The sequence below is a fragment of the Dendropsophus ebraccatus genome, chromosome 5, assembly GCF_027789765.1.
Source record: "Dendropsophus ebraccatus isolate aDenEbr1 chromosome 5, aDenEbr1.pat, whole genome shotgun sequence".
NCBI lineage: Eukaryota > Metazoa > Chordata > Amphibia > Anura > Hylidae > Dendropsophus > Dendropsophus ebraccatus.
The window spans coordinates 145,002,417-145,074,505 of record NC_091458.1 but is presented as its reverse complement, the minus strand read 5'-3'; the positions used below and the strand labels follow the sequence as shown (position 1 = coordinate 145,074,505).

Genomic DNA, 72,089 nt, shown 5'->3' with positions numbered 1-72,089 from the left:
AAGCAGACTGGACCAGTTGTCCTGGTGAGCGGAGACGAAGTGTCGAAGATAATTGCCAAGGACCTGATTGACCCTTTCCACTTGCCCATTGGTCTGGGGATGATAGGCCGATGAGAAGTCCAGCCTCACTTGGAGTTGAGAGCAGAGAGCACGCCAGAATCTGGAGACGAATTGTGAGCCTCTGTCAGACACTATATGAAGAGGACGACCATGTAGGCGGAAGATATGCTGAAAGAACAGCTGGGCCAGGCGAGGAGCTGATGGTAGTCCAGGAAGAGCCACGAAGTGGGACATCTTGGAGAAGCGGTCAGTAACAACCCAAATGACAGTGTTACCCGAAGATGGAGGCAGGTCTGTGACAAAGTCCATGCCTATATGGCACCAGGGGCGGTCTGGAACTGGCAAGGGCTGAAGAAGGCCGGCAGGTTTTTGACGGGAGGACTTTTTTTTGGCACAGATGGTACAGGAAGCCACAAAGTCCTTGACATCTTGGAGTAGGCTAGGCCACCAGTAGTGGCAGGAGATCAGTTGCCCGGTCTTTAGAACTCCCGGATGCTCGGCCACCATAGAGGAATGACCCCATTTCAAGATCCGTCTTTGAAGAGCAGGGCGCACATAGGTCTTACCGGGAGGCAATCTTTGAAGAGTGGATGTGGCGACTGGCACTAGGCGATCGGGAGGTATAATGTGACGAGGAGAGTCCTCTTGTCCCATAACGTCAGATGCTCGGGAGAGAGCATCGGCTTTCACGTTCTTCTCAGCCGGACGGAAATGGATAACGAAGTTGAAACGTGAAAAGAAAAGCGACCACCTGGCCTGCCAGGGATTGAGACGTTGGGCCGATTGGAGGTAGAGAAGATTCTTGTGGTCCATGTAGATATTTACCGGATGCCTAGCCCCCTCTAGGAGATGACGCCACTCCTCCAGTGCCAACTTAATTGCCAAGAGTTCTCGGTCGCCAATGGTACAGTTCCTCTCGGCAGGGGAGAAAGTCTTTGAGAAGAACCCACAGGTTCGGGTTTTGCCTGATGCGTCCCTTTGCGAGAGGACGGCTCCAGCGCCTATTGAAGATGCGTCGACCTCAAGTGAAAACGGCTTGGTGGCATCCGGGCGAACTAGCGCAGGAGCAGAAGCAAAGGCTGACTTTAGGCTAGTGAAGGCTTGCTCGGCCTCAGGTGGCCAATGCCTGGGATCCGCCTTCTTCTTAGTGAGAGCCACAATGGGTGTGACGAGGGTAGAGAAGTGTGGAATGAACTGCCGATAGTAGTTGGCAAATCCTAGGAGGCGTTGGATAGCTCTGAGTCCCACAGGACGTGGCCACTGGAGAACAGCTGAGAGCTTGGCCGGATCCATTTGTAGACCCTGGTCGGAGACGATATACCCAAGAAACGGAAGACTGCGCTGATGGAAAACGCACTTCTCTAGCTTGGCGTACAAATGATTGGCCCGTAGTCTTCGTAGGACCTGACGTACTTGTGTCACGTGAGTCTGCTGGTCAGGGGAGAAGACCAAAATGTCGTCAAGATAGACAATGACGCAGACATAGTGGAGGTCACGGAAGATGTCATTAACAAATTCCTGGAAAACCGCTGGGGCATTGCATAGGCCGAATGGCATGACCAGGTATTCATAGTGCCCATCTCTGGTGTTAAAAGCGGTCTTCCATTCGTCTCCTTCACGAATACGGATTAAATTGTACGCTCCTCTGAGGTCCAGCTTAGAGAAGATCTTGGCTCCACAGAGACGGTCGAATAGTTCAGGGATAAGTGGAAGAGGATAACGGTTCTTGACTGTCACCTTATTTAGGCCCCTGTAGTCTATGCATGGGAGAAGAGAACCGTCCTTCTTCTGCACAAAGAAGAATCCTGCGCCAGCAGGGGACGTGTATTTGCGAATGAAACCCTTCTGTAGGTTCTCCCGGATGTAGCAAGACATTGGCTCAGTCTCGGGCACGGAAAGAGGGTACACCCGACCTCATGGAGGAGAAGTTCCAGGAAGGAGGTCTATGGGACATTCATATGTCCGGTGAGGGGGTAGAGAGTCCGCCTCTTTGGCAGAAAAGACGTCAGCCAAGTCTTGGTATTCTGCCGGTAGGCCGGGTAGAGGCTTGACGGAGTCAGGTGACGTCATAGAGCACTTTGGCTGAGGAAGCTTCAGACACCGATTAGGACAGTCCAGACCCCAACTGAGAATCTCCCCGGTTCTCCAGTCTAGCTTAGGGGTATGTAATTGCAGCCAAGGTAGAGCCAGCAGGATGTCGGAAGAGGAATGGCACAAGACGTAGAAGGAGATCTTCTCCTGATGTAAAGCGCTCACCTGGAGGACTAGAGGTGCAGTTCGGTAGTGCACAGCTTCAGCAAGAGTCTCGCCCGTGACCGAGGAGATAGGGATCGGGCTAGCTGGACCACGGGTAGCCGCCATCTTTGGACCAAGGTAGCTGCAATGAAACTGCCCGCAGACCCGGAGTCGATGAAGGCAGTAGTCTGGTGAATTTGTCCTGAGGGTGTCTGGATGGAAACTGGCATAGACAATCTTGGAGAGGTGGCATTCACACCTAGGGAGGCCTCTCCTACCGGACCTAGGTGCGAGCGTTTCCCGGACACTGAGGACGTTGGGGACGTCTTTGCCAGAAGTGATCAGAGCCACCGCAATAGAGACAGAGATTCAGCTCTAGTCGGCGAGCCCTCTCATGAGGAGTCAGGCGAACTCGTTCTACTTGCATGGGAACCTCAGGAGTCGACTGGGGTACAGGAGCAACAGGATTCTTAAAAACTGGTGCCAGGCGGTGATGGCGACGGGGCAGGCTTAGTCGCCGTTCTTGCCGGACCTCCTCCTCTCTCTCGGAAAATCGGTTGTCGACTCTGGTAGCCAGTAGGATTAGATCGTTCAGAGATGTAGGGAGGTCGCGGGCGGAGAGCACGTCTTTCACCCGACTGGATAGGCCCTTCTTGAAGGTGGCTATTAGAGCGGCCTCATTCCAGTCTAATTCAGCTGCCAGGGTGCGGAACTGGATGGCGTAGTCACCAACAGAGGAGCTCCCTTGAGAGAGGTTGAGGAGAGCAGTCTCAGCTGAAAAAGCACGGGCAGGTTCCTCAAAGACGGAGCGAAACTCGGCCAGGAAGGTTCGGAGATTGGCCCCACAGTGGCGTGGCCCAGGCCAGAGCTCTACCCTCCAATAGGCTGATGATGAAAGCCACTTTAGAGCGCTCGGTGGGAAACTGACCACTTAAGAGTTCAATATGCATGGTGCATTGAGTCAGGAATCCCCATGCACAACTTGGGATCGCCTCCATATTTACTCGGGAGAGCCAGTCGAAGTCTCGAAGAGGCTGCAGGAGGTGGTGAGCGCTGAGCTGTAGTATGCTGCTGTAAGGTGGCAGTCAGTTGCTGGATCTGCTGCGACTGTTGCTGGATTTGTTGAGCCTGTTGAGCGACCACTCTGGCTACGTCACGGAGATCAGGCACCTCGCCGGGATCCATGGTTGGAGCCTACTGTAACGCCTGGAGTCGTGGATCCACTGAACCGTCACTAGCGATGGCACTAACCTCACCAGGGAGAGGAGTCTAAGGGGCTGCTGGTTTTCGCCAGAGCCCGCCGCAAGGCGGGATGGACTTGCTGCGGCAGGCGAACCCCAGGTCGCTACCCCTGGCTTGGTTGCTAGTGACGGCAGGCGAGGCGTGGCAGGAGGCGTGGCAGTAGGCAGGAGATAGTGCAGGCAGAGGTCTGTAGGCGTAATCGCAGCTGGCGGACAGGACTCAGGAACAATGGGAAGGCAGCGGGCAGGGACTAGGGTTAAGGACTGCGGACAGGAACAAGGAACAAGGAATAAGGTCAGGAACAACAGGGAGCTGGGCCAAACGCTATGGGAAGCATGCAGAGGCTCCAACACCTGTAGTGGGGCAGGGCTGGAATTTATAGGGAGTGATTAGTGCAACTTCCAATTAGGGGCGGACTGGCCCTTTAAACCCGAGACAGCCGGAGGACGCGCGCGCCGGCCGGCACAGACGGATACAGGAGCGGGGCGAGGTAAGGCGCCCCCCGGGGCCGAACAGGTAGCAGCGCCGGGTCCCTGCACAAGGACCCCAGCGGCTGCATGGGGCAGAGAGAGGTCACGGCGGCGGCCCGGAGCACGGCACGCCGCCGCGGCCGTGACACTGAGTTCAGCGTTTGCTGTGTTTTGTCAGGGTGGGAATGTGCATCTATTTTGGCCCTTCCCACCCTAATAGCACCAGCCTGCCACCATCTAGTCCAGGAGCACCTTTTCTTATTCTGTGGGACTGCTGGCACCCGGTTCTTCACAGAGCCAGGTACTGGCGGTGGCTTCCACTACTAAGCCTGTAAAGTAGGACAAAAAAAAATAAAATCTCGAGTTTTTAAATTTTTGGGGGGGAAGATTCTCGCTTTCTCTTCTTGCAGCGTCAGATACTATTTTAATGACGTGAGAACTGTATTGCTTCTCAGTGTAACAGTGCTCCCCCCTGTGCCCCTATGTAGTAGACAAGCCTCCTCTGTGCCCCATATAGTATAGATCTTCTTTGTGCCTCCATCTAGGTAGGGTGTAGTAGTGGAGGTATAGTGGATAAGGGGTGTAGTAGTAGTAGAGGTATAGTGGATAAGGGGTGTAGAAGTACAGGAACAGATGAGGGGTACAGTAGTAGTAATAATACAGGAACAGATGAGGGGTACAGTAGTAGTATAGGTATAGATGAGGGGCAGGGGCGTAACTTGGAGTCATGGGGTCCCATAGCAAACAACTTCATGGGGCCCCATGAAACCTTGAAAAGGGGCAGACTGGGGGAGGAGAGCACACACCTGGTTTACTCCTCCTCTCACTCCGGGCACACACGTTCCCCTCCCAGGCAAATATGGAGGGCCCCAGGCTCTGGAGAAGGCCGCAGGATAGGGTCACTGTGGTTACTGGAAGTGTACAGCAGGAGTGGGGGCGCAGTGCAGACCCCCGATCATGCTGTACAGCTCCAGTAATCACAGCGATGCTACTATCTCTGCCCCAGTCACCCTATGCTGCAGTCCGAGGCCAGGGGCGTGTGCAGCTGGGAATGCGTATACTCATCCCGCTATGGGGGCAGGACAGCGGCAGGGACAGAGGACACTGCTGGATGCTCTCCCTCCCCAGGCTCTGCTTCAGCAGCTGAGACTGCCAACAACGCCCTTTTGTCCAATGATTTAATTTTTTTTTTAAATGAGTTTATCAAATTTTGGGTGAATTAATTTGATTTATCGCCCAGCCCTACTGTAAAGTAAACACAAAAAAACAAGACACAAGTGAAAAATATGTTTTATTCAAATAAAAACACGTTGACCATTTTATTAAACCAAAAGATCGATTTAGTCCACGGAATACGGAATGCTCTGGATAAAGAGATCTGAAAAAACTAAAAGGAGAGAAAGACAAAGAGAAAAAAAGCAAAAGCAGAACACCCATCATTTTGACAGGTGTTTTGCTCCTTACAATATGTAGCATCTGTGTTAAGTGAGGATGCGTTACATCCCAACTGAAGTCATGTACCCCCATTTCATGAGATGCTCCCACCGAGTACCCACAAGGATGCAATTGATAAAAAAAGTTGCCTTAATGAGCCATAGTCTCTCTCAGCTATGGATTCCCAGATCAGATACCCCCCCCCCATAACAATCTGACTGACCTGTAATAATGCCAGTAGTAATGTCTAATAATTTGACCCCCCCCCCCCCCCCCGCAGTAATTATGTTGCCTTCCTAGGGCTGGACGATTAATCAAATTACTCAATTAATTACTACTCCCCCCAATACTGCTCTACTACTTGCACTGCCGTTGCTGCTGCTATTCCCCCCAATACTGCTCCACTACTCCCCCCCAATACTGCTCCACTACTCCCCCCAATGCTGCTCTACTACTCCCTATACTTCTCTACTACAATCTCAATACTGCTTTACTACTACTGTCCATACTGCTCTACTACCCCCAATACTAGTCTACTGCTCCCCCCAATACTAGTCTACTGCTCCCCCCAATACTAGTCTACTACTCCCCCCAATACTAGTCTACTACTCCCCCCCAATACTAGTCTACTACTCCCCCCAATACTAGGCTACCACTCCCCCCAATACTAGGCTACCACTCCCCCCAATACTAGGCTACCACTCCCCCCAATACTAGGCTACTACTCCCCTCAATATTAGACTACTACTCCCCCCAATACTAGTGTACTACTCCCCCCAATACTAGTCTACTACTCCCCCCAATACTGCTCTACTACTCCCCCCAATACTGCTCGACTGCTTGCACTGCCATTGCTGCTACTACTACCCCCCCCCCACTCCTGATATCACAACTACTACACCCCTTATTTTCTAGACTAGTTATCTACAAGCCCCCTTGGAGCCATATACCCCCCCCCCCCCCCTTGGAGCCATGTAGCCGCGCCATATTGTTTATTTGCCCTCTCTGTATCCCCAGTTTTACTTCCCCCCCTTCGTGCCCCCAATCATTTTTAGTCCCCCCCCCCATGCCCCCAATAAGTTTAAGGCCCTCCTCTGTGCCCCCAATCAGATTTATGCCCTCCTCTGAGCCCAATATATTTTATTGGCCCCTCTGTGCCCCCAATTAGTTTTTTTAGGCCCTCCCCCTCTGTGCGCCCAATTAGTTGTTTTAGGCCCTCCCCCTCTGTGCCCCCAGTTTTAGGCCCTCCCCCTCTGTGCCCCCAGTTTTAGGCCCTCCCCCTCTGTCCCCCATTTTAGGCCCTCCCCCTCTGTGCCCCCAATCAGTTTTAGGCCCTCCTTTATGCCAGATATAATTTATTGCCCCCCTCTGTACCCCCAATTAATTGTTTTAGGGCCCCCCTTTGTGCACCCAGTTTTAGGGCCCCCCATGCCCCCAGTTTTGGCCCCAATCCCCTCTGTGCCCCCAATCAGTTTTAGCCCCCCCATGCCCTCAATCAGTTTTAGCCCCCACCCCCGTGCCCCCAATCAGTTTTAGCCCCCCCATGCCCCCAATCAGTTTTAGCCCCCCCATGCCCTCAATCAGTTTTAGCCCCCCTGTGCCCCAATCATTTTTAGCCCCCCCAATTTTAGGGCCCCCCTTTGTACATACAGTTTTAGGGCCCTCCTTTGTGCACACAGTTTTAGGGTCACCCCCTCTGTGCCCCCAATCAGTTTTAGCCCCCACCCCCTCTGTGCCCTCAATCAGTTTTAGCCCCCACCCCCTCTGTGACCTCAATCCGTTTTATCCCCCCATGCCCCCAATCAGTTTTATCCCCCCCATGCCCCCAATGAGTTTTAGCCCCCCCCCCACTTTGTGCCCCTAATTAGTTTTAGCCCCCCCCCCCACTTTGTGCCCCTAATTAGTTTTAGCCCCCTCCATGCCCCCAATGAGTTTTAGCCCCCCCCCCCTTGAGCCCCCAATTAGTTTTAGGCCCCCCCATGCCCCCAATTAGTTTTAGCCCCCCTGCCCTCTGTTTTAGCCCCCTTTGTGCCCCCAATAAGTTTAAGCCCCCCTGCCCTCTGTTTTAGCCCCCTCTGTGCCCCCAACCAGATATGCCAGATATATTTTATTGGCCCCTCTGTGTCCCCAATTAGTTGTTCCAGAAAAAAACTTCAACTCACCTATCACCTGCTCCCTGGCAGCGTTCTGGTGGCAGCGCGCTCTCCTCTCCCGGCACCTCCTTCATCCTCTGCGCGTCTCCTCTACCGTCACCTCCTTCATCCTCTGCACACTCTCCTCATTCTCCTTTCGGTGCGGGCAGCGTTGGACAAGGACACGGCCTGCGCCGAAAGATGACAGGAGAATGAGGAGAACACATCAGCAGATTCAGGAGAACTGGAGAGTAATAGGAGGTGGTGAGGGGGCATCCGGGCTTAGGCGACCGCTGTGGCCCCTATAGCTACGCCACTGGCTCTCACAGATGGTGACTGCGGCACATCCCAGAATGCTCCCACAGACCCCTGCAGATCATTGCATAACATCACTACTACAGAGCCCTGACCCCGCAGACCATCGCATATGACTCCTACAGAGCCCTGACCCCCACCTGCCCTGTAGACCATGACTCCTACAGAGCCCTGACCCCCACCTGCCCTGCAGACCATCACTCCTACAGGCCCCCACCTGCCCTGCAGACCATCACTCCTACAGGCCCCCACCTTCCCTGCAGACCATCACTCCTACAGGCCCCCACCTGCCCTGCAGACCATCACTTCTACAGGCCCCCACCTGCCCTGCAGACCATCACTCCTACAAGCCCCTGACCCCCATCTGCCCTGCAGACCATCACTCCTACAGGCCCCTGACCCCCATCTGCCCTGCAGACCATCACTCCTACAGGCCCCTGACCCCCATCTGCCCTGCAGACCATCACTCCTACAGGCCCCTGACCCCCATCTGCCCTGCAGACCATCACTCCTACAGGCCCCTGACCCCCATCTGCCCTGCAGACCATCACTTCTACAGAGTCCTGACCCCCATCTGCCCTGCAGACCATCACTCCTACAGGCCCCTGCTGCAGACCATCGCATTACACGTTACTACAGAGCCCCTGACCCTGCAAAACTTCATAAAAAATGTCCCCCAGAGAGTAGCTTACCATTTCCAATGTCAGCTTGTTCCCGCTCTGCACAGCTTGCATATTCACTGTGAGTCCCCGCCCCTTCCTCCAAGAGGCTCCGCCCCCAATGTGACATCATACCTCACAGGAGCAACTCCATTCTAGACACAACCGTCTGTTCTGGTTGTACATTATTATATACTTAACCCCTTAATAACTGCCCTATCCAAATATCACATTTATATAAACCTTACCTACTATCCATACCTCCCAACTTTTGCAAAGAGGGACATGTGCGCCGCAGTCCCCATAGCCACGCCCCCATAGCGACCCTCCATAGCCACGCACCCATAGCAACTCCCCTACAGTCACTACATGCTGCTGACTGAATAGTGCCCGATATAGTATCCAATCCCCCAAAAAATGCCAAATCCAATCCCCCATATAGTGCCCCATATAGTATTCAATGCCCCCATATAGTGCCCCACATAGTATCCAATGCCTCATATAGTTGCCCCACATAGTAGGCAATGCCCCCATATAGTGCCCCACATAGTATCTAATGCCTCATATAGTTGCCCCACATAGTAGCCAATCCCCATATAGTGCCCCACATAGTAGCCAATCCCCCCATATAGTGCCCCACATAGTAGACAATCCCCCCATATAGTGCCCCACATAGTAGCCAATCCCCCCATATAGTGCCCCACATAGTAGCCAATCCCCATATAGTGCCTCACATAGTAGCCAATCCCCATATAGTGCCCCAAATATTATCCAATCCCCCATATAGTGCCCACATAGTAGCCAATCCCCCATATAGCGCCCCACATGGTAGCCAATCCCCCATATAGCGCCCCACATAGTAGCCAATGCCCCATATAGTGCCCCACATATTATCCAATCCCCCATATAGCGCCCCACATAGTAGCCAATCCCCCCATTTGTGTGGCCCGACCAGAAAAACAATAAACCAGTAACTCACCTGTCTGCCGGCCCCAGCAGCTCCTCTCCCTGCAGAGCACGCACTCCCGTCATCCTCCGGGGCGGGCAGCGGGGTACAGAGCCACTGACTGTGCCGGAAGTAATTCATGACAGAGGCTGCAGGTCACTTCCCGCACAGTCAGTGTCTGTATACCCCACTGCCCGCCCCGGAGGATGACGGGAGTACGCATTATGGCGGGAGAGTTGCTGCTGGGACTGGCGGACAGGTGAGTTACTGGTTTATTGTTTTTTTAGTGGGGCCACGTATAATGCGGGACACTGGGTGCGGTTCCGGGACCGCGGGACAGCACCCCGAATACGGGACTTTCTCGCGGAATCTGGGACGGTTGGGAGGTATGACTATCTGCAGGGGTAGGGAACCTTGGCTCTCCAGCTGTTGCAGACAACTCCCATCATGTCTGGACAGCCAAAGTTTTAGCTTTGACTGTCCATGTTTGATGGGAGTTGTAGTTTTGCAGCAGCTGGAGAGCCAAAGTTCCCTACGCCGATCTATAAAGCACCTATATTTGTCATTTTTCTAAATTATTTCTATTTTGAATTTGGTGATGGCATACCTTACTGGAGGTGTTACTGCTGTTGTCTCCACTGCTGAGTGGAGTTGATAGAACCTCGGGAAATCCTAGGTTCTATAGAACTCGAACATTCACAAACCTGCCGCATTAGATTGCTGATGCCTTCCTGGTCTGTGGGGAAGGAGGAGACAGCCCAGGTGCCGACTGGAATTCCTATTATCTAGGCTGAATCCCGGAATTCCAGTCGGTACCCGGGCACTCTCCTCCTTCCCCATGGACCGGGAAGGCATCAGCAATCTAATGCAACAGGTTTGTGAATGTTCGAGCACAATTGAACCTAGGATTTCCCGAAGTACGATCAACTGTATTGCTGAGTGTACCTGTGCATTAGGAGACAGCACCATAGAATCACATTACACTGGGTGTCAAACTGGAGATAGATCAGGAAGCTTTGCCTCTTAATTCACAGGTACAGACAGCAGGGAGCAGAAACAACGGCGCCTCCTCAGGTACAGACAGCAGGGAGCAGAGACAACGGCACCTCCTCAGGTACAGACAGCAGGCCGGCGGGTTAACGGGGCGGGCTGCGAGTTTGTCTGCCATTGAGTAAACAGGGAAGGGATCCGCAGCGAGTTTCGGGGGGGGGGGGGGGGAGCCAGATTGAATCTTTGCCCCGGGTGCAGGAGGGCCTAGCTACACCTCTGATCGCTCTTAGGATAGAATAGGATAGAATCACTAAAGTCTTCCAGAATTGGGCTGCCTCAAGATTGATGGATCCGTTGCAGCCTACTACGGCACAGATTCTGGACTTCTTGCAGGATGGCTTTGATAAAGGGCTTAAACCAAGTTCATTCGGAGTCCAGATTGCCGCATTATCCTTTTTTCTGAACAGAAGGCTACTGCAAGAAAAAGAGGTGAAGGATTTCACCAGGGCTATTGCACGTCTAAGGCCTACAGTTACCAAACCTGTGGCCCCCTGGGACTTGACTCTGGTTCTAAAGCAACTGTGTAAGCAGCCCTTTGAACCCCTAGAGTCTGTAGACATCAAGTTCCTTACGTTCAAGACAGTGTTCCTTCTGGCCGTAACTACAGCCAAAAGAGTAGGAGAGCTGCAGGCTCTGGCAGCTAGTGAACCATATACCACCTTCCTGGAAGATAAGGTCATCCTGCGGTACTTACCTACTTTCCGTCCGAAAGTCTCTTCTTTTATGAATGTAAATCATTCAATCTTACTACCAGTTTTTGCTCCAGAGGCATCAGTAGGAGTAGAAGATTTTTCCACTTTGGACGTGGTAAGAGCCTTAAGGATTTATCTACAGAGAACATCCTCCTTTAGGAAGGAAGAGAATATGCTAATACTCTTTCATGGAAAGAATAGGGGCAAAAAAGCCTCAAAACCATCCATCTCACGCTGGATATGTGACTGTATCAACCTATCCTATGTGGAGGCTGGCAAACAAGCCCCAGACTTTACCAAGGCGCATTCGACCAGGGCTGTTTCCACATCCTAGGCGGAAAGAGCTCTGTTCCATTGGACCAGATTTGTAATTCGGCTACATGGTCCTCTCCACTCAACTTCATCAAACATTACAGGATTGAATCCTTAATCTCTAAGCAAACCATGTTTGCCAGAGCTGTCCTAAACTCTGTTACAGCATAGAGCCCTCCCTATAGGAGGTTATCCTTGCTAGATCCCCATCTGTTGTGCTGCCAATATGGAGGATAGGGAAAGCACATTAACATTCTAAATGTTAACTTTTGTAGTGCTGGATAACCCCTTTAACCACTATCCAAGAGCAAATTCACTTCCAAAACAACGCCATTAAAACAGTCCAAGACAAATTAGACCATCTTCAGCAGGGATGTCAAACTCAAATACACAGTGGTCCAAAATTAAAAAATTGGACAAAGTCATGTGCAAAACTTGATAATTATTGAAGCGCGAATGCGGCGGTCCTGGCATTGTCAGAGCAGCGTGCTGTGTTCCTGGCACTGTCAGTGGTGTGCGTCTCCCAGCGCTGTGCACTATGATAAATGACATGATAAATTGCTATGTTCTGCAGCGCTTTTTTATATTATTTTTTCCCACATTAAAAAGGTTACATTTATATTAAATTATACAATAAATTCATGAAAATAAATAAATATACAAAGGGATTTAGAGACCTGCTCTATGATTAAACCCCAAGCCATGTAATAGTCAAACACCCCCAATATTGACAAGACTGCAGATGCAGCTTAAGCTGACAAGTTTCCTCACTACTACTACTACTACCCCAACCAAGATGCAGTATTAGACCCTACAAGGAGGACAAGTCAGGGATCATCCCAGCCCACACCGAGAACCTCTCAACACAGTGCAGGGCAGTCTCCTAGGACAGAGGAACTGACCCGGATAGACTGTAACGAAAGTCTACATACTACAATCTCGAGGTGTACCATCTAACCTGTGTGCTGAACTAGCACTGGCGTCATGACATTTCCATCACTGGAGGAGCAGTACAGCTACACCGACCAACCACCACAGAATTGGCGTCACTGGTCGAGTAGTAGAGCACCACACTCCCCCATAGTCTCTTATATAGTAGCCAGCCCTCCCCCATAGTCTCTTATATAGTAGCCAGCCCTCCCCATAGTCTTTTATATAGTAGCCAGCTCTCCCATAGTCTCATATAGTAGCCAGCCCTCCTCATAGTCTCTTATATAGAAGCCAGCCTTCCCACATACTCTCTTATATAGTAGCCAACCCCCCTTAATAGTCTCATATAGAAGCCAACCCCCCTTAATAGTCTCATATAGAAGCCAGCCCTCCCCAATAGTCTCATATAGTAGCCCGCCCTTCCCAATAGTCTTATATAGAAGCCAGCCCTCCCCAATAGTCTCTTATATAGTAGCCAGTCCTCCCCAATAGACTCCCCAATAGTAGCCAACCCCTGGAACAATTGTTAAAGGGAATCTGTCACCCATGGACAGCCCCCCCCAAACCCACCCTACCCCTGGATACAGCCCCCCATACTTACCCTATTACTGATCTGGAGAAACTACACAGACCAACCACCACAGAATTGGCATCATTGGTCGAGTAGTAGAGCACCACACTACCCATAGTCCTTTATATAGTAGCCAGCCCTCCCCCATAGTCTCTTATATAGTAGCCAGTCCTCCCCATAGTCTCATATAGTAGCCAGCCCTCCTCATAGTCTCTTATATAGAAGCCAGCCCTCCCCAATAGTCTCATATAGTAGCCAGCCCTCCCCAATAGTCTCTTATATAGTAGCCAGCCCTCCCCAATAGACTCCCCAATAGTAGCCAACCCCTAGAACAGCTGTTAAAGGGAACATGTCACCCATGGACAGCCCCCCCCCAAACCCACCCTACCCCTGGATATAGCCCCCCTATCTCAGATTCCTGGGCATTCCCAAGACAATCAAGGGACATGGCCTCACCCACTTCATCTGTTCGGCCATACCAGAAGCACTTGCCCTCTCCCTTAAATTTTATCATTACCCTGCAACATATATATGATGTATATTTATGGTGGTGTCCATGTTGCTGTGATATGCTATGATTGGTGTGGCCTGTCACTTGAAAAAAATCTTTTAACAAACCCTGCAGATGTAGGTATAAACCTTGCGATGTATGTTTTTTCTTCAAGATTTGAGTGTCCCTTTAATCCAGGGATATGCACATACACGCAGGAGTTCTACTAGCCACTGCTTCATGCTACCTGCACTCTTTGTGCAGGTGATGTAACTGTGTAGCAGACAGATCTCCAGCTTTATGACTCTGTAATATGTGATGGATCCCCAACTCCCAAGCATAATAAGTTAAACCAAAGAACGCAAAAAAAACACACAACACATTGTAATCAGGTGTCACAGGGTCCCAATTTTATTTACAATTACATGACACTGAAAATGGCAGACCCCCGACTCACGAAGAGTCACCTTCCTGCACTTAGGCGAAGAAAAACCCCCTGTGGGGGAAACCTTGAGGGAGCCATGGTTGGAGAGTTGCCCCTCCCCGGGCTTAGAGGGTAATATCATACTATAAATATAATAATCTGGATGTGAGAGAAATTTGGCTGCATTCTTTGTCATCTCATTGGTGGCTAAGCAGATGTATCTCTTCTCCCTCACAGATCCAGGTCCACTCCTCAAGAAGGTGGAGACTTGATGAAGGGGTAGTCTAAAGCAGACCACCCCTTTTCCCCTGCTAGAACCTCCAAATTACATCAAGGGTAGGGGGCAGTAAAGTAGTCAAGCTCAAGGTCCTCTGGCGCATCCAAGATGGCACTGATCAGGGCACGGTGCATTGCTTTATGGAACCTTCTTTTTGACATAAGGGCTTGTCATCACAGTGCATGGTTGCCATGGTTACTGCAAGTAAACACATCTGAAACATTAACCCATTAATGACTGGCGATGCGCTTTACTGCAGAGGTCCCTAAACACACCTGTGACTTAGCAAACCGCTTATGGTTAGGCCACACTAAGAACACTAAATATTATGGTTTGATGTGGCCCATAGCAACCAATCACATCCCAGCTTTTGGTAAAATAAAAGCTGAACTGTAATTGGTTGCCATGCTCAATGTAGACAGCCTAACTTGCCCATAGCAACCAATCAAAGCTCAGCTTTAGATTCCATTTACACAGAAAGATTATCTGAAAGATTATCTGAAAGATTTGAAGCCAAAGCCAGGAATGGATTTAAAAAGGGGAGAAATCTCAGTCTTTCCTTTATGACCTGATCTCTGTTTATAGTCTGTTTCTGGCTTTGGCTTCAAACCTGGCAGATAATCTGTCAAATAATCTTTCTGTGTAAATGGACCCTTATTTTTATAAGAGCTTGATAAGATATGACAGGTGAGCTGTGATTTGTTGCTATAGGCGAATCAGACTGTGTTTTCTCTCTGGCAGGTTGATAAAGCTGCTCCATTGCTGTAAAGTTTATGATGATGATGACTGAAAACACGTGACATCAAGCTTCCCCATAATGCTTTGCAGTCAGCCCTTCCTCCATACCTCCCAACTTTTTGGAGGGTCACTTGTGGTTCACAGACATTTCTATACACTACAATTCCCAGCATTTCCGGTCACTCAGTTTGGAACCCACTGGTATACAGTTATGTACGGCGGATTTGTTACCATGAAGGAGACGTCTGTCAATCTGATTTAATTGTATGTTGAAAGGGCTGCCAAAGAGTATTAGACAAGGAGGGGATCCCTACTTGGATATTTATGATGCGATTTGGTTGGTGAACTCCCAAGTCTCTCAATAATTTTACCAATCAAAATGCATGTTAAAAACGTAACAGATACACTCATTGTGTGAACATAGCCTTCTCCCAGAAACAGCTCCACTCCTTTTTATAGGGTAGCTCTTCCTTAATTATATCCAATAGTCACCGACCTCCTGCAGCTCCTCCAGCTGCAACGTCACGTACTCGGCTGAGCCAATAACTGACTGGGGTCGGACACCGCTGTAGTCATTGACTGGCTGAGCAGGCAATCCTTTAACCGAGTATGTGACATTGCAGATAAAGGTGCTGGGGCCATGGCATACACGGAACTTGGTCGAAAATGACTGAAAATTACTTCCAGTGGCTACGGGAGAAAGAGCGGCACAGGGGCACGGGGACAGATGAGTATAGTTTCTTTATTATTTTCCCGCATCCCCCTGCCTGCCTGCCTGTCTGTCATTTCTTATGTTGGGTTTACACGGAACGATAATTCGTCTGATCGTACGATTAACGATGTCGGAGTAACTTTTTTTTCATGACGATCAGCGTTTAGACGGTACGATATATCATACGGAAAATTCGTTTTGCGATCGCTTAAGCCTATCTCACACATTGGTTAAATCGGTGAACGACTGTTTACACTGAAAGATTTGCGAATTTTTGCGAACGATCAACGACGATTTGAGAACTTGTTCAAAGATCAAAATGAATGATTTATCGATCGTTCGCAGCGTCTACTGTCAGGGCTGCGGCGGCGGCCCGCGCTCCGGACCGCCGCCGCACCCCCTCACCCTGTCCTGCAGCCGCCGGTGTCCACGTGCAGGGACCCGGCGCTGCTGCCACTTCGGCCCCTGGGGGCGCCTCACCTCGCCCCGCTCCTGTCCGTCGCTGTGCCGGCCGGCCCCTAATTGGTCACAGTCCACACACTCTCCTATAAATTCCAGCCCTGCCCCACCTCAGGTGTTTGAGCCTCTACATGCTTCCCATAGCGTTTGTCCCAGCATCCTGTTGTTCCTGACCTCAGTCCTTGTTCCCAGTTCCTGTCCACTGTCCTGGTCCCTAGCTCCTGCCCGCTGCTTAACCCATTGTTTTCTGAGTACTGTCTGCCACCTGCAGTTACGCCTACAGACCTCTGCCTGCACTATCTTCTGCCTACTGCTCCTGCCACGCCTCGCCTGCTGTCACTAGCAACTGGGCCATCGCAAGTGACGGTTCAGTGGATCCACGACTCCAGGCGTTACATTTACACGTACGATTATCGTTCGAGTTAGACCGTTATCGCGCAAATTCGCATGATAATCGTTTTGTGTAAACGCAGCTTTGGTTTTACAAGACTTCTTCTTTAAAGGGAATCTCATCAACAAAAAATGGATCCAACAAAAAAAAAATGCAGGACAATACAAAAAATATAAATCAATTATACTTAAAAAATACACATAAAAAATACACATAAATAGAAACAGAAGCTGTACACACAAAATCAGTGTAAACAGTTTAAGTAATTATACATTGCACATGCTAAATGTGTGTATATATGTATATATATATATATATATGTATATATATATATATATATATATATATATATATATATATATATGTATAACAATACATGCAGCCACCACAAGATGGCACCAAATATCCACAAATGAGTAACTAAATATGAAAAATAACGTAAAGAGGCAAAAAGAAAAAATATATATAGTATGATGACCAAAGGTCTAAAGCAATACTAAATGAATGCCCCCAAGTAACAAAAAATGTGAAGAAATTGAATTGAGTAAAATAAAAGTAGCGGTGGATGCATGTATTGAAAGTCCCTCTCACCTACTCACCCTACGCACGTTTCGCATTGCTTTAGTTATTTTGCTCAATTCATTTCTTCAGATTTTTGTTACTTGGGGGCATTCATTTAGTAATGCTTTAGAGCTCAGGTCATCATACCATATACATTTTTTGCGTCCTTACTTTATTTTTCATATTAAAGGAGAAGTCCGGCCAAAATTATTTTTTTATATGTTATTACTGATGGTTATACAATTTTCTAATGTACATTAATTATGGGAAATGCTCATATACTGCTATTTCCCTTAATTTAGTGTATCAGGAAGTGTTAGAATTATCTCTGAAGCAGTGACATCATGACGAATGGTGTAATTCCTATGGAGTGTCCAGCAGGGGGCGCACTATATATAGAAGTCAATGAGTACCATTGACTTCTATATATAGTGCGCCCCTGCTGGACACTCCATTGGAATTACAATGAATGTGTATGTAAATGTAATATACAGTGTTTTTGATTGAATACATTTATGAAATACTTTGTGGAGCAAGTGTCCTTGATCCCCAAAGTATTCCATAAATGTAAGCAATCAGTACATAACAGTAAGCCCGCCGAACCGCCGCCGCCCGCCCGACGCTACCGAATGCCCGCCGCTCTGGACTACACTCAACTACTACTCTCCCCACCTGCTCATAGCATACGCAGGTGATGGGAGAGTAGTAGCCGGGTTATATCGCTGAGATCGCCGCCGCCGCTGATGTTGCCGTGCAGGGGAGCCGCTCATCACTGCAGCCATCATCCCCCTCCGCTCCCCCCTCCTGCTGCTTCCTTACACTATCTGATGGCTAAGTCCCCACCCGGCCGATCACATGTGCCGACGGCCGGGCGGTAGTCAGCCATCAGATAGAGTAAGGAAGCAGCAGGAGGGGGATGATGGCTGCAGTGATGAGCGGCACCCCTGCGCGGCATCAGCGGCGGCGGCGGCGGCAATCTCGGAGATATAACCCGGCTACTACTCTCCCATCACCTGCGCATGCTATGAGAATAGTAGTTGAGTGTAGTCCAGAGCGGCGGGCATTCGGTGGCGTTCGGTATCGGCGGGTGGGCGGCGGCGGTTCGGCGGGCTTACTGTTTGCTTACATTTATGGAATACTTTGGGGAGCAAGGACACTTGCTCCACAAAGTATTTCATAAATGCATTCAATCAAAAACACTGTATATTACATTTACATACACATCCATTGTAATTTCAATGGAGTGTCCAGCAGGGGCGCACTATATATAGAAGTCAATGGTACTTATTGACTTCTATATATAGAGCGCCCCCTGCTGGACACTGCATAGGAATTACACCATTCGTCGTGATGTCACTGCTTCAGAGATAATTCTAACACTTCCTGATACACTAAATTAAGGGAAATAGCAGTATATGAGCATTTCCCATAATTAATGTACATTAGAAAATTGTATAACTTTCCATCAGTAATAACATATAAAAAATAAATTTTGGCCGGACTTCTCCTTTAAGTTACTAATTTGTGGATATTTGGTGCCATCTTGTGGTGGCTGCATGCATTGTTATACATATATATTCATTTAGCATGTGCAATATATAATTACCTAAACTGTTTACATCTGTCCCATCACTGATTTTGTGTGTACAGCTCTGTTTCATGCCTCCTTTCTATTTATGTGTATTTTTTATGAATTTTATTAATACAGTATAATTGATTTATATTTTTTGTATTGTCCTGCATTTTTTTGGTGATCCTTTGTTGGATCCATTTTTTGTTGATGTATATCTTTTGTGCATAGGGACGTTATTTATACATTATTTGGCAATTTTTATAGATTTGCATTTAAAGGGAATCCGTCACATGTAATGCATGTTCCCAGCTGCTGACACTGTTGGATGTGGACACATGGTACCTTAAATATATTTGTCTGTGCTTAGTCATAGAGGCTTCTCAAAACTCCTAAATAGCTACAAGTCTCCTCTCTCCTCCCTCCCTGCTTATGTGACACCTGGAAGTTGAGTCCACAGCAGGTTTAGGTGTGGGAGGGGGGGTTACAAGTGAGTGCACATAACATGTACATACATATTATATACAAATATATATATATATATATATATATATATATATATATATATATATATATAATACATACACAGATATAAAGAAATGCACATTACCTATATCCATACATAGTACACACACCATACACAGATATAAAGAAATTACACACACACACACACACACACACACACAAAGAATACACACATCAATACATCTAAACAAATCCACATTACATATATGAATAGATAATACATACACACAGACTCACACAATATGCATACTTCATGTCCACACACACACATTTACCTCTGGTACAGGAAAGCACCAGGTACAGCTCACATGCTGTCTGATATTCAGCCCCAGGGCCACACTGTGCAGGCTGCAGCCCCTCTCCCTTCTCTTCTCCTGTGTCCCAACTGCCAGTAACAGCACATAGAGAAAATAGAGGCAGCCAGAGAGAAGTTGGCAGAGGGTCCCAGGAGAGAGGAGAGAGGCTGCACTAAATCTGCACACTACATGCTGCTGCTTGTCACTCCAGTCACTCCCTGCCTGTATATAATATGATGAAACCCCAGGTTAATTGATAGAGGCTGTAAGTAATAATAATAATAATAATAATAATATTTATTTGTATTTGTATAGCGCCAATAGGGGAAAGGCATGTGCAGCAGTGTTAGGGGATTATGTCATCCTGGAGCTGGTAGACAGGGGGGCCCACCAAAGGTTAGGGCCCACCGGGGGATTCCCCTGCTCCCCGGTGGGCCAGTCATGCAGAGAGGAACTTCCGGCGTCATTTAATTGATGTTACAACAGTACAGTTAGTTGACAGTGAGTGAGGTCTTAGATCATGTCTTACAGGACAAGTCATCTATTGGAATATCATCTACATTGTTTCTCAACAATCCTCTTCTAGCAACATGTTATTTGACCATAGTGGCCTTTGCAATAACATTTTTGGCTCTATTTATGCCATATCCTGTTACATCAACAAGGCAACAATAAGGTGCAGACAGAGCCTCAGGGCCCTATTCCACGGGACGATTATCATTCGCATAATAATTAACGATAAACAATCCAAACGACCGCTATTGCGAAAGACCTGAAATCGTTCACCCTTTTACATTGAAAGATAATTGTTACTTATGATCGTTCTTGCGGTCTTCTTGTCGTCGCTATTGCATTCGTCACTCCTGTGAAAGACCGAATGGCATCTTATTCAATGCGAACGATTTACGAATGAGCAAGGATAAAAATAGGTCCAGGTCTTATTAAACGATCAACGATTTCTCGTTCGGCCGTTAATCGTTAACTGCTATTCAAACGAACGATTATCGTTTAGATTCGAACGACTAATCTGAACGATACCTGTCCTGTGGAATAGGGCCCTCAGCAAGCCCCTCATCCATCTATTCACAATCACTTGACTGACATATTACTGACTGGAACAAAAACACAGTACTGACTGACACACATTACTAACTGACACATTACTGACAAACATTACTGACTGACACACACATACACACGCACAGTATCTATAGCTCAGTTTTCTCCCTTTTCCTCTCCGTTTTGCCATCTCCACACTGTAGTATGGAGGACCTGCGGGTCATGTGATCAGGTCCTTCATTTCTTTCTCTGTGCAGGATGCTTACAGGTCCTGCTCCTGTGTCTTCTGATGTTCAGCCTGCTCACCCTGCACTACAGTGATCAGGCTGAACATCAGAACACCAAGCGAAATTTATCTGACAGATTTTTTAAGCCAAAGCCAGGAATGGATTTGACAAGGAGAGAAATCAGTCTTTCCTTTATGACCTGTTCACTGTTTATAGTCTGTTCCTAACTTTGGCTTCATAAATCTCTCTGTGTAAAGGCACTCTTAAAGGGGTTATCCAGTGCTATGAAAACATGGCCACTTTTAAACCACTCGTGTCTCCAGTTCAGGTGTACTTTGCAATAAAGCTCCATTTACTTCTATGGAACTGAGTTTCAAAGCCCACCCAATCTGGAGACAAGAGTGGTGCAAAAGTGGGCATGTTTTTGTAGCACTGGATAACCCCTTTTATGCTAGCTATGTTCCCCTGAGTCTATGCAGCTGTAGCTCATAGCCGGCTTCTGCCTTTCTCTGATACCTGATGCCTGCAGAAAGAATGTTCCTGGTGTCCATCGTCTTGGTCTGTCCTGTTTTACGTTTCGTCTGATCTGGTGGCTGTCTCATCATGACTTCTGTCTCCAGCTAGTGGCCATTCTGAGCACTGCAAACCAGGGGTACTCTCTCTTAGGGGCCTACTCCACGGGAGCGATAATCGGCCAAATCGGCCCCATTCGGTCGATTATCGCTCAGTGGAATAGAGAAAACAATCAGCCGATGATCGTGTCATCGGCTGATCATTTATTTAGGGCCAGACCTATATGGTGGAATAGCGGTGCGCGGTGGGCGACCGACGATTTGAGAAGCAGCAGCATACTTTACCTTGCAAGACTTCTCCTCCGCTCCGTCTTCCTCCCCAAGTTCCGCGGCACGGCATCAGCAGCTCCGGAGCGGCCTTACTGAGCAGTCAGACCGCTCAGTCAATCACAGGCCAGAGTGCCCAGTGATTGGCTGAGTGGTTTGACAGCTCAGTCAGGCTGCTCCGGAGCTGCTGATGCTGTGCCGCGAGACCTGGGGAGGAAGACGGAGCGGAGGAGAAGTCCTGTCAGGTAATGTATGGTGCAAGGGCTGCAAGGACATTGGTAACGATGTCCCTGCAGCCCTGGCTCAACGATCATTGGACCGTGGAATAGGCTCAGTAAACGAGCGCCGATCTAGCAGATCGGCGCTTGTTTACATCGTTGATTGGGCCCCCATCGGCCCGTGAAATAGGGCCCTTAGGGTCCCTTTACACAGGCAAGTTATCGTCCAGGAGAGTCGCAAGATAAATGCCTGATTATCGATTGATTACATCTTTTGATCGATCATGCTCATAAATTTATCTTTATTGGTTCGCACATATCCTGTGTAAATAGGGGTTTGTACGGCTGGGAAAGATTAAGAGAAAGTGACAGCACAAATAAGTATATATTGGATTCTGGGTTTTTGTATATATCTGTGCTGTTGTAACGCCTGGAGTAGTGGATCCACTGGCTTGGTTGCTAGTGACGGCAGGCGAGGCGTGGCAGGAGCAGTAGGCAGGAGATAGTGCAGGCTGAGGTCTGTAGGCGTGATCACAGGTGGCGGACAGGACTCAGGAACAATGGGAAGGCAGCGGGCAGGGACTAGGGACAAGGACTGCGGACAGGAACAAGGACTAAGGTCAGGAACAACAGGGAGCTGGGCCAAACGCTATGGGAAGCATGTAGAGGCTCCAACACCTGTAGTGGGGCAGGGCTGGAATATATAGGAGACAGGAGCGGGGCGAGGTAAGGCGCCCCCCGGGGCCGAACAGGCAGCAGCGCCGGGTCCCTGCACAAGGACCCCGGCGGCTGCATGAGGCAGAGGGAAGTCGCGGCGGCAGCCCGGAGCACGGGACGCCGCCGCGGCTGTGACAGCTGTCAGTTTCGAGATCACAAGCAGCAGTCTATACTGGTTCTCTGGTCCTCTAGTCGCTGCTGTAACTTCATGCCACTGCCTCCTCCCAAATAATTGACAGCTGAAGGGGGCGGGGTCTGAAGATACAGCCGGTGCAAGGACCAGAGAGCCAGATTCAAGATTATGCAGAGTTGTATCTCAGAAGAGATCACAGGAACCAAGGAAGAACCCATAGGAGGGTCAGAGCAGGTCGACGTCCAGGAGACCAGCGAAATCACAGTAGGAGCATCACACAGAGATGTGACTCAATTGTTCTGTTTAATAGCGCAACGCGTTTCGGTCTGAGACAGACATATCCCAAACCCCAATATACAGTATACATATATGTGCTGTCAGTTTTCAGTGCTGCGGGAACAATTCAAGGATCACTCATGCAGCCCATCTGCTCAATTTCTTGTGCCGTGTAAAGGCACAGTATACGAGCCACCATTCTCGCTGATCGGCATTTGCATGCAGCCCCCACGGGCAAGAAATCGATTGGTCTGAAAGCACCCTGAAACTCTGTGCCAAACTGTTTAAACAAAGTTGTGGATCCTTTGGGTTGCAAATATAATATATATGTACTATAAACTTTATCAAATTCAACAACGTAAAACAATGCCTGTGTCCATAGCATATCTCTAATTCCTCTGCAGAAAGCTCAGACTATATGCTGTCTAAAAAGACAAAATAACATTACAATCAGAAAAGAGAAACAAACATGTGTGATCTAGGTGATATAAAGCATGTCCTTTTAAAGGATTTTTTAAAATCTGCATGATTTTCATAGATTAAGAGTGGTGACAAGGGGGGACATATAAAGAACAGTGTACACGTACGCTAGTCTTAAATTAGGCCCCGCCCCCAATTAGGCCGCTGGTTTCACTAAGAGGCGCTCCTAAACAGGTGTAGATTTTTGTCATTATTTATGAGCAGGAATAAATCATGGTAATTCACACGGGGGAGGAGGCCACACCTTGTCCAAACCTTGCCGCGCCCCCTTGACCGCCCATTGGGCAAGCAGCGGATACAGAAAAAGGGGCGAATCTGTGCTTGTGATTACTGCTATAATTTTGCCCTCCACGGTGCACAGCTATTTCTCATTCACCGCATTACAGGGGGCAGGACTAGAGCTGGGTTGTTTGCCAGTAGTACACACAGGTACTTTCTCCCTTCACTTTCTGTTTATTCACGGCACAGGATTTACACCTCTCTGCAATGACATTAAATTGTGCTGGCGAATGTGCACTGAATAGGCCGGCACAATGTTTGGCTGATAATTTACACAGTACAGCACTATCAATGGCATGTGGGGTTGAAGGGGTTGCTAATGTGCTGGGTTTGCAAGGTATTATATGACTAGAAATGACAGTAAGGAAGGGGTTACCTTAAACATTGAGCTGCTGATGAAGACAAGACTGCAGATAAAATGGAGGGAGAAAGGGTAGATTGAATACAGGAGGCAGCACTGTGTACATACTGCAGCACCACCACAACAACAACAAAAAAGAGGTTACACTAAGCACTGGTGCGCTGGGTCCTCCCGCTGAGGGTAGTAGTAGGTGGTAGTACTGTGTAGGACCCGGGTAGCCAGTTGCCAGATGTTAGGTCACGGTATTGGCACGAGGGGAGCTGACTAACCCACGGGAACCTGACCATGTGGGGCCCAAGCAATTCTTCATTGTCCCTAGTCAAGGCACCAATAACTAGACCAATGCCAGGGTTCAGAAACAAAGGTAGTTGTGCATTTATTGCAACGGTGGTAACCAATAGCAACAGTCTCTCTGGATGCAACCAGGAATAAGGCAGACTTGGATATAACGGAGTAATGGGTGATGCTGTAATAGGCTGTGATGATAGCGTTACTTGTAGCAGGGAGACTGAATGATGGGAGTAGTAGAGCTGAAGATATGAAACTGGGCGGAATGGAATTGAAATGAATACTTGCTGTTGATGATAATAGATGATGATGAGAATAGTGGCTGAAGAACGACACCCAGATCTTTGTTAGAGATGAGAATCTTGGAGAACTTGAGAATAAGGAACCAGATTCCAACTGGACTACTTCTGGTCAGCACTGGAGACGCAGAGCACACGTCCTTCTCTCCTAACAGTGGAGAGAGAGCACACACCACCTTCCCTCTTGAAGGTAGAGGAAAGGACTACACATCCTCCTCCCTTGAAGGTAGGGAGAAGACTACTGAGGTAGACAGGAAATGACATGGTATCCCCAGCCAAAGCTCGATGGCTATTGGAGTTACCATGGCAGCAGGGGAACAGTCACGTGACTCACCAAGCCTATTGCATTATCACACCATTGGACCATAGGTAGATGAATATACATGAGAAGTACCATACTTGGACACTGGGGGGAGACATAATACAAACAGTTTGCAGTGGGACCACTTTTCCAGAACAGGAATAATTAGGAAACATACAAATAAGAACAAATCCTGACACTAATATACACTTTTGAGAGAAATTAGAGAAAACCTCTGTTCTGGGCCACTGCAATAGAACTTCTGCTGAGGTAAGATGGAAGCTTTGGTGTATGTTTCTGTACACAACCCAGGATCGCTCTATCCCCATCTCCAGCTCAAAGCAGTAACAAAGCCTCTCCCCCTCTTCATGTGTTTTGTCTTGCTGTTTGTGTCAGTAACATTTACTTGCGAAAGTTTACTGGGCATATTTAACGGCCCGACAATCGTTTAGCGAGGGCTGTAGGGACATCGTTACTGATGTCCTTGCAGCCCTTGTTTCATACTGTACATTACCTGTCCAGGCGCAGGTCTTCTCCCAGTCCCGCGGCGCAGCATCAGCTTCGGAGCTGACAGACCGCTCTGGCAACGGCGGTGCCGCTCCGAAGCTGATGCTGCCGTGCGGGACCGGGAGAAGGAGAAGACCTGCTCCTGGACAGGTAATATATGGTGCTTGTGAGATCGTCAGGTTTGAAACTAAATGATCGTTCTCTCTATTCCACGGAGCGATAATCGGCCGAATCGGGGCGATTGTCGCTCCGTGGAATAGGCCCGACTCTCCTGGTTTAACCCCAGCTTGCTGACCACCCGTCATTGTGTATTTTTGTCCTTGACTCATAATTGTCTCATATTTGTCTCATGTCCTGGTATATCGACTTTAGTGCAGGGAACGTCTCCAAACTATCCTGTGTTGCTTAGGATACATTGAGGTAAGTAGGCAGGGGCAGTGGGAGTGGGACAGCGTCAGGGCTGCACTTGTCTCTGTGTCTTCTGTGTGTACTCTGACCAGTCCTGACAGGAATGTATCAGATTAATATTAGCCTTAGTGCCCTGACAAAATAAGTAGTATGAAGTATAAAAAAAAATCTTAAAAAAATAAAAGATCATTTTCTGATGACACATTCCCTTTAAGGGTAGATTTACACATACTTTATCACAGCGGATTTCATGCAGAGAGTTTTGCAGCTAAATCTGCTGCGATACTCGGTACCGTTATGGCCGATGGCAGCGAAAAAGTAGAGTGAGCAGACTTTCCAAGATTTCCCAGAATAGCTATGCGTTGCAGTAGGATACGTAGGCTGAACTGCTGCTTTGTCCTACTGAGGTCAGTACCTAACTCCAAGTGACTGCCCTGTGTGTTGTAGAAGGTATACCTGATGTGGACAAGGTTTTCCTCAGAGGATGTCCTCCCTCCCAAGGGTCTAGCACTGCATTCTAGGGGTAGTTAACAGCATAGAAAGAAACCTCTCTGTCTCTGCATCTGTCTCTCTCCGTTTCTATTGACTAAAGTAGACCAAACACCCTCCCACCAGGAACTAGCTCCTTTTTATAGGGTTACCTTAGCTCAGTGATGGCTAACCTTGACACTCCAGCTGTTGCAAAACTTCAACTCCCATCATGCCTGGGCATCCAAATCCATATATTTGGTTGTTCAGGCATGATGGGAATTGTAGTTTTGCAACAGCTGTAGTGTCAAGGTTAGCCATCACTGCCTTAGCTAGTAAATTATTGGTGGGGCTGTGTGTGTAAAAGAGAGAAGAGAGGTGATAGGCAGAAAGAAGAGGGAAAAAAGACCTGCACCTGTGAAAGGAGAAAACACATGTGACATAAAACTGTTAACCCATTCTTCCCATTGCAGCTGTGCTCAATACAATAAATACAGTAAATACAGCAGTGATACCTAGTGGGGAAAACACCTAATGCACTTTTCCTTCATCCCCTTTGTAAAAACCTGAGTGAATTACTTTGCCCAGGTGCATAGGAAACTTAGTGGCACATCTGTGCTGGGACACTGAATTTAGGGTATACTCACAGAGGAGAGAAGCAAAATCACAACATATTGGCAGAAAAATTTTCTTGCTTTTGCATCTGGTTTTACTACAGTGTGTGGACAGTGCCAATTTCTGCTGCAACAAACTGCCTGCTGTGACTATATATCATTATGTGCTCAAGGGTTGAGCAAATATTTAAATATTACAGTTTTATATGGCGACCATCCACTCAATTTCAACATTGTGTGAACAGATCCTTTCTGTGTTTTTAATCCACTCCTGGTTTTGGTTGCAATACTGACAGAAATATACGTAGTGTGAACGCAGCCTAAACAAACTTTTCAAAGATCAGTAGTACATGTGAATCTAAGAAACTTTGTAATATATCTTATCAGGAAAGAAAATGCATCTCTCTTCATTTATCAGAGTACTCCCATGTGCATATCTAATTGAAGCCTCGTGATTAATTATTTGTTAAATAAAGTTCAAGGGCTGGTGTAAATGGGTGTAGCCTGCCCTCTAGCCAATTGTGTTTGGACATACTGTTCAATTATGTTAAAACTTTGAGGTAATTTATATTAAAGGGGTTCTCCGGCGGGGGGGCTTTTTTCCGATCTGGCCGAGGAGGAGGTGACTGAGGGCAAAGACGTCCACTCACCTCTCCGGTTCCAGCGGCGGGTCCAGTATCGCGGCGCACTGGTGTCCGCTGCCCGGCCGCTTCCTGGCCTCTGACGCGGGCCCGAGACGTGACGTTTCAAGTCCGCTCAGCCGTCTGTGACGGAGGTGGGAAGTCCAACAGCATCCATAGTGAACCAAAGGTGAAGTTTATTTTACATGACCAAGGAACGCCTTCTTGTACCAAATCATGTAAAATAAACGTAACCTTTGATTCACGGCGGATGCTGGTGGACTTCACAATTCTTCATGTCTGATGACATCAAATGCCATTTTTAATCACAGGTATTCTTTAACGATTTTACGACCATGCTTCTACTGCAGTGATATATCAGACACAAAGGTTTTATTTGTAGAAATTTAGACAAATGCAACAGAAGACAAGACAACATTAGACATAGCTTATAAGTCATTCCGATTATAGAATGGTGGGAATAGGGCATAAAATAAACAATAAATGAGAAGCTTAAAGCGTAACTGTCATATTTTTTTTTATTGCAGAAATCAGTAGTTTAAGCGATTTTAAGAAACTCTGTAATAGTTTTTATCAGCCAAAAAAGCCTCCTTCTGTACTCAAGAAGCAATCTCCCAGCCTCCCCCCCCCCCTGACTTCTGCTCTCTCCATTCTATCCTTATGGAGGGAGGAGGGGCCGAGGGAGATAAGGGAGCAGGAAGAGGTGACATGAAGGTCAGCTGTTTGGAGAGTCTCTGGGCACCTAAACCGCAGGATTCTGGGGTCAGAAAGGTCAGTGCTTATCTATGAACTTACTGAGAGAAGATTGCAGGGTGTTGTGCTTTGCAAGACTACTCCGTGCTCAGTCACTCCTAACAGCCCCTCCCCTCTCCATAGCCACATAATGGACACAGAAATCCTGCTTCTTCTGAAGTCAGGGGGGGGAAGCTGGGAGATTGCTTTTTCAGTCCAGAAGGAAACTATTTTGGTTTATAAAACCTATTACAGAGTTTCTTAAAATCGCTTGAACTGTTGATGTCTAATGTTTTAAAAAAATGACCCTGAAATGACAGTTATGCTTTAGGCTACAAACCCACTTGGCGGGTCTGCAGCGAGTCTCCTTGCTGCGTTTTTGCAGCGAGACTCGCTGCAGATCCCAGCCCTATACTTTCATTAGCAGAGAAACTCGCAGCAGGGATGTATATCCCTGCTGCGATTTTGTCTGCAGCCCGCCCCATTAACCCCCTAGCCGCCGGACATTATACATTACCGGGTCCCCGTTCCTGCTTGCTTCGGGGCTCCCGGTGTCTTCACGGCCCGCCCGGCCAATCAGTGCGCTGCGGCAGTGCAGCTCACTGATTGGCCGGGCAGAACGTGCCGGGAGCCGCCGAAGCAAGCAGGAGCGGGGACCTGGTAATGTATATCCTGCCCGCCCCCCCCCCTGCAGCCCCGATCGCCCCCGGCCGCATGATCGCCCCCCACAGCCCCCGGCCGCATGATCGCCCCCCGCACCCCCCGGCCGCATGATCGCCCCCTGCAGCCCCGATTGCCCCGCACCCCCCGGCCGCACGGGCTGCGGCGATCGTGCGGCCGGGGGCTGCGGGGGGCGATCGTGCGGCCGGGGGCTGCGGGGGGCGATCGTGCGGCCGGGGGCTGCGGGGGGCGATGATGCGGGGGGGGGGGGCGATCGTGCGGCCGGGGGCTGCGGGGGGCGATCGTACGGCCGGGGGGTGCGGGGGGCGATCGTGCGGCCGGGGGTGCGGGGGGCGATCATGCGGCCGGGGGTGATATACATTACCAGGTCCCCGCTCCTGCTTGCTTCGGCGGCTCCCGGCACGTTCCGCCCGGCCAATCAGTGCACTACTCCGCCGCAGCGCACTGATTGGCCGGGCGGGCCGTGAAGACACCGGGAGCCCCGAAGCAAGCAGGAACGGGGACCCGGTAATGTATAATGTCCGGCGGCTAGGGGGTTAATGGGGCGGGCTGCAGACAAAATCGCAGCAGGGATATACATCCCTGCTGCGAGTTTCTCTGCTAATGAAAGTATAGGGCTGGGATCTACAGCGAGTCTCGCTGCAAAAACGCAGCGAGGAGACTCGCTGCAGACCCGCCAATTGGGTTTGTAGCCTTAAAGCATAGCTGTCATTTCAAAAGATTTTTAAAAACAGTTTATTACATCAACCCTCTAGATCGGTGACAAATAGCAATGAGCAATCCTCGAACACACTTGGGTAGCATTACAGTGAGAACACCTGACAAGTGATCCCATTTTGTAATCTTCCCCCTTCAAGGAATTAATTTAGTCAGCATTTTGACCCCAAACCCACTGGTGTTTTCAAGAGCTTAAAAGGATTATCCTGTTAGGTAAAATCCATGTTGAAGCATCCGCCCTCCTGGAGACTAACAATTTGTTGCATACTTGTTATCTTTTCAGTCGCTTTCCCCCTGTTCTAAACCTGTTGCTTTCTGCTGAAGACACAGAAAACTGTGTGAGCTGTTCTCTCTATCTCGCCCTCCTCTCCCCCTGTTCCAAGACGACTCATGAAAACAGTGTCCCGGGCTGGCTGTTTTTGCACTCTGAGCCATCTTGGAAGGGAAGGGGCAGGAGGGGGGGGTCGAAGAGAACAGCTCACACAGTTTTGTGTCTGCAGCAGAAAGCAGCAGCTCAGAACCGGGGGAAGGAGACTAAAAAGGATAATAACAAGTATGAGATGAATTGTTAGTCTCCAGGAGGGGGGATGATGCAACATGTATTTTACATAACTGCTTGACCCATTTAATGTAAATCAGATGGTACAAAATGAGAGTTTTCCACAGGTATGCCATTTCAGTGCTTCATATGTTGTCCGCCCTGCCCCCCCCCCCCCCCCCCAAATGTAAGCCTCTTTGTAAAATGTATTAGGGAGCCGTTTATGGAACAGCAGTTCTCTGTAGTTTGTGCTTGGGCAAACTTTGATCAGATCCTGTTGCCTATTTTGGCCTTGTGCATGCAGCAAGGTATTATCCCCAGACTACAACTGATCAGTGGGGTCTGACTGCTGGAACCTCTCCCATCACTTAAAGAGGGGTTCTGAGTGCCCCTCTATTAGTAAACTGGGCAGTGGCACTGACGCTCCATTGAAACTCCATTACTCAGCGATTGGCATCTTAAGCAGTGCCATTGTGTGTGAATAAAGCCACAGTAGAGTAGGTATGTTTCAGCTCTGTTCCCAAAGGGTCACTCAGGACCCCCAATTTTATGATCATTTGGGGACATAGTGGTCGACCCCCATCAATCATCTATCCCCTGTATATGTAATAAATTTGGATAAATTGGAATAATCTATTAAAAAAAAAACAACAGGTTGCTGATGAACTCACTGTGATTAACCCTCCTACCATTACAAAGTTGCTACAATGTTGCAGATGAGAAAAGCTCATACAGTTTTTTGTGTCTTCAGCAGAAAGCAGCAGCTCAGAACTGGGTAAAGGAGACTGAATAAATAATAACAGGTATGAAAGGAAGTGTTAGTCTCACCATGGGCACCAACATGTGAAAAATTAAGTTTCAGTGGAAGACACGATAAATTCCTCCCATGGATCCCCAAGGCAACTTGTTTAATCTAATTGATGCCAGACCGATAATCTATAGACTGATACAGATGCCTAGTAGCATAGTCTAATACGAAAAGATGATTTATCTGTGTGTTCAGCATGTAAATCAGAAGCAAAGAAAACTCTACTGAACAAGAAGAAAACCAGATATTAAGATTAATTAAGATATTTTTAACAAAATTCTTGTAGATTCTAAAACAAAAGCTAAACTGCAGTCACACTGTAATACGAGGTACAGATCAATACAAAACAGCTTCTTCTGTGTCCAACATCAAACCAAAATGCTTCCTCATCCAGGAAAGTAGCAAGTGACCAGATAGGATGACAAGAAAGGAAGTCCTACTGAGGTGTTTCCTCCCTGCCAAAACAAGAGAACATAATGGACATAAGGCAAAAACTCATCACATGATATTATAATAAGACAATTCATTAAACTACTGGTCTGAATAAACTGCCCATTCTAATAGGTTTTGCTCCTGAAATGCTTTTTTTAGGGGGCCCCCAGACACAAGCTTTTTTTAAGCATTTTTCTGGCCTCCTTTAAAAAGACCAAAAAAACTTTTTTGGCTTTTTTTTTCTTTTGGCCTTCTTGAGACAAACAGAAGAAATTCCATTGAACTTTAAGGCTATGTTCACACTACGTATATGTCCGGCCGCATATTTTCGCGGACATATACGTGTTAAACGCTGGCCGGGGATTTACGTAAGTTGCGGCCGGCTACATACGGTCTGCAAACTTACGCCCGTAGTCTACTTACGCTTCCCGAGCACCCTACGTAGCTATCTGACAGCGGTCTTTTATTTGGAAATCTTTGGCTAGCCCCGGACACCCCACAGAACCTTTTGGATCGGCGATTCAAAGTGCAAAAATGAAGTAATCACAACTATGTACGGGACCGCATGTTACGCTACGGGCGTAAGTTACAGCATTTTCGTCCTCAAACAATGGTCTGGTTCACTTTTTACGGCGCCGCGTACTATCCTGGCGTAAGTTCTTACGTAGTGTGAACTGTGCAGCCGTAGATCGTATACTTTCCATTGTACGCAAACTACGTAAATCTCCGGCCGCTTATTCACGGAACGCGCTACGTCCGGAAACTTACGTAGTGTGAACATAGCCTAAGGGAGAGAAACGGGGACTCTATGAGAGTCACACTGTTGCACCGTGACAGGAGCACTGTAGTGAAGGATCGGCAGCATTGGAGGGGTTAAAGGGGTTATCCGGCTAGGTAAAATATATGTTGAATTTCCCCCCCCTCCTGGAGACTAAGAATTCATTGCATAAATGTAATTACCTTTTCTGTCTCCTTCCCTCTGTTTTCAGCTGCTGCTTTCTACTGAAGACACAGAAAACTGTATCTGAGCTGTTCAGTCCTTCTTTTGCTCTCAACCCCTCCTTACCTCTCCTTTCAAAGATGGCTGATGTAAACAAGTCCCTATCCGCAACTTTTTAGTCTCCAGGAAGGGGGGGGGGTCATTCAACATAACTGAATAACCCCTTTAAGGAACATAGATAACATGTCAGTTTTACCACAGGGCGAGTGGCGTAAAGACACTTAGATGCATCCATGCATGCTCCTCCTGCTTTGCCAGTTCCATTTCCGTGGTGTTTCCATCACTTTCTGAGGTTTTCAAATCCCTCATTAATCCCTCTTTAATGGGGTTCAATACTTGAATTTAACTTTTAAATACTTGACTTTCATAAAAAGTATTCAAGCATTTTAGTACTCATTAATCTGTAGATGTGGCCAAAAATCTGCAATTTTGTACTTTGGCAGGTTTTGTGCTGTGTGAGATAAGGAATGTGATAATTAAATAGTTTGGGTGATTTTGCATGCAGTGATAGCAAATATACTTTTTTATCCCCTAAAATAGAAAAAGGGAGGTGATTTAAACTTTTAATATAGGATAAGATTTTTTATTATTAACCCCTTAACGACGCATGACGGGTATACCCATCATGCGGCCATTAGGGGAAGCAGAGAGGGTTCCCGGCGTGAGCCCTCTCTGTAGCCCGCGGTCCCCGGTTGCTATGTGCAGCCAGGGACCGCGGGTAATAGCCGCCGTGGCCGATCGCCATGGCCAGCTAATTAACTATTCAAATGCAGCTGTCAAAGCTGACAGCTGCATTTCAATACTGTATGTGCCCCCTGTCCCTGGTGTCTAGTGCGGGATCTCCCCCCTGCGATGCGATTGCGGAGGGGAGATCCATGCGTCGGAATGACGCTGATCCCAGCTTGTCAATCTATTTAGACGGTCTGCAGCAGACCATTATAATAGAGCAACGATCTGATGGATCATTGCTCTATTATATACACAGCATTGATCTCAATGGGAGATCAGTGCTGTGTATATAGAAGTCCTTCAAGGGGCTTCTAATTACTGTACGTAAAAAAAAATAAAGTATTTGTATTAATAAATAACCCCCTCCCCTAATAAAAGTCCAAATCACCCCCCTTTTCCCATTTTATAAATAAAAATAAATAAATAAACAAACATGTTTGGTATGGCTGCGTGCGTAATCGGCCGAAATATTAATTTATTTAATTCATGATCCCTCACGGTAAAGGGCGTAAGCGAAAAAAAAACTCCAATGTGCAAAATTGCGCATTTTTGGTCGCATCAAATCCAGAAAAATTGTAATAAAAAGCGATCAAAAAGTCGCATATGCGTAATCAAGGTACTGATAGAAAGAACACATCATGGCGCAAATAATGACACCTCACACAGCCCCATAGACCAAAGGATAAAAGCGCTATAAGCATGGGAATAGAGCGATTTTAAGGAACGTTTATTTTCTGTAAAAGGTTTTAATTTTTTATGAGCCATCAATATAAAAGTTATACAAGTTGCATATCGTTTTAATCGTACCAACTTGAGGAACATACATAACATGTCAATTTTTCCATAGGACACACAGCATAAAAACGAAGCCCTCCCAAAGAAAAAGAATTGTGTGTTTTTTTCAATTTCACCGTGCATATAATTTTTTTTTGGTTTCGCAGCATATTTTATGCAAAAATTCAGCCTGTTATTGCAAAGTACAATTAGTGACGCAAAAAATAAGGGCTCATGTGGGTCCGTAGGTGTAAAAATGCAACTGCTATGGCCTTATATACACAAGGAGGAAAAAACGAAAACGCAAAAACGAAAATTAGCCCGGTCCTTAAGGGGTTAAAACTCTTTTTTTTTTACACTAATTTGTAGTCCTCCTACGGGACTCCTCTGAGCAATACCATGATTGCTCATAGGGATCAATGCAGTACAAATGCACTGCATTAATTGATGTTTTCTACACTCAATTGTTTCAAGCTGGTGTAGACAGCCTGAAACAATTGGCGAGCTTGGGACAGCAGCAGAAACCAGAAGACGAGCTGGGCTGTAAGTATAATGGCTCGGCTTGCTGTGATCTCATCGCAGCAAGCTGATCTCACCACCGGACCTCCAGCGATGGCTTGTGCAAGTCAGTTAAATGGTTAATTAGCCAACATGAACGATTAGCCGTCAAAACTCGTTCGTTCTAGCTAATAGCCACGGTTCTCAGCTGCTGATAGCAGCCCGGAGTGGCACAGTACAGAGGGGGGTTGTCGTGAGCCTCTCTGTACCCCTTTAACGGCACTATGACGTACCCTTATGTCATAATGCCTTAAAAGGTTATTTTTTTTATCATGCTTTAAAACAAAGCTACACTTACTTTTATCTAGGCGCAGTCTCCTGAAGGAAGCTTGTTAGTCTTGAGCTGATAAAAAGACTAAACACAGGAAGTCCCGTTCATAAAGGCTCACAGAGAAGGACGTAATTTTATTGATGAACCATGACGCTCTGTACTGGCCAGGACTTCCTGCATTCAGTCTTGTTTTTTCAACCAGCAAAGGACTAAAAAGCTTCAGGAGAATGGACCTGGTATAGCTATAAGTATAGCTTTATTGAAAGCATGGTAAGTAAAAAAAAATATATATATATATATTATTATTCACATCCCCTGTTGATTTAGATTTTAAAAGTTGTAATGACAGGTACACTTTAAGGCCCCGTTCCCACTGAGCAAAGGTAGCGGAATTCCGCGACAAAAATTGTCCGCCGCGGAATGCCGTTAGCCTCCCGCTCATAATGGGAGTCTATGGGAGGCGCGCGCTCCAGCTCTGTACGCGCTGAAGAATGAACATGTTCATTCTTCAGCGCGGAAAGGGCAGGAGCGTGCGCCTCCCATAGACTCCCATTATGAGCGGGAGGCTAACGGCATTCCGCGGCGAACAATTCCGTTGCGGAATTCCGCTACCTTTGCTCAGTGCGAACGGGGCCTAAAGGGAATCTGTATACCTCCAGCCCCTGTGAAGGAGCGTGGGGAGGAAGACTTGAGAGGCAATGCAGACCCTCTAGAGAGGCAAGGCACAGACGCTCTAGGCCCCATCTGCTTAAAGCGACTCTGTACCCACAATCTGACCCCCCCCCAAAACTGATTGTACCTTGGGATAGCTGCTTTTAATCCAAGATTTGTCCTGGGGCCGTTCTGCAGGTGATGCAGTTACAGGTGCAGGTGATGCATTGTCCTAAAAAACTACTTTTAAACTACTAAAAAACTACTTAGATTGTGTATGCATTAGGCTGGCACAACCTCTCTGTCCCTCCTCCTCGCCCTCCTCCTCATTAGGAATGCTCCAGGCAGATTTCCTCCTATTTCCCACCTGTGGCAGCCCGGAACATGGGCTAGATCGTTAATGCACCTGTGCAATGTTCAGACAGGAGAAAATGTTCCAGTGGCATTCCTAATGATGAAGAAGGTGGGGAGGAGGGACGGAGGGGTGGTGCAAAGTTAGGGCACAGATACTCTAAGCCCCAGCCAAGCATGGGGCTGCAAGTTTAAAAGTCGTTTTTTAGGACAATAACTGCATCACCTGCCGAACGGACCCCAGGACAGATCTTGGATTAAAAGCAGCTATCCGAAGGTACAAGTGGTTTTGGGGGGGGGGGGGGGGGGTCAGATTGTGGGTACGTAGTCGCTTTAACACTTCACCAGAATAAAACACGTTTTTTTACGAAAACTTAGACATTAGCAGCCAAACATACCCCGGGGCTTGGATTTTTTGTGGCTATGCAACGCTACCAGCGGCTCGGGGAGTTCAATGGGGGACACCTAGTACAGAGTGGATCTTTGTTAGGATCCTAGGATTTATTTTGCAGATCCTATACCACACATGCACATTTTTTCCCCAGATTACTGTAAACGCCACACATTAGAGAAAATTACAGTAGACATTAAATTTAATCTGGTAATATGTGTATTAATTGTAGGTATGTTAGGATGTCCTGACTGCCTGGGGGGTTATTCTTGAGCAAAAAATATAATTATATGTGCCAAGTGAATGTCACCTATAAAAATAAATAATCTATAATTACCTTACAAAATGTAAAACTAATTAGATCTCATCACAGTATAGAAACATGAATGGCCTGCACTTACCCCTGCCTGCCACAGCATTTTGGCCCCTACATTTCTGTTTTTGCTCCTCTTAAAAGCACTTTTTATTTTACCATATAGTGTATTGCAAAACAAAACAATAAAAGATAAAATGCTATTCTGCCATTTTTTAGGGGTATTCTTTTTACAGTAGTATAAATGACAAAAATGAAAAAATTCACTTCGTTAAGCACATTTTTGCAAGCTTTGTTTACCTGCCCGCACTCCCCTGGTGTACTCCTCTGTGTCTTTGGTATCTTCAGTTTTTTTGTTTTTTTTTGTTAAGCTCTCTGGCTTGCTCCGGGGTTTCCGGTATCTGGACATCTCACTCAAGTCAATCAGTGCGCTGCCCCGCCGCAGCCACTGATTGGCTGAGCGGGGCGTCCAGACGGCAGGCGCCCCCAAATCAAGCTGGAGTGCAGACCCGATATTGTATGCACCAGGCCATGAGGGGTTAATGGGGCTGCCTTTTACATACTCTCAGCAGGATGACAATTCCGCTGCAAGTATGTAATCCTATTGAAAATGACTGTTAAGGGAAAGAAGGTATTTCCTTACACCCAGCGGCAGATCAACTTTACCATAGGCCCCAGGCTGTTTATCAAGCCTAGACTCCCCCACCCTACTGTACGGTGGTACTAGCAAGTTGTTTATAGTACAGGATAGATAATGTCATGCTGCTCTGATTTGTGCAAAATTGCGATAAAAAGCCCTACTGCCCGAAAAAGGAACTTTTATTTACTTTACTTTAATTAATATGTAAATTAGGCAGTTTGATGCACTGGGGGCGGGACTATTGCCACACCTATCCTTCCCACTGGCCCGCTCCTTCTCATTAATGAATGGCCTCTAGAGCGGTGCTTCTCAAACTGTGAGGTGGGCCTCACCAGTGAGGCGTCCAATAGGAGCTTTGACAAAAGTGACTATAAGCTGCACAATCCTTTCCCTGACTCCAACAATCTCTGGTTATGAAACATTGTTGGCTCATTCTGCACCCATTTAAAGGGGTTGTCCAGCGCTACAAAAACATGGCCACTTTCCCCCTACTGTTGTCTCCAGTTTGGGTGGGATTTTGAAACTCCGTTCCATTTAAGTGAATGGAGCTTAACAGTAGGGGAAAAAAATGGCCATGTTTTTATAGCACTGGATAACCCCTTTAATGTTATAGAGAGACAAATGGGTAGACTAAAAAGGGTAGAAAAAGGGTAGACTAAAAAATAGTTTTTATATTTGCATGGACTTCAGTCATAGATGGTGAGGCCCTGGCATCCTCTTGGTCAGTCTGGTGAAGCCCAGACATCATTTTGTTTGTTGGGTGAGGCTCCAGTATGAAAAGTTTGAGAAACACTGCTCTAGAGTGTTTCTTGCAACCCTCCTGGCCAATAATCGGCCTGTATAAAAGGCAGTGTAAAAAAATTCTTTAAAACATAATCTCCAAACATTGGTTGCTCTAACTACTCTAATTTACTAAAATATACCCTTTTTTAGCTTTTGTGTAGAAAGTCTAGTTTCAACCTACCTGGGGGTAAATGAATAACATAAACTGTATGAAGTCCCATAAATTTATGGACCACATTGGGCTGCTCCCTGGCCTGGGCTAATCTCTAGCTGTGCTTTCAGCTGTATTAAGGAACACCGCCAATGACATAATAGTGGCTGACAGACTAGGCTAATCCTGCGTTTACACGGAACGATTATCGTGCGAATTTGCGCAATAACAATCAAATTCGAATGATAATCATACGTGTAAACGCAGCAAACAATCAAACGACGAACGAGAAATAGTTCATTTTGATCTTACAACATGTTCTCAAATTGTCGTTCGTCGTTCGCAAAAAATTTGCAGATCGTTCCGTGTAAACAGTCGTTCGCCGATTTTACTTATGTGCGAGATAGGCTTAAGCATCGCAAAACAATTGCAAAACGAGTTTTCCGTACGATATATCGTTCCGTCTAAACGCTGATCGTTATTAAAAAAAATCGTTCATCGTACGATCGGGCGAATTATCGTTCCGTGTAAACGCAGCATAAAACTTGGATATGGGTGCGAACCTGATGGCAGTAAGGGGATTATGTTAATGTGGTTTCCTGAGGCATCTGGACAGAGAAACATGCCTATAAGTGATTTCCATTAATTGGGATGATCAACCATAAATGAAATAAAATTTTACTAGACATGAGCCCAACTGAATCATGCTCAAGTCCGATTGTTCAAAATTTGAATACCGGTGGCTGAAGAAATTGGATGCAGCCCCAGGGAGTTCAGGAAAACATGGATACAGGCTATGGTTGTATCTATGTTTTCCCGGACTCCGTAGGGGAATTTTTTCAGCCACCGGTAATCAAATGCCGAATGATCGAACTTAAGCGTGCCCAAGTCGTGTTCATGTAAGGGACACATGAAGTGTTGTCCTCTACCATTTTGAGCATTGGTTTGCATTGGTGAAACAACAGTAGCTCACATGGTCTGGTAGTCTCTTTCTGGTCCACGCAAGTGTTTTAGAGCTATGTATCCAACAGCCTCTAACAGTATCACCAAGACACCTCCACCGATGAAACTGCCTGTGTGGAAAACTGGAGGGGACTGTGTGTTGGAGTCAGGGAAATCTGAAGAGTAGAAATACAATTATCAGGACATGAAGGTAAAAATTCATATAAACATAGGGGGAGATTTATCAAGCAGTTTTCCAGCCCCATTACAATGATTATTGGCCTTACTTGGCCGATTAGCACCCGTTCAGGCCGATAACTGTTTAGTGTAATAGCGCACATTGAATGCACAACTTGTACAGCGACAGTCTGTAATAGGAGTGGCAACAGTAGACCACTGCTAACTTATATGGGCCATCTGAACGATCTAATGATTGTTCAGGCACCCCCCTCCTACTGCTCCCTGCTCCCTGTCTGTGTGTGTAATAGCACAGGCGGGGAAGCGTGCACTGACAGGTAGGCGCTTGCTTCCCGCGGATTATCGGGCCGTGTAATTTGGCCTGTACAGTAAGAACGTTATTATTTACCCATAGCAACCAATCATAGGTCAGCTTTTATTTATTCTGGTAAAAAGAAATCTGAGCTCTGATTACTGTGAGCAACAAATAACATTCTTCAAGTCTGCTTGATAAATCTTCCCATAGCATCTAAATAACATTTGGTAGCTGTAATCGTATAATAATCAATATGAAAACAAAGGAAGAGCAGTTATTTCAATTCAAAATGGCTTCCAGTAAACACACTGTTGTATGTTTTCTAGGGTGGATTTATCCTTTGTTTTCAGGGGAGGTAGGGGACACTTTTTTAATCTGTAAATGTCATGTCCATAGGGGTAGAGTGAGCTCTAAACTGAACCAAGCCCACTGTCCCAGGCTACTTGGACGTACTGCCCTATGTAGTAGACCCCAACTGGGTGATTGTCCCTATGCTGCTATGTGCAGAGTGTCCAATGAGAGTCAGGAGTAAGAACCAGCCCGACACTCCCAGATAGGTTGCTGGGCTAGCATGATGATAGTTACAATCACAATAACCTGTGCAAGTTCATCCAACTTTAAAAAAAATCATGAATGCATTAATTTTTTGGGGAGACAAACTGCACCTATGTTCATTTATAACAGCTAGATGAGAGTTTTGTTTAATGGTTTCCTGCTTTGCTATGACAGAATCTAATACCATTCGTGACACTACATTTTTTTCTCTCTTAAAGGAGAAGTCTGGGTAGGGACTTTTTTTTTCATACTTGCCAGGGAGGGAGGGTGGATGAAAAAAATAAAGTGCACTTACCTGCCCAGCGCCAGTGCTGGTGCCTAGCTGCTTCCTGGTGTAAGGACAGGACTTTGGACGTGACATATCAGGCACGATCAACCAGTCAGCGGCAGAGAAGTGGGACACCGCTACAGCCACTGACTGGCTGAGTGGGCCTGGAACATCACGCCCAAGTCCCGTCTGTACATCAGGAATCGGCTAAGAACCTGGGACTGGTAAGTACACATTTTTTTCCCCACCCCCTCCCTGGCAAGTTTAAAAAAATGTCCCTGCCAGGACTTCTCTTTTTTGGGCTTTTTATATTAATTATCGTCCAAGAGGGTTGCTAGAAATGCTCCTGTGGCCAATAATTGGCCCATGTAATGCTGCGTTTACATGGAACGATTATCGCTCGAATTTTTGCTATAACGATCGCATTTGCGCGATAATCGTTCCATGTAAACACAGCAAACGATCAAGCCATGAGCGAAAAATCATTCATTTTGATCTTTCAACATGTTCTCAAATCGTTGTTCGCTAAAAATTCGCAGATCGCTTCGTGTAAACAGTCTTTCAAAGATTCACCCTATGTAAAATATGGGCTTAAGCGATCGTAAAAACGATCGCAATAACGATTTTTCTTACGAATCTTCTAACGATTTTTCTCCATCTAAATGCTGATCCTTATAAAAACCAAATCGTTGCTTCAAAACGTTAATCGTTTGATTGGACGAATTATCGTTCCGTGTAAACCCAGCATTACAGAGACAGCACTTATAACACCTGACCTTCAGCTTTAAAATTTATCGTTATGAGCAGCACATCTTCCTGTGTAAACAGGTAATGTGCAGCAAAGGGAAAATTGCAGCCTGGATATACATAAAACCGTGTTTTCAGTTTCCAGATCACACATACAGTGCATCAGCGCTGCTGTGTGATCCGGCACTGTCTGAAGGAGGCAGAGGCCTGTAGTAACAGCGGCAGCAGGAAAGGAGCGGGATGCCGGATCACACAGCAGCGCCGATGATATGTATGCAGTGCTTGTGTGACCTCGAAACTGACAGCACGGATATAGGGATGTCTGTGCTGTCAGTTTCCATGGCTGTCAGATTCCTTGAATCATTTGTGCAGCCTGGCCACTCAATTAATTAATGGCACTGCAAACGTGCTCTGATCTCATTGATCAGCGTTTGTTTGCGTCCTTGCATGGGCCCATGTTGGGCCGTGTAAAAGGACCCTTACAAAGCCATAATTTTTTTTGCTGAGGTAAAAAGAGATATAACAGCTGACCTCCAGGGGATGCCTGCTCTGGCTCTGTTGACCTATTTTCAGGAATGGGTGCTGGAAAAGAACAAGCAAAAAAACATTTTTAGAATTTGTGGGGATGCCCTTTATATGATTATGTGGAATACATCATGAATATTTTTATCATGCAGGAGATATTGTAGGCCTTATTGTTAGCAAAACAAGCAATACTTTTTATGCTGAAAGTAACAGTTGACAGATACACATTCAATGAATCATGGGGAAGATTTATCAAGCTATCTTATAGTGTGAAGGTTCTTTGTTACCCATATTAACCAATCACAGCTTAGCTTTTCTCCTGTATGTTTCGTTCCTGTAATGTCATGATCCTGCTCAAAAATGCCTGCTTAGCCAATCAGTGACTGAGGCAGGGCATCTTTGCAGTCAATGACTGACTGGATCTACATGAGACCAGCAGGTGACTAAGAGGTGGAGCTGCTCTGCAGGGGCATCGGGATGGGTAAGTATAACTTGATTGTTATTTTCCCACCACCCCTTGCCCCCGCTGTTTTTTTAAGTTTGCCTTGAGTACCCCTTTAAGACTGCTTTATAATTATCTCTCTGTGATGTTTCAGAGAACCTGTGGCCCAGTCGTTTAGTCATTCAGATCCTTACACTTGCCTATTTTTTTGGCCCCTAACACATCAACTTCATTCAAGAACTAACTTGTTTACTTGATGCTTAATATATCTCACCTCATGAGGCTGTGTTCAAAAATAGCAGTTTTGTTGCATTTTTTATGTATTTTCACCAAGATTTCCCCACTGTTTTGCTGCAAATTGTGGAAAAATAGTGGAGAAATTGTGTCAAAACACATTAAAAACAACATGTGTGAACACAGCCTCACAGATTCCAATGTCAAAATATATTTAAAGGCGAATCTTTTCTGGCAGGGGGTGGAGGGAACATAATAACCAACTTATATATTTGTGGTGTCCCACCACGGGTGTTGCTTATAGCACATAGCCTAAGAGTGCAGGACAGTATCCTGATAACAAGAGGAACTGATCCAGATAGTGTACGTAGGCTTCTAGCAACTTTTCTCTATCTCGCAACGCAAGTGTCACCAGGAAATCTTGGCCACTCTGCTCAACCGAGGTAACAGGGTCTGGAGCTTGTGTCACCCTCTAGGACGGGACGCCCGACACTGGTGGGCAAAAGCTGGTGTAAACACAAGAAGTCAAAACACAGGCACAAGTAAATATCTATTCTCAAGTGTACAGTATTCTACTTCTTCTTCTTTTAACGTTCCGGTAGAGCACACTTCTACCTTGGGTTGGGACTCTTATGACATCCTCTTCTCTACTACTCTGAACCTGCAGTACATACCTCCCTCTGCTTTTCTAAACTCTCTGCACTAACTCCTCTCAACTACTCACCGCTCTCCTACACGAAAGGTCCTCAGTGCAATTCCTGTCTTGTCAGGTTTACAGTCTACTATCAACTATTGTACAAAGTATTCATATAGTAAAGAAGATCTATTTTTGCTAACAAGACTCAGTGGTTATTACTCCAGCACCTACACAGTGGACACTACATCCTTGGGTCATCCCCCCTTTCTGTGGGTGGCGGTACTGATAGTCCGGGTGGGCCACAACTCCATTCTGGAACACAGTGCCCAACCACCACTGGCTTCACGACAGTGTACCTGTCCTGGTGCCCACACAACATTGCACTCTACCAACAGTCTTCATATCTCCACTCCTGCTACATTGCGACCTGGCTAATGGATGCCCTGATTTTAAGATAAATAAGTTTATCTGTCAATGGTTCCCTCTGGCTGATATTTGGACTTTTCTCCAAACACAGGTGACCTGTGCAGTCCCAGTTCTTTGCACGGTCAAAGAAATGGGATAAGTGTGCATGTGGCATGTGCGCTAGTGTCAGCTGTATACCATTTTTTTTAGATTGAAGCAATCATCCTTCTGGCATGGCTAGTTTATCGGTATCAGGTGAACATGAATGGTCTTGTTTGACAAAAACAAGTTAGCAAAGTTTCTATTCTATTACAGTGATGAGGGGACATTATACTTTTTTGCAAACAGCAACAGCAGCTGTAGGGTAGTAGTTAGGAAACCCAAGAAAATGCACAGCTGAGTAATATTTATGTGTAAATGAGTGTATAAAAGGCTAATAATTGAAATAATTTAATGCAGCTACATACCTGATATGTTTTCCCCACCATTAGCACTTGCTCCATCTGGTCTTTCATCTGCACACATAGTGCTTCTGTTTGACACTGTACAGGACTCATGTGCATATTCCTTTTTGGTCACACAGCTGCTATTTTCTAAAAAAAAAAAAAAAAAAAAGTAAATAGTGACATTTTTGCTTGGTGGATGCTCTTAGGGACAGTCCACACAGAGTAAAACTGTCGGAATTCCACCAGCCTCTGTGTCATACTGACAGTCTATGGAAGGGCTTACACACCTCCTCTCTCTGCTCCTCTCTGCTCAGAAGAATTGACATGTCCATTCTTCCACAAGGAGAGAGGAGGAGTGAGCCCTCCTATAGACAGCCATTATAACACGGAGGCTAAATTTCCACCAGTTTTGGTCCATGTGAACTGGCCCTTATATTAATATACCCTTTATTTATTTATTTGTTATAGTTTATTTAGTTTATTCAGGCCCTCTAAAACTTTCTTTATTGTTGACTTTTACAAACATGTAGAGAAATCATACATTTCTACAATTGTTGTGTGTGTGTGTGTGTGTGACAGAAATAAATTATGAATTTTTAAAGCCCAACCCTAAGTCCTCATTGACAATCAACTAGAATAAATTTTACTATGTAGATGTTAACCCACTGGATGCAGCAGTCAATACTAATCACAGCACCTGTAGGGTTAAACTGCTACTACCAACTCTCATCGGTGATTCTGTGGGCTCAGTTTCTAAGCCCATGAAACAGCCATGACCTGTATGACATGGTGTGTTAAGACACTGTTCATCCTGATGTATAAGTACGTCATGGTGCTCCAAGGACACAAACTGGTTGGTCACCTTTACACACTTTTTGTAAAACTACAGCAATGTGTCTTCAATATGGAAGCATTCTGTAATGGGGAGGGATGGGGGTCAGGTGGGGTTTTGTGTGTGTGGAAGGGTCAGGTAGGGTAGTGTATGGGGAGGGATGGGGGTCAGGTAGGGTATTGTACGGCGAGTAATGGGGGTCAGGTGAGGTAGTGTGTGTGGAAGGGTCAGGTAGGGTAGTGTATGGGGAGGGATGAGGGTCAGGTGGGGTAGGGTGTGTGTGGAAGGGTCAGGTAAGGTAGTGTATGGGGAGGGATGGGGGTCAGGTAGGGTAGTCTATGGGGAGGGATGTGGGTCAGGTGGGGTTGTGTGTGGAAGGGTCACGTAGGGTAGTGTATGGGGAGGGATGGGGTTCAGGTGGGGTAGTGTATGGGGAGGGATGGGGTCTGGTGGGGTAGTGTGTGTGTGTGGAAGGGATGGGGGTCAGGTAGGGTAGTGTATGGGGAGGAATGGGGGTCAGGTGGGGTTGTGTGTGTGTGTGTGAAAGGGTCAGGTAGGGTAGTGTATGGAAAGGGATGGGGGTCAGGTGGGGTAGTGTATGTGGAAGGGTCAGGTAGGGTAGTGTATGGGAAGGGATGGGGGTCAGGTGGGGTTGTGTGTGTGTAAGGGTCATTGTGTGTGTGGGGGGGTAGAGATGGGGCCAGGTGGGGTATTGTGTGTGTGGGGAGGGATGGGGTCAGGTTGGGTAGTGTGTATGTGGGTAAGGAGGTCAGGTGGGGTAAAGTGTGTGGGGATGGGGGTCAGGTAAAGTAGTGTGGGGGATGGGGGTCAGGTGGGGTAGTGTATGTGGGAATGGAGGCCAGGTAAGGTAGTGTGAGGGGATGGGGGTCAGGTGGGGTAGTGTATGTGGAAGGGTCAGGTAGGGTAGTGTATGGGGAGGGATGGGGGTCAGGTAGGGTAGTGTATGGGGAGGGATGGGGGTCAGGTGGGGTTTTGTGTGTGTGTGGAATGGTCAGGTAGGGTAGTGTATGGGGAGGGATGGGGGTAAGGTAGGGTAGTGTATGGCGAGTAATGGGGGTCAGGTGAGGTAGTGTGTGTGGAAGGGTCAGGTAGGGTAGTGTATGGGGAGGCATGAGGGTCAGGTGGGGTAGTGTGTGTGTGGAAGGGTCAGGTAAGGTAGTGTATGGGGAGGGATAGGGGTCAGGTTGGGTAGTGTATGGGGAGGGATGGGGGTCAGGTAGGGTAGTGTTTGGGGAGGGATGTGGGTCAGGTGGGGTTGTGTGTGGAAGGGTCAGGTAGGGTAGTGTATGGGGAGGGATGGGGTTCAGGTGGGGTAGTGTATGGGGAGGGATGGGATAAGGTGGGGTAGTGTGTGTGTGGAAGGGTCAGGTAGGGTAGTGTATGGGAAGGGATGGGGGTCAGGTAGGGTAGTGTATGGGGAGGAATGGGGGTCAGGTGGGGTTGTGTGTGTGTGAAAGGGTCAGGTAGGGTAGTGTATGGGGAGGGATGGAGGTCAGGTGGGGTAGTGTGTGTGTGGAAGGGTCAGGTAGGGTAGTGTATGGGAAGGGATGGGGGTCAGGTGGGGTAGTGTGTGTGGAAGGGTCAGGTATGGTAGGGTAGTGTATGGGAAGGGATAAGGGTTAAGTGGGGTTGTGTGTGTGGAAGGGTCAGGTAAGGTAGTGTATGGGGAGGGATGGGGGTCAGGTAGGGTAGTGTATGGGGAGGGATAGGGGTCAGGTAGAGTAGTGTATTGGGAGGGAAGGGGGTTCGGTGGGGTAGTGTGTGTGGAAGGGTCAGGTAGGGTAGGGTATGGGGAGGGATAGGGGTCAGGTAGGGTAGTGTATAGGGAGGAATGGGGGTCAGGTGGGGTTGTGTGTGTGGAAGGGTCAGGTAGGGTAGTGTATAGAGAGGGATGGGGGTCAGGTGGGGTAGTGTGTGTTTGGAAGGGTCAGGTAGGGTAGTGTATGGGGAGGTCTGGGGGTCAGGTGGAGTTGTGTGTGTGGAAGGGTCAGGTAGGGTAGTGTATGGGGAGGGATGGGGTCAGGTAGGGTAGTGTATGGGAAGGGATGAGGGTCAGGTGGGGTAGTTTGTGTGTGGAAGGGTCAGGTGGGGTACTGTATGGGGAGGGATGGGGGTCAGGTAGGGTAGTGTATGGAGAGGGATGGGGTTAGGTGGGGTAATGTGTGTGTGGAAGGGTCTGGTAGGGTAGTGTATGGAGAGGGATGGGGGTCAGGTGGGTTTGTGTGTGTGTGTGGAAGAATCAGGTAGGGTAATGTATGGGGAGGGATGGAGGTCAGGTAGGGTAGTGTATGGGGAGGGATAAGGGTTAGGTGGGGTAGTGTGTGTGTGTGTGTGTGTGGTTTTTAGTTTACTTCACACAATAATAATTTTTTTGTTTATTAAGTACAGTTATATATTACAATTATGTATTTTTGTTATTTAAACTACAAATAACACAAAATTATGGTGTTTTTTCTCGAAGTGACACACTATACGAGTTATACTTTCGCCGAATGCCGACACACCAAGCTCAAAATGTTGCCCATCACTGCCCTAGGCCCTACCACTAGCACCTCCAATAACCAGTTATTTTGCAGAGAGCACAGCAGGGGAAATATATAACCACTTCATAATGTTTGTATGCAAAAATAAGGCACTTGGACACTACAACCACTATTTTTCCCCACAGCTGTAGAGCATTTTATTATTTATTTATGCTGATCACATCACCGCACAGGATCAGTAGTTTAGTTTGGACACTTCCACACTTGAGTAGTTGCAAGGCAGGTGTCAACTATAAGATACAAACCAGCTACAAATAGAGGAGACTCAGCTCCTAATACCGCTCTGTATACCAAGACTGTCATAAAGAGGTGTCAGTCTTTGTCAGCAGGTTAATAATTAGGAATAGACATGGGACTCATTTAGAGCTATGTTTTGTATCTATAGGTTTATGTACTTTCATAGCACATTTTTGCGTTCTGTTGAAAGGTGCTTTTTTGTTGGGCAAATTTACTGTTAAAACAGGTTCCTTTTAAAGATCAACATCAGAATGGATCCTGTTTTTATGTAACAAGGAAGACAGCAATGTTTCTATCTTTGCAGATGACACCAAGCTTTGTAGTACAGTACAGTCTATGGAGGATGTGCAGATGTTACAGGATGACTGAGACACACTGAGTGTTTGGGCGTCCACTTGGCAAATGAGGTTCAATGTGGATAAATGTAAAGTTATGCACCTGGGTACTAATAACCCACATGCATCATATGTCCTGGGGGGAGTTACTCTGGGAGAGTCGCTGATGGAGAAGGATCTGGGTGTACTTGTAGATAATAGACTACAGAACAGCACACAATGTCAGTCAGCTGCTTCTAAGGCCAGCAGGATATTGTCATGCATTAAAACAGCCATGGACTCACGGGACAGGGATATAATATTACCGCTTTATAAAGCTTTGGTGCGTCCAGTTTTGGAACCCGATTCATAAAAAGGATGTTCTAGAGCTGGAGAGGGTACAAAGACGGGCAACTAAACTAATAAGGGGAATGGAGCATCTTAGTTATGAGGAGAGATTAAAAGAATTACATTTGTTTAGTCTGGAGAAGAGACGTTTAAGGGGAGATATGATTAATTTATTTAAATATATAAATGGCCCCTACAAGAAATATGGGGAAAAGATGTTCCAGGTAAAACCCCCTCAAAGGACAAGGGGGCACTGCCTCCGCCTCGAGAAAAAAAGGTTCAATCTCCGGAGGCGACAAGCCTTCTTTACCATGAGAACTGTGAATCTGTGGAACAGTCTACCACAGGATCTGGTCACAGCAAAAACAGCAGAAGGCTTCAAAACAGGGCTAGACAAGTTCTTAGACCAAAATAATATAAATGCATATGTATAGAACCTATCACCCCTCCCCCTTCCCTGTATCCATCCCCTCCTTGTATATCCCCCTTCCCTGTATCCATCCCCTCCTTGGTTGAACTTGATGGACATGTGTCTTTTTTCAACCGTATTAACTATGTAACTATGTAACAGTACAGGAACGGCTCAGAGGATGAAGGTAACAGACATACCTTCTGCACTAGATTTGCCTAACCTGCTGATACTTGTACTTTAGGGACAATGAAAAACTTTTGGAATACTGCTGCCCTTCCATATAACATGAGAAACATGCTATTTTTACCTCACCAAGCTCCCCCGGTGTCCACCTGTCTTTAGGTTCCCTCACTGAATGATCCCGCTGCCGCTTCGGAGACGGACTTGCCTCGGCAGTGACTGCCCGCTCCAGCTTGGAAGTGGCGTCAGGGTTTTTCAACAGAGGAATGTGAACACACCGCAGGAGGGCACAGGGGGGAATGTGGTGAGGGAAGAATAGCATGTTTATCATGTTATATGGAAGGGCAGCAGGAAAGAATAAGAAGATTTTTTTCTCTGATGTTGTTTCTTGCATTATGCACTTGTACTATTTAAAGTGACTGTACCACCAGGCCCAGGCTGAGGAACTGGAGGCGGGCCGACCCAACCTTAGTGGGAGGAAACCCCAGCACCTTTATGATAGATTTTCATTGATTCTAATGGAGGGGCTGGGGTTTCTTCCCACTGGGAGTGGGTTGGCCCACTTTCAGTGCTTCAGCCTGGGCCTGGTGGTACAGTCACTTTAAATATGCAAAGTTTGTTCCAAAGACAGTGACTATTTACATTTACTATCTGCAGAGGACATTATATGTGTGCATGTCCATACAACAATAAGTAAATATGAGCCGGCTTACGTCACATTTGAGTTTCCCTGATTTAAAGTATCTATGCCTGTTCGACAAGTTTCTGACAGGATCCTTTTTTTTTTTTTTGGAGATTGTCTAAATTTTCTGTCTTGTGTAAAAACAGGATCCTGATGGAACTGTTTTTACACAGTGCGAGTCAATGTAAACAGATGTTGCAGGATGCACATCCTATTGCACCATCCTATTTGACGTTCACTTTTCTTATTAAGACTTGCAATTGACTTTTTGACCTGTTAAAATTGATATAAACAGATGCAGATGTAATCTTAAAAAAAACCTACCTCTTGTTTCCTGTTGCATAAAAACATAGGGAATACAAAAATGTGATGTAAACCGAGCCACTAAAATATATGAATATACAGGATCTGCAAAGGAGGGACATGGACAAGGGTATAAATAGCTAATTAGATTTTCTTTTTATCACCTTTTTTCTTTTTATTACCTGAGGATCCGCATGTCACCCACTCACAGGAGATGTTCAGACTTGGCTCACCTTCAATACAAGTCACACAAGAGCTTAAGTGGGTGCAGCCCCCTGTGGAGAAAGAAACAAGCTGAGGCTTTACCTTTCCTGCAAGTTTCCATTTTCTTAAAGGGCTTCTCTTTTTTTTGTCAGCTGATCCCCCCAGGTCCTGCTCTTGGCACCCCCAGCAGACAGCTGATTTTAATGCCAGAAGATGAGCTGCCTTTACTATCAGAACAAGACACAGCTATATATAGTTGCTCATATACAGAATTTTCATATAGCTCTGGAGAAACATTAACTAATAAATAAAAGCACAACTCCTAACAGATAGGAGTAACACCCTCAACATCATTAAAGGGGTTATCCAGCATTTAAAAAGTATTAATATATTGCTGCCCTGTTGGTAAATATAATAAACATGTTATGCTTACCTCTCTGCGCTCCACCGGTGTCCTGATGCGGCTTCACTGATATCTTCCACTGACTGTAGATAAACTGGTCTCAGGTGTGACAGCCTTCTCAGCCAATCACTAGTGGTGAGATTGTCCCATCTCAGCCATTGATTGGATGAGCAGGTTGTCACTCCTGAGTAGTAGCGGAGCGGCAGTCAGTGGGGAGAACGTAGGACATCAGGACAGCGGGGGAGCACGGAGATGTAAGCATAACATGTTTATTATGTTTACCAACAGGGCAGCAATATAGTAAAACTTTTTAAATGCTGGATAACCCCTTTAATTGATATGCACATGAAGCTCTTTCTATTGTTTTTTTTCCCCTTACATACAGTATGAATGCTAGACATCTTGACTTATAGAAGGGGAATCCTGGGCAGGGGTGCCTTGTCTATAATGTGTATAGGCTCAAAGGTCCATAAACGAGAGCCGATCTTGTCAATCAATGCTTGTTTACAGAGTCAATTATAAAGTGGGAAAACACCTTGCATAACTATGGGTCATATTACACAGCCAGATTTTCTATGTAAGCAAGCACCCATCTGCTAGATCGGGGCTCACTTACTGAGCCTGTTAGACAGCTCGATTATCGCGCGGCAAGGGTTGCATATATATCCACAATAAAGAAATATATATATCCACAATAAAGACAATTGACTGAGCTACAGCCGTTTCACACACATGCATAGCGCGCTTCTTCAAGGCCTTGAGGAAGCGCACTACACATGCGTGTGAAACGGCTGTAGCCCAGTCCCTTGTCAGCGTCTAGACCAGGGGTACTCAACAACTTTTAGTGAAGGTCCACTTACCGGGGTCTATTGTCAGGTGAAGGTCCGAGCTGAACATCAGTAGGAAACGTGTTTTGTTACTTTGTCACAAACGTTTAACTATTTATATACAGAATTGCTGCTTATTAGCAGGAAAACTGGCATTTTTTTCTCTCTCACCAGGCCTTTGATATTAGGTACAAAGGGGGTGACTGCCCTGGTAGTATATAGCCCCCCTGTTGCTCCCCCAGTAGTGTATAGCCCCCCCTGTGCGCTCTCCTTCAGTAGTATATAGCCCCCTGTTGCTCCCCCAGTAGTATATAGCCCCCCTGTGCGCTCTCCCCCTGTAGTATATAGCCCCCTGTGAGCTCCCCCCAGTAGTATATAGCCTCCCCGTGCGCTCTCCCCCTGTAGAATATAGCCCCCTGTGAGCTCCCCCCAGTAGTATATAGCCCCCCTGTGCGCTCTCCCCCTGTAGTATATAGCCCCCTGTGCGCTGTCCCCCAGTAGTATATAGCCCCCTGTGCGCTCCCCCCAGTAGTATATAGCCCCCTGTGAGCTCCCCCCAGTAGTATATAGCCCCCCTGTGCTCTCCCCCTGTAGTATATAGCCCCCTGTGAGCTCCCCCCAGTAGTATATAGCCCCCGTGAGCTCCCCCCAAGTAGTATATAGCCCCCCTGTGAGCTCCCCCTGTAGTATATAGCCCCCTGTGCCCTCCCCCCAGTAGTATATAGCCCCCTCAGTAGTATATAGCCCCCCTGTGAGCTCCCCCCTGTAGTATATAGCCCCCTGTGCCCTCCCCCCAGTAGTATATAGCCCCCTCAGTAGTATATAGCCCCCTGTGAGGTCCCCCCTGTAGTATATAGCCCCCTGTGTGCTCCCCCCAGTAGTATATAGCCCCCTCAGTAGTATATAGCCCCCTGTGAGGTCCCCCCTGTAGTATATAGTCCACCTGTGCGCTCTCCCCTTGTAGATGCTCCCCAGACAGAAAAAAAAAATAACAAAAACAACTCACCTTGCACCTCGTTCCCCGCTGCGGCTGTCTTCTTCTCTTCCCGTCGGTCCGGCCCCCGGCTGATACGCGCTCTGTAGGAATGTCCCGGGGATTCCCCAGCAGGGCGCGCATCAGTGACCTCAGCGTACGCCGCCGGCCTGCACTTCCGGGAAGGACAGGCCGGCAGCGTACACTGAGGTCTGTGGTGCCGGGGGCCGGACCGACACTGCCCCCAGCCCCACAGGCGTACTGACATCTAAGGACAGTACGCCTATGGGGCGGGAGGCAGTGCGGTGGGGAGCGGGGCGGTTAGGAGGTCTGACCAGGGGTCCGGACAGCTGGCCTCCGCGGTCCGGGTTTGGACCGCGGTCCGCCAGTTGAGGACCCCTGGTCTAGACCAAGCCGCTATGCAATAAAGGCTATTTTATTCAGCTAAACGGGTGAGTGCCACAAGTTCTTTATTTTGACTACATTAGACAGTATGACCTACATTGTTGAGCAACACCTATAGCGCTACAGAGAAAATCAGATAGCGGATTGTCTGCATTAACTCTGCAAAGCTTGAGTCGGGGTGGTGTCGGGAGCTTTTCCCCTTGATTGGACACGTGCTGTATATATATCTTTGATGATGTCCGTGCAGCCCTTGCTGGTTTATAAAAAATAATAATGTTACTACTTACTCTCCACACTCCCCTGGTGTCCTGCTGCATGTTTCCCGCTCACCTCAGCCACCATTAGCACTTCTGACACTGTCTCTGCAGTGACACACTCAGCCAATCAGTGGCCGAGATGGGATAGCATACCATTCTACCATATTCATACCAGCCAAAGATTTTAGTACGATTGGAAACTAATACAGCTTGGGCCATGTTCACACTCTGTATGACCAGGGCTGTATTAACAGCTGCTGCTGCCCTAGGCACTAAACCTGAAGACGCCCCATCTTAAGAGAGGACAGTGGCTTTGGCCACATGCATTTCTCTACATGGGGAAACATTGTCCAAATCACATTTGTCATGGTTTTTAACTGCTTAAAACAAATGTCCACATTGAATCAATGATTAGTGCAGTCTGCATATTGTCTGAAGTAATTGGTAGATAATAACCCCTCCACCCACCCCCAAAAGACACCAGATTTACTGGCAAGTCTGAATAGGAGGTGGGAGACTGAAAAAAAATATAAGCAAAAAAAGAGTTGTTTCTTTCCCTCTGCTCCCTGGTACTGCCCCCCTGCAAGGTGCTGCCCTAGGCACCGGACCAAGGGTGCCTAGTGGTAAATACGGCCCTGTGTGCCGTTCCGGTGTCAGAAAATATCATCCCAGACGGTACTGCAGTGATCTTTACCGCCACTGAATTCAGATGCGGGCGCATCCGTGCCCGCTTGCATCCAAATACCCACTGCACACAAAGGAGCGTGTGGCTGGAGCCGCACACTCCATTGTGTGAACTGACAGGGGTTTTCTTGTCATGTCAGTTTCTTGCAGCGCCGCTAGGGATCCCATGTGTATATACTCCGGCCGGGATTCCATAGAGGGCAGCGCTGTGTAAGTTCAGTATTAATCACGGCAGCAATAAAATATATTTGAAAAAATATTAGCGTTATTCTGCCGTCGGCAAGAGTGAGGTGATTTATATTACAGTATGAGTCATAGTTTGCCAATATTAGGATGACTGAGAGAGGCATAATGCACTTCATACAATAAAGCAAATTGACAAGAATTTAAAGAGCGCAACTCGAGTATGCTGGAGTCAGGTAGCTCAGCATTCGAACACTGGTGCCTGATGACGTTGGATGTAACCTTAAAGGGGAACTCCAGGTAGAGGTTAAAAAAAAATGAAATCTCTGCAGAAGCATAAAGCATTACTTACCTATCTATTCCATTTTTAAAACTACCAAAAATCCATTTGTTTTGTGGGGTTTTGTTCTGTTTTGTGTTTCTGCACTTCCTGGTTTATCAGTTGTACACAGTACTACAGGTTTCAGAATGCAATGCTTTCCCTCAGCTGTTCATCACAGTCCCCCACCCTGCCTATTCCCCGCCCAAAAATGTTGCAGAACATCTAGGCTGTGTTCACATATTGCAGTTTCATTGTGTTACTGAATTATTTGCAGTAATTTATGATTTCATTGTGGTCCCACACAGCACGCTGTATTTTCTACCTGTAACACCACACAGCACACTGTATTCTCTACCTGTAACACCACACAGCACGCTGTATTCTCTACCTGTAACACTACACAGCACACTGTATTCTCTACCTGTAACACCACACAGCATGCTGTATTCTCTACCTGTAACACCACACAGCATGCTGTATACTCTACCTGTAACACCACACAGCACACTGTATTCTCTGCCTGTAACACCACACAGCACGCTGTATTCTCTATCTGTAACACCACACAGCATGCTGTATTCTCTACCTGTAACACCACACAGCACGCTGTATTCTCTACCTGTAACACCACACAGCACGCTGTATTCTCTACCTGTAACACCACACAGCACGCTGTATTCTCTACCTGTAACACCACACAGCACTGTATTCTCTACCTGTAACCACACAGCACGCTGTACTCTCTACCTGTAACACCACACAGCACGCTGTATTCTATATCTGTAACACCACACAGCACGCTGTATTCTCTACCTGTAACACCACACAGCACGTTGTATTCTCTACCTGTAACACCACACAGTACGCTGTATTCTCTACCTGTAACACCACACAGCACGCTGTATTCTCTACCTGTAACACCACACAGCACACTGTATTCTCTACCTGTAACACCACACAGCACTGTATTCTCTACCTGTAACCACACAGCACGCTGTACTCTCTACCTGTAACACCACACAGCACGCTGTATTCTATATCTGTAACACCACACAGCACGCTGTATTCTCTACCTGTAACACCACACAGCACGTTGTATTCTCTACCTGTAACACCACACAGTACGCTGTATTCTCTACCTGTAACACCACACAGCACGCTGTATTCTCTACCTGTAACACCACACAGCACACTGTATTCTCTACCTGTAACACCACACCGCACTGTATTCTCTACCTGTAACACCACACAGCACACTGTACTCTCTACCTGTAACACCACACAGCACGCTGTACTTACTCTCTACCTGTAACACCACACAGCACGCTGTATTCTATATCTGTAACTAAAGAAAGAGGTGGGCACCACAGTTATAATATATGATCCAAACAAGTGGGGTGCAACCTACTACCCTATGAGGCTTTAATGCATGTACAAAAAGAAGGGAAAGGGAAACATAGGGTAAAAAGGTGAGGCGCACACCTATGATACGAAATATAAAACAGCTTTATTATGACCGGCTACAAAATAGTTAAAAACATTAAAACCAAAAGACGGCAACCTCCTAAAATACAGGAGGTTGCTCACTGCTACACATATAGGCTCAATAAGTTAAGGAGGGACTATAGCGATGTATACAAAAATATGTGCAGATCAAAATACAGATAACCTCATGTAAATGAATACAGTCAATACCAACTGAAAATTGAAAAGTCCCTGTGGGGCAGAGAAACAGTTACCCCACGCGTATCGCCACTCCCGGCGGCTTCGTCAGGAGTGGGTACATAGTGTAAATGAGCTGGTATATATACCTAATCTGATGGGTGTCCCATGGCGTAATTGACAGTCCGCCCGGGGATCGGCGTGCGGAAGTGCGGACTGCGGCTGCGCAAGAGGCGGGCAGAAAATAAAAACATCCAATGCGTGTCAAGTACATGCACATGTCATAAGTCACATGATGTCGGCGTACGTGCACTGGCATGTGACAGGCCGTAGTGACGTAGGCAAGTGAGAAGAACGTTAGTGCGGCTGCGTGTATAACTCGCCGCCCATCTGTGATATGTTTCACACCACATTCACTCACACCATTATGTGTGGCCATATTGACTTGTCTTTTTCCACCATACTTGCATGGCAGGCATCCACTTATGGGCCACCGATTAAGGTCCGGGAGTTTGCCAGCAGATGGCTATTCATGTCTATTTACCCCTCCTTTATATTCTTATTGATTATATTTGCATTTTACAAAAGAAAATCGGTACCGGTGACTTGCCATGGGCAACACCTTGGGGTTCTGTCATGTTTAGATAATTACCAGTGCGGCAATACATTAAGTCTGTGGTGGTGCGGCGTGTGGATACTGGTGACCATCCATGCCGTCACATCAGCAATTTTTGGGCTTTTACATTGTGTGAGCTGGCGTGGTCATTTCCATGTATTATTATTTCTCCTTTGGTGTGTCCACGTCCACTGTCTTGTCAGGTTTGCACCATCACTGTTATTCATTTTTTCTATCACCATGCATGTTTGTTCACCACAGCACCAAGCACCACATGCACTTTGCACTTTAGTCACTTTTTGCACTTTATATTTGTGGTACTTTATACTGTAATTAAGTTAGAGTATATCCAGGTTTATTCCATTTTTTACATGTTTTATTCTTATCGGTATTAGTAGTACGGGTTAAGATATATATATATATATATATATGTTTTAAAGATATATCGTTTCATTGGGTGCTTTATTTGTATTTTTAAATATTGGTTACACCCTCTCTTTTTCTGATTATCAGCTGACTAGGCAGATCTTATTTTATTTTTTATTTCTTTATTCTTTATTCATTGTTAATTTTATATTTTTGCTTATTACACTGGTTGATTAGTTTTTCTAACATTATTATGTGACTGCCACTAGATGGCATGCGTCCCAGGCACGCATATTTACTGTGATTAATGCCGCCAGGTTAATTTTTGTTACGCTCTGGCACAGATGGGCGGCGAGTTATACACGCAGCCGCACTAACGTTCTTCTCACTTGCCTGCGTCACTACGGCCCGTCACATGCCAGTGCACGTACGCCGACATCATGTGACTTATGACATGTGCATGTACTTGACACGCATTGGATGTTTTTATTTTCTGCCCGCCTTTTGCGCAGCCGCAATCCGCACTTCCGCACGCCGATCCCCGGGCGGACTGTCAATTACGCCATGGGACACTCATCAGATTAGGTATATATACCGGCTCATTTACACTATGTACCCACTCCTGACGAAGCCGCCGGGAGCGGCGATACGCGTGGGGTAACTGTTTCTCTGCCACACAGGGACTTTTCAATTTTCAGTTGGCATTGGCTGTATTCATTTACATGAGGTTATCTGTATTTTTATCTGCACATATTTTTGTATACATCGCTATTGTCCCTTCTTAGCTTATTGAGCCTATATGTGTAGCAGTGAGCAACCTCCTGTATTTTAGGAGGTTGCCGTCTTTTGGTTTTAATGTTTTTAACTATTTTGTAGCCGGTCATAATAAAGCTATTTAATATTTCGTATCATAGGTGTGTGCCTCACCTTTCTACCCTATGTTTCCCTTTCCCTTCTTTTTGTACATGTATTCTATATCTGTAACACCACACAGCACGCTGTATTCTATATCTGTAATACCACACAGCACGCTGTATTCTCTACCTGTAACGCTGATATTGGAATAAAGTAAAGAACTTTTAGATTTTTTTTTTCTTTTAATTTCCACGCACATATTATGATCAAGCATCTGTTATCTTTGAAGTTGAGCCCCACAATAAGGCTCTGATCCTCTCTGCCGTTTAGTATCATTTACTTGTGTTACTGCATCATTTTTGTGAATACGCTGCAGTACTGCAATGACACTCCAACAAGTGTGAACACAACCCTAATTTCACTGCACACTTCTGCACAATTAGACAAATCAGTGTAGCAGCTGCTTCTGGCCGGTCAGAGATGGTGAATCACTCAGGGGATTGGGGAATCCAGCCAAGCCTCCTGTGACATCACACCCTGCCCCCTCTCTGCATCATCAGCCTGTGCTCAGCAAACACATACAATGTGAGACAGAGGCATGTAAGATTTGTCTCCTAAGGGGGGAGAGTAGAGGGAGCAGGAGACAATGTGGATTTGCACAGATTAAATTTTTTTCACTTCCTGGATTTCTATCAGCTACCAGTGTGGCAGAACCATACAGATACGGTAATAAATTGTATAGACTCATCTATATAACTTTTAATGTACTTTAATAAAAAACAATTTTTTCTTATCCGGAGTTCCCCTTTAAAGAGGGGAAACATGGATACAACCATAAGCAGGCAGGGCAATTGTTCAGGGCCCCCATCCCCCAGGGGCCCCCTACCGCAGTTCCAGTAGGAGAGGAGAGCACAGACAGCGTCCTGCAGCGTCTGTGAATGATCCCTGGTGTATATATATAATGGTGTGTGTGTGTGTGTGTGTGTGTGTGTGTATAAGCAATGCTGACTCCAAGTGTTGAGGTGAACAGACTGTATATAGGACCTGCAGCCATTCTCTGGCCTCATCAGTCCTATGTAATTGCTGCAGGTGATCGGTGATTGGCTGCAGCTCCTATGTATAGTGTATAATGATGTCACTAAGGCAATACAGTGTATTTTATTGAGAAAAAAATAAGGTGGTATTCAGTCCTTTAGGTGCTGGTCACTGTATGGCGGTAATATTAGTCTGTATATAGTGTCATTATGCAGTGGTCAGTCTTTGGCATTAATTTTGGTCTGTATATAGCGTATATATATAGTCATTACTGCCATAGATTGACTACCACATAATGACACTATATACAGACCAATATTACCGCCATACAGTGACCACCACATAATGACTCTATACAGTGGCGTAGCTATAGGGGTCGCAGCGGTCGTCATGGCGACCGGGCCCCTACGCTAGGGGGGCCCGCACGGACCCCCTTGCCACTTGTCTCTGAGCATCCCGAGAAGCTGCGGCCGCGCAGCTTCTCGGGATGCACAGATCACTTTGATGTTCCGCCCGCACAGTGAGCACAGTGAGCGGACGGAACATTAAAGCGATCAGAATACCAGGAGCAGGACCTGTCAGCGTCCTGCTCCTGTATTCCCTCCCATAGGCTGACGGCACTTTATACCAGCAGCCTATGGGACGCCGGGATGATGTGACGTCATCACGCCTGCCGGAAGTCCCGACCCCGCGGCTCGCAAGATGGAGCCCGAAGAGGAGGAAGAGCTGCTGCCAGCAACCACACAGCGCCGATTAGGTGAGTAGGATGTTTGTTTTTTTAGGGGCAGAGCAGGGGGCATTATTAGTATATGGGGGCACCTCTGGGGGCATTATTAGTTCATAGGGGGCACCTCTGGGGGCATTATTAGCTCATGGGGGGCACCTCTGGAAGCATTATTAGCTTATGGGGGGCACCTCTGGGGGCATTATTAGTATATGGGGGCACCTTTGGGGGCATTATTAGTATATGGGGGCACCTCTGGGGGCATTATTAGCTCATGGGGGCCACCTCTGGGGGCATTATTAGCTCATGGGGGCACCTCTGGGGGCATTATTAGTATATGGGGGCACCTCTGGGGGCATTATTAGTATATGGGGGCACCTCTAGGGGCATTATTAGTATATGGGGGCACCTCTGGGGGCATTATTAGTTCATGCGGGGCACCTCTGGGGGCATTATTAGCTCATGGGGGCATTATTAGTATATGGGGGCACCTCTGGGGGCATTATTAGCTCATGGGGGCACCTCTGGGGGCATTATTAGTATATGGGGGCACCTCTGGGGGCATTACTAGTATATGGGGGCACCTCTGGGGCATTATTGGTATATGGGGGCACCTCTGGGGGCATTATTAGTATATGGGGGCACATCTGGGGGCATTATTAGCTCATGGGGGCACCTCTGGGGGCATTATTAGTATATGGGGGCACCTCTGGGGGCATTATTAGTATATGGGGGCACCTCTGGGGGCATTATTAGTATATGGGGGCACCTCTGGGGGCATTATTAGTTCATGGGGGCACCTCTGGGGGCATTATTAGTTCATGGGGGCACCTCTGGGGGCATTATTAGCTCATGGGGGCACCTCTGGGGGCATTATTAGTATATGGGGGCACCTCTGGGGACATTATTAGTTCATGGGGGCACCTCTGGGGGCATTATTAGTATATGGGGGCACCTCTGGGGGCATTATTAGTATATGGGGCACCTCTGGGGGCATTATTAGTTCATGGGGGGCACCTCTGGGGGCATTATTAGTTCATGGGGGCACCTCTGGGGGCATTATTAGCTCATGGGGGCACCTCTGGGGGCATTATTAGTATATGGGGGCACCTCTGGGGGCATTATTAGTTCATGGGGGCACCTCTGGGGCATTATTAGTATATGGTGGCACCTCTGGGGGCATTATTAGTTCATGGCGGCACCTCTGGGGGCATTATTAGTTCATGGGGGCATTATTAGCTCATGGGGGCACCTCTGGGGGCATTATTAGTTCATGGGGGGCACCTCTGGGGGCATTATTAGTTCATAGGGGCACCTCTGGGGGCATTATTAGTTCATGGGGGGCCCCTCTGGGGGCATTTTTAGCTCATGGGGGCATTATTAGTATATGGGGGCACGTCTGGGGGCATTATTAGTTCATGGGGGCACCTCTGGGGGCATTATTAGTATATGGGGCACCTCTGGGGGCATTATTAGTATATGGGGGCACCTCTGGGGGCATTATTAGTTCATGGGGGCACCTCTAAGGGCATTATCAGCTCATGGGGGCACCTCTGGGGGCATTATTAGCTCATGGGGGCACCTCTGGGGGCATTATTGGTATATTGGGGCACCTCTGGGGGCATTATTAGCTCATGGGGGCACCTCTGGGGGCATTATTAGTATATGGGGGCACCTCTGGGGGCATTATTAGCTCATGGGGGCACCTCTGGGGGCATTATTAGTTCATGGGGGCACAGCAGGGAATCCTACATACAGGGGGCATCCCACACAGCGCAGTTACTTTGGGAACCTACAGGAGGGAGAAAGGAAAGGAAGTTGCTAGAAATGTGCGGAGCCTAAGTTGTTTGTCTCGCAGGTTCTGAAAAGATGAAAAGTAGCTGGAAGGAATCATCATGGAGGTCTGGGCCGGATGGAGAGGAAAAGGGAAAGTGACGCCTCAGACCAAAGAACACGTCACCTGTGAGTCACTGTATGACACTTTTCTTATTTTGTAGAACATCATTTAGTAGGGGCGCCCCGAGGTGACAGCTACTAGATTATCTGTACTCAGTGATATCATTGTGTTATCTGTGGTGTTACATAGGACTGCAGGTGACATCTACATTATCTGTACTCAGAAATATCACTGTGTTATCTGTGCTGTTACATATGACTGCAGGTGACATCTACTACATTATCTGTACTCAGAGATATCACTGTGTTATCTGTGCTGTTACATAGGACTGCAGATGACTACTACATTATCTGTACTCAGAGATATCACTGTGTTATCTGTGCTGTTACATAGGACTGCAGGTGACATATACATTATCTGTATTCAGAGATATCACTGTGTTATCTGTGCTGTTACATAGGACTGCAGGTGACATCTACTACATTATCTGTACTCAGAGTTATCACTGTGTTATCTGTGCTGTTACATAGGACTGCAGGTGACATCTACTACATTATCTGTACTCAGAGATATCACTGCGTTATCTGTGCTGTTACATAGGACGGCAGGTGACTACTACATTATCTGTACTCAGAGATATCACTGTGTTATTTGTGCTGTTACACAGGACTGCAGGTGCCTACTACATTATCTGTAGTCAGAGATATCACTGTGTTATCTGTGCTGTTACATAGGACTGCAGGTGACATTTACTACATTATCTGTACTCAGAGATATCACTGTGTTATCTGTGGTGTTACATAGGACTGCAGGTGACATCCACATTATCTGTACTCAGAGATATCACTGTGTTATCTGTGGTGTTACATAGGACTGCAGGTGAAATCTACTACATTATCTGTACTCAGAGATACCACTGTGTTTTGTGGTGTTACATAGGACTGCAGGTGACTACTTCATTATCTGTACTCAGAGGGATATCACGGTTATCTGTGGTGTTACATAGGACTGCAGGTGATATCAGGTGACTTCTCCAGGTTGCAGAAGTTCAAACTTCATTGTGCCCTGCTGACAGTTTATTATGGGAGTTGTAGTTTTGCAGCATGTGGCTCTTCAGGTTGCAGCACTACAACCCCCATTGTTTCCAACTGGCAGTTTATGATGAGAGTTGTAGTTTTTCAGCTGGAGAGTCAAAAATTGGAATACAATGATAAGACAATGACACAGTACAGTCCATTAATTATAGGGGGCAGTAGTGCAGTACATGAGGTGGAGGCAGTGACAATGCATTAGAACATGGTGGCACATTAGAGTAATTGGATATAACATTAGATATGACTTTGCCTGATCGGGTGAGATGGGGGGGGCCCAAGCTAACATTGTGCACTGTACAAGTCTGCCGGAGATACTACAGGAGCACTGTACAAGTCTGCAGGAGGTACTACAGGAGCACTGCACAGGTCTGCAGGAGGTACTACAAGAGCACTGCACAAGTCTGCAGGAGGTACTACAGGAGAACTGCACAAGTCTGCAGGAGGTACTACAGGAGCACTGCACAAGTCTGCAGGAGGTACTACAAGAGCACTGCACAAGTCTGCAGGAGGTACTACAGGAGCACTGCACAAGTCTGCAGGAGGTACTACAGGAGAACTGCACAAGACTGCAGGAGATAATACAGGAGAACTGCACAAGACTGCAGGAGGTACTACAGGAGAACTGCACAAGACTGCAGGAGGTACTACAGGAGCACTGCACAAGTCTGCAGGAGGTACTACAAGAGCACTGCACAAGTCTGCAGGAGGTACTACAGGAGCACTGCACAAGTCTGCAGGAGGTACTACAGGAGCACTGCACAAGTCTGCAGGAGGTACTACAAGAGCACTGCACAAGTCTGCAGGAGGTACTACAGGAGCACTGCACAAGTCTGCAGGAGGTACTACAGGAGAACTGCACAAGACTGCAGGAGGTACTACAGGAGAACTGCACAAGACTGCAGGAGGTACTACAGGAACACTGCACAAGACTGCTGGAGATACTACAGGAGCACTGCACAAGTCTGCAGGAGGTACTACAGAAACACTGCTCAAGACTGCAGGGGTACTACAGGAGCACTGCACAAGACTGCAGGAGATAATACAGGAGAACTGCACAAGACTGCAGGAAGTACTACAGGAGAACTGCACAAGACTGCAGGAGGTACTACAGGAGCACTGCACAAGTCTGCAGGAGGTACTACAGGAGCACTGCACAAGTCTGCAGGAGGTACTACAGGAGCACTGCACAAGTCTGCAGGAGGTACTACAGGAGAACTGCACAAGACTGCAGGAGGTACTACAGGAACACTGCACAAGACTGCTGGAGATACTACAGGAGCACTGCACAAGACTACAAGAGATACTACAGGAGCACTGCACAAGTCTGCAGGAAATACTACATGTGGGGCACATCCTGACATATTTGAGGACCTATGGTTTGGTGCACAGTCCTACTAAGAGATGACTAAAATTTTTCTTCTGTTTGAGAGTATGTACCCTCTAAAGGCCCTATTACACGATGCTTGGTGTAATAAAAGGCAACTATCAGCCAACATGCACGATATCAGCTGATCATTGTCTTTCAATGTCTGTCAATGTCATGTTGAAAGACGAGCTTGCTCCTCGTACCCCCACCTGCTGCCGGCACTATTTCACACGCTGACAGCAAGCGGGTAAGAGCGTGGGGGTGGGAAGGAACTGCAGGGGGTCATCCAGGCAATTGATTGATCGTCTGGGCAGCCCATACAAGATGGTCTGCTGCTGCTGCTCCTACTACACTGAGTGGTGGCAGCAGATTGTTGCTATCGTGGTTGTTAAGATCGGGCCGTGTAATAGTAGCTTTAGTGTAAAAGAAACTAAATTAAAGGGACTGTAATCTTCAAGGTTCCATACCTCTATATAAGAAAAGAAATTTTGTCACCAAAAAGTGGCTGTGACATAATGTTATATATATATATATATATATATATATATATATTTGTTCCGGGACCATGCTTGTAATCCAAAGCAAATTTTCCCATAAGAAATTATTGAAATGCCGAAAATTGGTTCCACACCCTAAAAATCAAGACATTTTTTTAATTCTGAATAACAGGTAAAACAAATGAAACAAACATATAGAAAGCTGAAAATGTCATATTGTAAGTTACTGTAGAGTGCAGCAATCAGCATGTGGGGTATAATGTATAGTAAGTGCATACACCTGAAAAAACAGCAGCAGTTTGTAGATACAGGATGGAACTGCAGATCCCCCAAATGCAGTAGTGTAGTACAACGGGCTAGAATAGAGAAGCAGGACTGCTGTCAGAGGTCTGTGTGGTCATATGACAGCAATGGGGAGTGTGTGTTAAGCATGGACCAATCAGGAAGTGAGAATCACAGAGCTGTGCAGGAGGATAGTGACAGAAAGTAGAGTGTAAGTGCAGGTGCGCTGGGGCCTCCCGCTAAGGTTAGTAGTAGGTGGTAGTACTGGGTAGGACCCGGGTAGCCAGTTGCCAGATGTTAGGTCACGGTATTGGCACGAGGGGAGCTTACTAACCCATGGGAACCTGACCATGCGGGGCCCGATCAATTCTTCGTTGTCCCTAGTCAAGGCACCAATAACTAGACCAATGCCAGGGTTCAGAAACAACGGTAGTTGTGCGTTTATTGTAACTGTGGTAACCAATAGCAACGGTCTCTCTGGATGCAACCAGGATTGAGGCAGACTTGAATATAACTGTGAAATGGGTGATGCTGCAATAGGCTGTGATGATAGCGTTACTTGAAGCAAGGAGACTGAATGATGGGAATAGTAGTGCTGAAGATATGATACTGGGCGGAATGGAGTTGAAATGAATACTTGCTGTTGATGATAATAGATGATGATGAGAATAATGACTAAAGAACGACACCCAGATCTTTGTTAGAGATGAGAAACTTGGAGAACTTGAGAATAAGGAACCAGGTTCCGACTGGGACTGGACTACTTCTGGTCAGCACTGGAGCAGCAGAGCACACGTCCTTCTTTCCTAACAGTGGAGAAAGGGGAACACACAACCTTCCCTCTTGAAGGTAGAGGAAAGAACTATACAACCTCCTCCCTTGAAGGTAGGGAGAAGACTGAGGTAAAGAGGAAGTGACATGGTATCCCTAGCCAAAGCTCGACGGCTATTGGAGTTACCATGGTAGCAGGGGAACAGTCACGTGACTCACCAAGCCTATTGCATTATCACACCATTGGACCATAGGTATATGAATATACATGAGAAGTACCATACTTGGACACTGGGGGCGACATAATACCAACAGTTTGCAGTGGCCATTATAGTTTCCAGAACAGGAATAACTAGGAACCATACAAATAAGAACAAATCCTGACACCAATATACACTTTTGAGAGAAATTAGAGAAAACCTCTGTTCTGGGACACTGCACACGCACATTACAGCAGCAGTGTGTATAGCTGAGTGTGAGTGCACGCAGATTATAGAAGCAGTGTGTATAGCTGAGTGTAAGTGCAGTCACATTATAGCAGCAGTGTGTATAACTGAGTGTAAGTGCAGGCCCATTAGAGCAGCAGTATGTATAGCTGAGAGTAAGTGCAGGCAGATTATAGCAGGAATGGAGAGGATGGGAAACACAAGGGCTGACAGAGACTGCAGGGAGCATGAAGGAATGAGCAGGGTATAGGGTGAGCACAGTATAACAGCAGATTACCTCCACAGTCCTGTCCCCTGATGTAAGCCCCAGTTTGAAGTGGATGTGCTATGATTTGGAAGGTGAGGGAGACTTCCTGGGTCAGAGTACAGTGCTGTAGACCCTGCTATGCAGACCATGCTCCTTCCGACTTTCCCTCCCACCCAGTACAAGCAGCTATTAAACCAAAGCAATGCTCTTAAACCAAGTCACAATTTTGAAAAACTGTGGGCTCTTCTTGCAAACCGTTTTCAATCCAAGTTACTCTTAAACCAAGGTACCACTGTATATATATTACATTAGGGCATGACCCTGGTACAGTTCTATATTCTGTATGCTGATAGGTTTGTTGAATATTTAACGTATTAGATAATACCCAGAGCACTGTGAATTAAACTCTTAGGCTTTGTTCATGCTATGTAAAAGCAATGTCCGTTATTTGCACAAGAATGGTGGTTATGAAAAATGGCCGTTGTTCTCACATAGCGCGAACATAGCCTTAATGAAAAATTATATTTTTCCTAAATATTTATATGTCTTAACACAATGACGTATATACGCATTCATACGGAGAGCCTGTTATAAAACTTTTACATATCAAATGTCATAAAGAATTCATATTATAAACCTCAAACCTTAAACCAACTTGATATTCAATGTGACAGAAAAGGAAGTGGGCGGACCTATAAAAAGCTGAAACTTTTTAATAACCCGGTGACTACAATTGTGCAAGTCTTCAGTTCCTGAAATTCTGAATGCTAAGAACATTTACAATGATATCACTTAGTAATATCAGGGTTCTCACAATGTTTTCCTAGCTTCAATAATTAAGTAGTCTATGATTATCTAGCAACACAATGTTAGGTAACAATAATGACTAATAAGATACACACCTCTAATAAATACAGGAAGGAAATTCCTACCTGTGGGAGTTGCTGACTAGGTACCTACCTGCTTCACAGAGAGATAAGGCAGTGGCTAGAAGTACAGCAAGGCAGAGTTGATGCTTCATATCTAGACGGAGAGCTAATAATTACCTTTAGAAAAGAAAAAGTTTTACTATGAACAAACTGATTAAAAAAAACGTAGTAATAGTAACCCCAGTACAATGCACTGCAAATACTTGTAAGGGAAGAAGATGCTGTGCAGGACTGGAGGAGGGAAGGAGAGCTTTGTGCAGGAACGATTGGTCTCTGACCTGGTAACTGATCAGACAAAAAGAGAAAACTGAGCTGATGACAGAAACCTGAGCCAGGAGCAGCACATTGCACCCGAAGAGACACAATCCTGCACTTCATCAGAGATATACAACAGCCCTATATGGTATCCTATGATGGCCGGCAAAGCGGGGCAGTATAATATTTCATGACTTTTAAAAACTTATTATCTTAGTGGAATATTGAACCTAAGCTGAGCTGCCAGCTTTCTAAACTTGTAGATATTCTAGCCCGTAAGCCATCACTTCAATTATAATTCCCATTTATTTTCTATAATTAATATATATATATATATATATATATATATATATATATATATATATATATTAAGAAGGGATCCGTGAAGCCTCAGTTGCCTTAGTGACTCACAACTGGGGCTCCACGGATCCCCATATTTTGTAGGGGGCAATCAGTAGAGACTCTTAAATGAGTACTCCATTGGATTTTTTTCACTGATCTCCCCAAGCTCAGTGATTGTTGTGTTTTGTTGGTCTATTTTTCATTGGCCCTGGTAGCCAGAATCCTGCTCCACACTCACGAGGGGCAAACACCCCGAAACAGCTGTCTGTGGATGGATGCCTAGCCTTGGTAACCCTTGTCTTATTTCGTTACACTCGCATTAGACTTTGACTTCTAGGGGCCACCCTGGTGTTTCCCTATTCAGGTCCCAATGCTCGCAACAGAACATTGCAGTAAACGGACTACTTTATAGAAAAGTATGGTTATCATGTAGCAAGTAAACCACTAGCACAGCTGGTAGTTACATGAGAAGGCTGGTGCTAAAAAAAGTTCTTTACCAGCATTAATTAGTTATATCTTAACTGTCTGTAGAGGGCGTCACACCTGCAAAATGCAGCCTGTCCCTGAAGCACAACTATGCACCTTATGGCAAGTTGAAAACACTTGCTAGATTCTATGCTTCGATATTTATGAAGAACATATGAGGGTGCCTATATTTCTCCCAGGGGTAAGGCCGTCATTACACTCGATGCTACTAAAGCATTTGATAGAATTGAATGGAATTACCTCTGGGCAGTACTGAGGAAGATGGGCTTGGGTGATGATTTTATTAAGTGGATTCAGTTGTTGTATAGAGAACCAAGCGCAAAGGTATTAGTAAACTCCCAAATGTCATCTGCTTTTTTTCTTTCTAGAGGTACAAGACAGGGCTGCCCTCTCTCCCCCCTTCTTTTTGATGTAGCTATAGAACCTTTGGCCATTGCCCTTTCGTGAAAATAAGGAATTTACTGGTTCCCAATATGGGGATAGGGAAGAAAAATTGTCTATGTTTGCGGACGATATAATGCTTTTTGTCTCTACCATCCAGTCATCTCTAGCTAGGGTCATGAGTTTAATTGATGAGTTCGGCAGCTTTTCAGGGTTCTTACTGAACTGGCAAAAGTCATCGGTCATGTTTTTGTCAGAAGAGGATAAGGGTATATGTGGCCGACTAAATGTAATAATGCCGGGTAAACCTTGTAAATATCTTGGTATTAACATAACGACTGTTATGTTTCCTGTTATAGATAAATTGTATAAGAAGATCAGAGTTTGGAATAGACTACCTATTAGTATGGCCGCAAGAGTAAGCTTGGTCAAGATGGTGATTTTGTCCCAAATTTTATATGTTATATCTAACAGCCCTATATGGATAGATAAAGAACATCTTAAAAAAATAACAAAGATGTGTAACACCTTGATATGGGGTGGTAAGGTAGTTAGGATTGGGTATGCGACCTTGTCTCAGGATAGGGATAAGGGGGGATTAAAACTACCAGAGTTTGATAAGTACTACTTAGCTGCACAAATGGCCTATATAGTTCTGTGGCATAAGTTTGATTGCACTGGTAAATGGCAAAGAACTTGTAATAATTTCCTACCGGATTTGCCTACTATTTTAGAGACGGGAATTAGATTTGGTAGAAGAACTGAGCCGTTATGGTATATGATGAGTAAAGTTTGGTTTGGTACAAAAAAAATGCTTAATTTAACTCACAGTACAGAGTTCACTCCGCTATGGGGGAATCCACAAATTGCACAACTATCCAAAATACGTGACTACACATTTTGGGGGAGATGGGGGGTGACTAAAGTAACACAATTATTTGATGTCCAGGGTGAGTTGAAATCACTAGATACACTTATTACTGAGTATGGGGATATACCATTGGTTTTATATAGATATATGCAAGTTGCACATGCGATAAACTGTACAGAGGATAAAACAATTTTCTTGGTACAAAAACACAGGGTCTTTGGGGAGAATGTCACTAAAGCCACAAAGGCAATCACAGGGAGAATATACAAGATATAAAAAAAAAATGATGAAAATAGTAAAGTCACAAAGCACAGGGAATTTAAAGAAAAGTGGGAAAGGGATTTGGATCAGAAAGATGTAAATTGGGATAATGTATTTTCAGCAGTTAGGTGGTGTAGTGAAATACCAAGTCACAAGATTTCACAGTTATTTATTATTTATAGAACTTATTATATACCTAAAAAATGATATCAAATGAAATTGCGGCAAACTGATGTGTGTAATCGTTGTAATGGTGAAGGTGGGGATTTGGTGAAGGTGGTCATCTGACGAAGCGCGCATGCGCGCGAAATGGCCGTCATGAGAAAGTTGTTTGTGTAGGAGTTAGCATCTGCCGTCCTGCAGGACTAATGTCCATGTTTTAACCCACCACGAAATAAAGATATCTTGCATCAGAGCGGTGAGTGCTTTCAACTTTTTTCTACTATGCTTGCTTTTGCTATACCTATATTTTGAAATGCACCCCGACGCGAGGAGTTGGTTATAAGTCCTAGATCAACGATCCAAGGTCCAGACTTTGTTTGGAGTAGTGCCGGTGACCTTTCTCACATTTGCCGAAGGTGGGGATTTGTTACACTTATTGTGGAGATGCCCGAAATTGCACCGATATTGGAGTAATATTAAAAGTGTGATAGAAGACAAACTAGAGATTGAGATCGGTGAAGATCCCGGACTATATTTGCTATCTGATTTAACAAAATTAGAATGTTCTGTTAAAAAAAAAAAGGTATTGCATAAAGCTCTTTTTGAAGCAAGGATGTGCATTCTACGGAGGTGGAAATCACCGCAGCCCTTGGTAGTAGGGGAGTGGAGAAGGGAGATGTATAGAGTTATAATTTCTGAACAAATAAAAGCAAACAAAAGTAAGAGAGTTCAGGAATTTAAAAAAACATGGGGTGTATGGATGAACGAGGAGGGTATTGATATAAGTAATGAATAGGGGAGAGGGAGGGAGTGAGGGGAGATTACTTTAAAAATAAATTTAGTCCCTTTTTTTTTTATTTACTTTATCTTATTTTTATTTTATAAATTAATTTTTTTTTTGAAAGGAGGTAAAACCTAGTGATTTAAGGATTTGGTGATTGGAAACTGGATCGGAGACCCCCGAAAGAGCATAATGATTGGATAAGGGGTGTAGGAGAGATCTGGTCCCACTTTGGGGGGAAGGGGGACCGGGTGGTAGTGGCCTAGTTGGAGGCGTGGGGTTTTAATATCAGTTAATAACTTCTGGTTAAAGCATAATAGGGGTGATACGGAGAGCCGTTGGTTCATTATATATGGTTCTGGGCTTGAAGTGATGCCCTTGAGTCTGGGAGTTTACTATAATTGATATCAGTTAAGGTTCATAATGATAAACCGGAGTGTGATTTAATGGGGAGTAACAACAAGGTTTAGTGGTTCATTATATATGCACTTCTGCCTCGGAGTGAAGATCCCCTATATATATGCATATCTGTACTTGCTATTTTTTAGTTTGATAGTTGCTATAATGAGTATTTCAAGTGACTAAGGGTACCTGGCGTTAGAATGGTGACCTGACTCGACCTTACAACCCTGTGGGTCCGTGTCCTTTCTGTAACGCCTGGAGTAGTGGATCCACTGGACCGTCACCAGCGATGGCACTAACCTCACCAGGGAGCGGAGTCTAAGGGGCCGCTGGTTTTCACCAGAGCCCGCCGCAAGGCGGGATGGACTTGCTGCGGCAGGCGACCCCCAGGTCGCTACCCCTGGCTTGGTTGCTAGTGATGGCAGGCGAGGCGTGGCAGGAGAAGTAGGCAGGAGACGGTGCTAGCAGAGGTCTGTAGGCGTAACCGCAGGTGACAGGCTGAACACAGGAGCAATAGTGTAACAGAGGAGCAGGAACCAGGAACAAGGACTAGGGACCAGGTAGCGGACAGGAATCAAGAACAACAGGGAGCTGGGCCAAACGCTATGGGAAGCATGTAGAGGCTCCAACACCTGGAAGGGGGCAGAGCTGGAACTTATAGGGGAGTGATTGACATATGGACCAATTAGGAGCGCACTGCCCCTTTAAATCTGAGACAGCCGGCGCGCGCGCGCCCTAGGAGGCGGGGACGCGCGTGCCGGCCGGAACAGCGACAGACAGGAGCGCGGTGAGGTGAGGCGCCCCCCGGGGCCGAAGCAACAGCAGCGCCGGGTCCCTGCCTATGGACACCGGCTGCTGCAGATGTAGGAGAGAGGGTGCGGCGGCGGTCCGGAGCACGGGACGCCGCCGTGGCCCTAACAGTACCCCCCCTTTGGCCTCCCCCTCTTTCTGGTCTGCAGGAATTCCTTGATGAGATCCCGATCCAGGATATTAGATTCGGGTTCCCAGGATCTCTCCTCAGGACCAAAACCTCTCCAGTCCACTAGGAAGAAACGTCTTCCTCTGACAGTTTTCATCGCTAGGATGTCTTCAACAATGTACACGTCGTCAGAGACAGCTTGTGGAGTGGAGGAAGAAGCTTTACTGGAGAATCGGTTGAGGACCACTGGCTTCAAGAGGGAGACATGGAAGGAGTTCGGGATTCGCATAGTAGGGGGTAGACGGAGTTTGTAGGTGACTGGGTTAATGCGTTTTAGCACTGAGAAAGGACCAAGAAATCGAGGACCCAGCTTGTAGCTGGGAATCTTGAGACGGACATACTTGGCCGAGAGCCAGACTTTTTCACCTGGGAGAAACTTTGTGGCAGGTCTTCTCTTCTTATCAGCCTGGTTCTTCATGCGTTCAGAGGCTT

At 46.5% G+C, this 72,089-nt stretch overlaps 1 protein-coding gene across 1 annotated transcript; it reads right to left on the bottom strand.

The window, feature by feature from the left end:
* Positions 1 to 30,516: 30,516 nt before the first annotated feature.
* LOC138793881 (CD164 sialomucin-like 2 protein) lies at positions 30,517 to 49,947 on the bottom strand. Its single transcript, XM_069972605.1, has 5 exons — positions 49,875 to 49,947; positions 43,842 to 43,967; positions 41,663 to 41,713; positions 39,100 to 39,244; positions 30,517 to 31,537 (listed from the first exon to the last, which is right to left on the bottom strand). Exons 2-5 carry the CDS (start codon positions 43,897 to 43,899, stop codon positions 31,519 to 31,521), a joined length of 273 nt encoding a protein of 90 aa, XP_069828706.1. The 5' UTR covers positions 43,900 to 43,967; positions 49,875 to 49,947; the 3' UTR covers positions 30,517 to 31,518.
* Positions 49,948 to 72,089: the final 22,142 nt, after the last annotated feature.

Excerpts from the sequence above, each read along its gene's own strand:
- LOC138793881 (XM_069972605.1), bottom strand. The coding sequence starts at position 43,899 with ATGTGTGCAGATGAAAGACCAGATGGAGCAAGTGCTAATGGTGGGGAA. Across the intron at positions 41,714-43,841 it reads TGGTGGGGAAAACATATCAG|CACCCATTCCTGAAAATAGG; the intron begins GTATGTAGCTGC and ends GTTCTTTTCCAG. Across the intron at positions 39,245-41,662 it reads AGAGCAGGCATCCCCTGGAG|ATTTCCCTGACTCCAACACA; the intron begins GTCAGCTGTTAT and ends TCTACTCTTCAG.